This window comes from Stegodyphus dumicola, chromosome 6 (assembly GCF_044657685.1).
Source record: "Stegodyphus dumicola isolate Sdum_Otavi_A_Nest chromosome 6, ASM4465768v1".
Lineage (NCBI taxonomy): Eukaryota > Metazoa > Arthropoda > Arachnida > Araneae > Eresidae > Stegodyphus > Stegodyphus dumicola.
Window position 1 is genome coordinate 192249278 of NC_140773.1, and position 72089 is coordinate 192321366.

General features: G+C 33.6%; 1 protein-coding gene across 1 annotated transcript; it reads left to right on the forward strand.

The window, feature by feature from the left end:
* The first annotated feature begins 5346 nt into the window (after positions 1-5346).
* Positions 5347-42040, forward strand: LOC118198706 (uncharacterized). Its single transcript, XM_035370451.2, has 11 exons — positions 5347-5660; positions 13449-13511; positions 16225-16363; positions 16635-16728; positions 20857-20971; positions 21135-21283; positions 22814-22849; positions 27118-27273; positions 28805-28890; positions 31151-31344; positions 32472-42040. Exons 1-11 carry the CDS (start codon positions 5582-5584, stop codon positions 32633-32635), a joined length of 1275 nt encoding a protein of 424 aa, XP_035226342.1. The 5' UTR covers positions 5347-5581; the 3' UTR covers positions 32636-42040.
* The last annotated feature ends 30049 nt before the right edge of the window (positions 42041-72089 follow it).

Below are 72089 nucleotides of genomic sequence, written 5' to 3' on the forward strand. Positions count from 1 at the left end.
TGAAGTCAACATTCCCTGGGCCAAGCAAGTCAAATACCTTGGTGTCATTTTAGACCAAAAACTCACATGGGCCCCACACATATCCTGAATAAGTTTCGGGGAACTAAAGCATTACTCAACCCCCTAATTGCCCGAAACTCGGTTTTATCTATTCGTAACAAACTTCATGTATTCAGATCCATGCTGCGACCAATTGTTACTTACGCCTGTCCCGTCTGGGGGTATGTTTGTAAAACATACATGCAAAAAATCCAGCAATGCCAGAACATTACACTAAGAAGAATCTCTAACAGCCCCTGGTACTTCAGAAACGAAGCCATCCACAACGAACTAAATATTGATAGCATCAGTATTTGTATTGCGAAAATAGCAAAAAATTTTTCAACAATATTGAAAAAGTTAATAATAGTTCCATTCCCAGGCTGACCTACGACTATACAATCGAAGAAAATAAAAAGAGACCAGGAGCTGTACTCCGGCATTTATTGTAGTTTTTAACCCAAATTTTAAATTAACTTCTCACACCAGATTTTCATAAAATTCAATTGTATTGTAATACTTCTTCTATGAATTTTTAGGACACGCATAAGTGTCGCCATCTACTCACACGGACTCACACGGACTTCAATTTTTATTATTCCACTCCATATCCTCAACGCTATTACGACCATACACAATAGTTATTTAGGCCACATATTATCTCAGCACATGATCCTTTCACTATATTGCGTTCTCCCCATTTTAGTCTTAAATTATTATTCTAATTATTATTTTATCCTAATATTTTTTCCTAGTTCTGACTTTAAAGTCAAATCCTCAATAAGTTACAACTTTAGCTTAGCCCCTCCCATCCAGTGCCTGACAAGCAAGATTGTGTACTTTCTTTACAGATCAATCATTTGCGTACGTGACTAGTAGCTCCTCCCTACCCTTCCACGACCATCTCTATGCCATTCCATCCTCATTTGAGCACCGGCCAACGTAGAAGTAGCATCACTTAGGTCTTACTCGCAGCTCCTGCCATGAACGCGACTAACTCTCCATGCTGTTTATGCGAAAGGCTCATCCATTGATTACCACGTCCACTGCTTATCACGAGGAACTCTCCTCTCCTAAGTAATATGCCATGATATGCCACCTTACACGTGATAAATACAGGATGCGGTTTTCCAGCCGAGGCGCCTGAAGAAGTGCCCAGCACCTGAGCCTTCAAGATCAATATCGCAAAATAATTTTAAATTGAGCATATCTTTAGTATTTCCGATGCACAGTCTCACGCGCTGGAGATAAAAATGTTTTTTCTGCACAACTTTGCCATTGCTCGCTTTGAAATCGTAGAATTTGTTAATCAACAATTCGTTAAAGTTTTACAAAATATGAAATCGATAATGAAAAAAATTTCAAATTTGGGCTTTCAGATGCCCAAATTCGCGGTAGGATTACGTCATTCAAAATTGGATGGCTCTAGGTACCGTTGTTTTATTACAATGCGAAAAATGTACATACATTTATGCAGATTCTTCACTATTTGATTTTTTCAAATATAATACAGGGCGATAATATTTGGTGGCAACAGTTTGAAAAGTGAAACGTACATTCAGAGTGATTCGACGCAAAATCGCAAAACGAAGGCAATAGTCCCTCAGGCACAAAGCCCCTTTGGACTAATAATCTAATATATAATATATTTAATCTAATAATTTTATTAGTTTAAATTATATTTAAAATCACTAAAGAAATAAATTTTAATATATTTCTTTAATTATTAATAACTTTAATCATTAATTATTTTAATAATTAATGATTTTATTTATTTATTTCTTCTTGTTCCTCTTTCCTGAGGATCTACGGTAGGGCTCCGGCTCTTCTAATTTTAGAAATCCATAATTTAACTTTTCTGCTCAATGTATACTAACATCTCTTGGAAGTACACATAGGATTTTAATTGTTTTCTTCAATTTTGATCATTTAAATCGTTTTCCTTTCAATTATTGTAGGGAAATATTGTTGAACGAAAATAGAAGATGCTCTTTTTTTTTGCCCAATCATTTTTTAGGGTTTGAAAATAAGATCAGCTACTTTCATTGCCAATGCCTCCGCCCTCGTATTCAGCCAGATAAGTTTAAAATCTTAGATAATTTTCGACAGCTGAAAATTTTACTGACATGCTACATACGAGTATTTGTTGCTCCAGTTGCTAAATGTAAATAACTTGTCAATGCTTTGGACATGTTCTTTATACACCAAAATTTACATAGCTACGATATTAACTAAAATAACACGCCGAAGAGCAAATATTGAAGATATTAAAGCTATAAGAGTTAAACTACAATAACACGCCGAACAAGTATTAATTTAGAAGTCAAACAACAAAAATCAGCGTAATGTTTTCACCTAACATTATTAACCAAGCAGTTAAAAAATCTCATCTCAACACATCAAAAGGCACACTCTTGTTTTAGGAGATTATAAGAATTATGTTGCCATTCCCTTCTTTCCATCAATAAGCTATAAAATTGCACGCATTTTACAGAAATTTAACTTTCGTGTCGTTTATTCTCCCATTTCCGAGTTCCATACTCAAGGACCCCATTCCGGATATGAATTCGGAGGGGAATTTACAGGATTCCTTGACAGTGTGGTTTAATTTACATTGGCCAAACTAAGAGAGACTTAAAATTTCGCAATAAGGACCATGAGGCATAACTTAGAAAAAAGGAAACGCATAAGTCTTCTGTTGCCCAGCATTGTTGGTCCGAAAATCACACTTTCAATTTTTCTGCAGCCAAAATTATTCAAAAAAAAACATCTTCCATTTGTGAATTAGATTTTTTAGAGGCATTTCAAGTTAACGACCCTAATTCCAATCCATCTTTGCCTTCAGCCTTTAAGGGAATTATGTTTTAGTTCTCGTTTCCCCAACAGATGGCGCCAGTCGTTTAACTTTCATATCTTATCTTATCTAATCACTCTATCTTATTTCGTTTATTTGCGCTTTTGCAGATGAGGATGACGGTTCGGTAAAATCAACGAAACTAGTCCTGTGAAAATTTGAAAACAAGGCTGATTCTTGTTGTTTGACATCTAAATTAACATAAGAGTTAGCTTATCATCAGAAAAAGTTTCAATAGTTTAAACAGAACCTTCTTTTTCTGCCACAGAAGTGAAAATGGCCAAGGAGAAACATGTGTTATGCGATAACAACAGATAAAAAAATTCGAAAAAGTTCCAGTTAAAGAAAGAAACAAAGTTAGTGGCGTCATCTATTCAAAAAAAGTGAAAACAAATGGCACTTGTCGATAGATATTCTACCTAGTTGTAATAAGGCTCCTGTTGTTGTAAAGATTGAAAATATCATATATACTGATACTGTAAAAAGTGGTATTAATATTGGCAATGTAAATGTGATTGGCAATAATATTGACAATGTAAATACTATCACAAATGTCAAAAAGTAAAAACGTGCAAATATAGCTGATATTAAGGACGTATTTACCTCACCTCGGAGACCAAAAAAAAAAAAAAAATCAGTAAACAATTTTTTGTATCTTGATGTCAGCCATAAATACAATGTATTTGTAAAATTAATGCCAACTTCGATAATGATATTAGCATGTATAGTAATGCGCCGCCTCACGCGGAAGCTTCACTTACTAGGATTAAGCCTATTATGGTGATAGCTACTTTAAAATTTAACGATTTAAATACTACTTTAAAATTTAACGACGTCTAAAAAATTATCTGAGGAAACTAAGTATGGATTTACGGCTAGAATAGCCGGAGACTTTCTGAAAAATTTTCCCGCTTGTGAAAATTATCACAGCATTCTAGATACTTATCTGACAACAGTATTCAACATTGTCAGACCCATTAAAGTTTTTATTAGGAGTATTGCAGCTTATTGTACTTCGGACGAAATAAAAGATGAATTAATTAGTGATGGATATAACGTGTTCAGGATAAAACAGATGATAAAATTCAAAACACGTGTTCCCATACCCATATCCCAGGCCTAGCTCGTAAATGAACCGGATATGGAAAAGATCTACGACATTAAAAACCTAACTTTCTTTAAAGTCTCTGTCAAGCCATACAAATTTAAAGGCAGGGTGTCCCACTGCTATACTAGATATCTAGTTGGTCTTGACCAGGCCTGTATATCTAGTTGGCTTTGCCCAGTGCCATAATTGCCAATATTTCTACCCTCGTATGAGCTCCGAGGTGTGTAAAATGTTCTCTCCCAGACTTATTCGCTGCTAAAACATCTTAGAGGCCAAAAGCCTCAGTGAAGAAAAATGCTAAAAGTTCAGATAGTATATCTGCTATAGTGAATATGCTTAAAGTTTACCATGAAATTAAGGCTATCTTTTCCGAATTTTTAATTCTTGAGGTAATCAAAATTATCACTAATAGAAGAAAGAAGCCCATTCTTCTAGTGACAAGATGTTTGTATTACTTAATATAACTGAAAAAATCTTCAGTGAGGGAAACTTCACGGAGTTTCACTTAAAATATTTCTTCCCTTACTATGGTTACTTCACGTGTGCGCGTGCTGAAGTTGTCAGTATTTTTTTTTTTTTTTTTTTTTGTATGCATTAGGTAATTATCTTTAGTATATATGATTTGTTCGCACGTATCTGGTAATTTAGTAAGTGGTTTGTATTTGGTACCTGGATTTTCTGTTTTGCATTTTGAACCCCTTTATGATTTTGTATTATTTTAAAATTAGTTATGATGTCCCTAAGACTCGTACTACCCTCACATACCCTTATATAGGAGCCTTACCATCACATACCCTTATATAGGAGCTTTACCCTCACATATTTAACTTTATTTTTGTTTACATGCTCACCAGTTCGACAGCTCGTCCATAACAGATAAGACAATATCTATAACAGAGCTAATCTCGACAGATAAGTATTAGCTCGTCTTACATGTTTCGTTCGTAAAAGAAATGTTGTGTGACCGCGGCATTTTCCTGCTTAGAACATTTATCATTTTGGTGGCTATTCCTCAGCATTTAGAAGCACCTCTGTGACTTCACAATAAATTCAAAAGTGACTATTTACTCGATTAAGGTAGGTCGCCACAGACCAGGAATCCCGTGTTTGCACTACTCGAAGAAGTTTAGCCTTATAATTAGAAATTTATTCTCCTAATTTCAAATATATATGTAAAACAAGAAAACAATAGCTTTAAATAAATCAAGTTTAGTGAAAGAAGAATCTGGGTATAAACCTGTAACAAAAATATTTTTCGCAATTTTCAACTTTATCAACTAACCGTTAAGATGCGAAAATAATTTTTTCATACTGCTGGTTTGGCAACTGAAAATCAGTAGTTGTTCACTTGTGTTGAACAGATGTGTAATGTTATTGTTTAGTCCCACTCAAGGATGTAATAGTGGTGAGAGTGGTTGTCTCTGTTCAATTTTGAGTAACAGATCATGAAGTATTTTGTTGCGATGATTGTTATGGAAAGGACTTCAGAATTTCAAAATGTGTGAAAATTCTTAAAATAAGATGAGACTAATATTTTTTATCAATAGTTTTAACTGCCAAGTGAAATACACCTGAAAAGAATGGAGTGTCAGATTAGGAGTATGGCATCTTCAAGTATAGCAGATGAAGTAAATATACCTGAAGGAAAAGTCGAAGCAGGTATATTTTTCTTCTGATGTAAATGCGATTTTATATCGGTTCTTTATTCAGGTTACTTTTTTGTGTGTGTGAAACATTTTATTTTCCAGAAAGTTGTGTAACTTTCGTAGATTTGATATTTTGATTTTTAAATTTTTTTAAAAATCTAATCTTTGAGCATATGTATATGTTTATATACATACATACAAATTCTTGCGATTAAACCCAAGCTTACTTTTCTGATGAGTGTTGTGAAGTTTACGTTAAGTCGTTTATTGCTTACATATTTTGTTTTAGGATAATGTTCGAATTATTCGTTCAAAAACACCATGATTTTATCTGATAGAGTAATTTTTTTTTCGTTGTTGTTTTGTTTTAGTATTCTCATAAATTAAAATTTACAAGTTTTATGTTAATCTTCAGAGAGCTTATGATCAAACAAACATTTCTTTTAATTTCATTTTCTTGCAAGATTTGGTGAAACAGTGGTACTTTTTTATTCCACTCTTCTTTTCTGTCTACTTTTTTTTTAAACATTGTATTATACTCGTTTGGGGAGTAAGATGCCATTTCTTGTCATTTATTTATAATTGCAATTATTATTAGTAGTAGTATTGATTGTCATTATTAATTACTTCATGTCACTAACTTCTTTTTTCAGGGAAAGTGCAGAGTCGCTCACTGCTTCGCGCATTTGGCAAAATCGCCAACTTGAAAATGACGACAAGTAAAAGAATTGCATAAACTCGGTATCCACATGCACATCTACCTATTTTCACTCAAAAAAACATCAAACAATTGCACCAACTTGGCATTGCACACTCCCTTGACTTTGTCCATGTACATATCGATACGTGCCATATAAGTGGGCAATTCTGCATCAGCTTTGAAATAACAGTTCAAAGAATTGCACAAATGCGGTATCCATGTACACATCAACCTATTTTCACTTAAAAAAACATCAGAGAATTGCTGAAACTTGGCAATGCGCACTCCTTTGACTTTGTTCATGTACACATCGATATGCACGATATAAGTGGGCAGTTCTGCACTTTACCTCTTTTTTCCTTCCTTTGCATGAGAAGTGTTACTACATCATACAGTTTGAGCTTACCATAATTAAGTGGCAGCATGTTATTGATTCCAAGTAAAAAACTCAAAAGTTTCTTTTTTATATATTATATTTAATTATTATAATTTATCTCTCACTTAAAGTAAGTGAAATATGAGCCAAACAGTTATCTACAATTGGGGCAATTTTTGCGGTATCAAGTAAACCGACGGAATTCAAATTTTGCTGAGCCTCGACTGTGAAATGGTTTTCAAACCAGTCATTCATTAACACTTGTGTCATCCATGTTTTTTATTTGCACGATATATAATGGGGAAAATCTTTATCTTTTTAAATGTTTTAGGTCATGTATTTTTCCAATTACAAAAAGTTTATACTTGTGCGTTCCTGCAACATTTGCACATGCTAAAATTGTTGGTCTTACTTTGGAATCATTGACACCAGTTGGAGGCCTTTCCTGTAGAGGTTGCCAAGGTATTTCGCCAGAAAAGACCAGTTTTATCAGCATTGTAAATTTGTCCTGGAGATAGCTTTTCAGTATCATTGAGTTCAATGAATTCATCTGCAAATAGTTCAGGAGATTCAGTATCAGTTGAAACATTTTCATCTGAAATTTCTGATTGCCTTATACCATGGTGATTTTAAAATTTGGTTAACCAACCAGTTTTTAAGTTCATTTCTTCATGAAAATTTTTGGCTTGATCCATTAGCACTGGATGTCAATGGCATTCCCTTGCTCTGATGCTGTCTGACTCATTCAGTCATCACTTTGTCATGACCGTCACTTTTAGCATAGTGAATAAATTTTCTGTTAATTATTATGATTGAGGTGTCAGAATCCACAAAAAATTCATAAAGTTCCTTTTTCTGTTATGTCATGTACAGTTGACTTTCCAATGCCATACTCCTAGCATAATTTTGAGATAGATATACCTATATCCACTTTTTGTGTAATGGACATCGAAACATGCTTTGTAGATCCTGTTGCAGCTCCAGAATTAAAACCTCTTTTCGACATAATCGAAAGTTTAAATTTTAGTTTTCATAAAATTACTGTAATTATAACAGCCTGCAAAAAATAACAAGCTGGATCAAATCAGAAAGTTAAGGAACTGCACAATCTGCTATATTAACCCCTTAACTGCCGCGGGCGTATATATACGCCTTGCTCAGTCGATGCGTTAACTGCCCCAGGCGTATATATGCGCCCTTCCAAACTATTATCATTTGCTTTGAGCAGCTACTCGTAAAATTATTCCCAAAGCTTTGGAAGGCAACACCACAATGACCTTGACAAAGTATGCGAAGGAGGATACTATTTCAGAGAAGTGTGGGGAGAAATTGGAGAGAGGGGTGTGTCTAAAGCGGTGAAAGTAATGACTGCGTGGTATTGGCTGTTGTTGTTTTGCGTAACACTTTTTTTTTTTTTTATTCTGTGTCCTCCGTTTTCGTTTACTTTTTGTAGTAGGTTCCAGGAATAAAGAAAGATATAAAGGATGTTTCAAAACCATTTAACTTTTTTGAATTATTTTTTGATGAACTGCTCGTGCTTCATATTGTTACTGAAACTAAACCGTTTTGTAGACGAGTATATGAAGTAACACCTTGCAAACAAAAAATCAAGAACAAAATCGTGGCATTCAACCAGTTCAGAAGAAATATGTTTTTTTGGCATACTTGATTTCCCAAGGTATAACACTGAAACCTGATATTACACTTTACTGGTCTAAAAATGAATTGATCGAAACTCCATTTTAGGGACCTTTTTTATTATAAAACCCTCATTTGTATTATATTTACATCTTTTTATTATACCTTTACTCAAAACATTAAATTTTGTGCATTCATTTTTTTCTTTTATTCTTTATTTTGTGAAAGTAAACAGTTTTTATAAAGTAAAACTTGCACTTATTTCCCCCCTAATACATCGCATAACTGCGCGCGCCTGTGTGAAAAACCGTGGCACTGGGAAATGAATCTTGTACGTTTTCCGCGGCAGTTAAGGGGTTAACTAAAATTCCTTGGAATCAGTAAAGTATAATTTTAGCCTAGCTTAACAGCATCCACTATACATTATTGGTTATGTAACATAGATTTGCGATGAAAGACAAGTTGTGCCTTTAAATTTTGTCTTCCTATCGCGCACTGAAAATATTAAACCTGAATTGTATTAACTTAATTATTTATTATACTTATGTCTGTTTTTTGCACATGCTTGAGGCTTATTCGAGTCACAAATCAATAAATTCCTACATACACTTAAGCTTACTGAGGGCCGGTGCTAGATATTTAACCGCCTGATGCAGTTTCTGCGGGTTCTAAATTCTGCTAATGAACACCTCCCTAAGTTCTACATTTTTGTTGCCCCTAAATTTTAAGCTTTACCTAAACTCTAAAAATTTTGTCATCACTTAATTTTGTTTCTTGGTGCTTCTCTAGAATTCCAAAAGTTTCGTCTTCCCTAAATTTTAGTTCCAGTGGGGCCATATGAGCTCTGGCAGTGGTTCTGGGTTTATGTGAATAAAAAATCAGTTATTCTTAATTTAAATCACACTAAATGTTATCTTTTTTGCCTATAAGTATGATTAACAACATCTATTTTCAGCATATGGAAAGAAATTTTGAAATTTTATTAAATTTTCCTCGTCAACATTTAGCGCATTTAACTTAAATCTGCAATCATCGCCACCATAGTGTCAACCTAAAAGGTTAACGTACTCTCTGTTATTAAATTAATAATGTAAAAAAATTGTTTAGGCATCGCTGCATGAGTCATTACTCAAGTTGTCATGTGTTGATAAACATGCGGTGATGAAAGCAAAATATAATAAATAATGATTCACCAGTTTGGGCATCAGGGATTATAAGTTGGCCTTGGTAAAATTAGTGGTATTTCTATATAAAAATGTTTCGATTTGAGGTGTATGCAAAGCAGGTACGGAGTCAAATTATTGATCATACAAATGTATGCTAAAATGATTGTTTCTTCAATAACGAGGTATTTTATTTAGTGCCAAAATGAAATTAAGAATCGTTTGTTTTATTATGGGGGGAATCAAATGTGCATATGTAAAGCATAAATGAATTCCAAAAACATTTTGTTGGGGGCTTTGAGGTCTGGATTTTAGATCATTCCAAATATTGGACACCCAGATCTCAGACTTTGTACTGTATTATGTATATATATGTAAGATATAACAAAATATGATAGATGGGTACTTTTCCGTTTCGCCGGCGCAAATCTCGCCAAACAGACTTTATTGGCGACAACATACAGTATACACATAAAAAATTTTAGTTCTAAGAATTTCTTTCTTTTTTTTTTTTTTTTTTAAAGGCATAATTATTTTAATATCGCTTAAAACTTTATTAAAAGCCAATAAATAAAGACAATAAATTTTAAAAAGACATTAATTTAAGAATTTACTATGTTTTCATGGTTCAACATCCTAATTCGCCGGTTCATATCACGTGACTCCAAGCGATCTCATCTCACGTAAACTACTCTACAAAAATCTAATGCTCTCAGTAATTATCTACATTAATTTCAAGTTAAATCTTAATTTGAAACACAAGTTTAAATGCAAGAAATATTTCAATGCGTACGAATAGCTTACTCAGAAATTATGTAAAACTGCAGTGCTTTACTTCGCTAAGGCATTCTCATTAGAATTGATGAATTTAACCCTTGACTTTCCTTTTCTATATTTTTGGCTTCGGGTAAGAGCTGTGATAGCATCTTAATTGACCTAATTACCGAAAATGGCCTTAGACATAAAACTGAACTATCTGATAAAAATTCTATGTAATTATATACCAGTATTGAAAGAAACAATCAATCTGATAAGAAAAAGCTGCGACTTGTTTTGAAAATGAGGCGTAAAAGGTTACCAGCGAGAATATTCCGTTTGGCATCGGTTGTACCATTATTGGTGACTTTATCGCTTGCACCGGCAAAACGGAAAAGTACCGATAGCTGTTTTAAAAAAATAATTAAATTAACATTCTAAATTTGGTGATCTGCCCCTAAATTCATCACTTGTCACAGGTTCCAGATTTTTCTATCTTACGTAACATTTTAATGCAGATGCCTCTTCTTCAATCAAATTAATCGTAAACCAAAACTCTGAACTGAAACTTTCCCACTCCCAACCTTCTTCCTTTGAAAGTACTATAACTTTCCGCTTAAGCTCCCCTGCCGGCAAAACGCTTTTTATGTATGCTGCTGCCGCTTACTTGCTTAAAACAACGTTGTACTTCAAAATGCAACTTACTGTATTCAAATATAATTAGGAAACATCTTGTCTGAAAAAGGATGATTTGATATGCGTAAAAAAATAAAGATTCTGATTTTTCAAGATACATTGTGCGACATTGCGTCATCATGCTTTCCACTCTGCCACACTACAGTGTTCTCGGTCATCTACGTGGTATCTAGCTGTTAAAAGTTTCACTGTTTTCATCTACGCATTTTAAAATCATTACATATATATATATACATAATTTTTCTTTTCTTGACTAACAAATAATACAAAAATTTTTAATTTAAGCTGATTGAGCAGAAGTAGTAGTGCCTTCTATAGAATCTGATTTACTACTTCTCCAGTATTAATCTGTGTAGTTACAGATATGTTAAAACTTTTACATGCTGTTATATAGATATGGTATTCTGTTAAGAAATTTTTGGAAGAACTTTTAGGCAGTTTGTTGATGGATATAAACTTTTGAAATGCAGCTGAAGTAGTAAAGTAAATCACATTCTAGAAGGTCTCAGCCTTGCCATGCATAAGATAAGCAGTGAATCTAAGTGAATATGAAATATCTTGCAATAAATGAACATATCTCTGCGTAATGAACTTTTTTTCTATTTTAAAGCTTGTAGAGACATTAGGTACTTTTTGAAAGCAGAGGATATAGAAATATGCAATGCCCTTGCCGGGACTTGAACTATGGACCTCTCGAATATGCGCCAAGTGTGCTGACCACTACACCACAAAGGCATACCAAGAAGCTGGGAGAAATACCTTATATACTCCCCCTTTTAAGTGGTCAGTAGATATTATTTAGCTATGACCTTCAAAATTTATTCAAAACTGCCCTTATGTTTTGCCAAATAAATTTAGCAAGATAGGTCAGGAGATAGAGCTAATGCCAAGCAATTCCTCTCTTTTTGTTTCTTCACTCGAACAAGCCCCATAGTAATTCAGCATGTTGTGTATAGATGTCACTCTCCTTGACCTCAAAATTGTACTTTCTAATGCTAGTAGCTAGCTTTTCACAGTTCATGAATGCTGTATCCTTTCCAGCTGTTGGGAAAGATGGTTGTTCTTTCTTTGGTGTGCATTTGGATATCCGTCATCATCACAATGCTTCTATCTGGAATGATCACCGAAAAGCTTCCTTTATTATGCAACAAATTTCTCCTAAAATTTATTGGTGTAGGAAGACTTGATCAACATTATTTTTATATCTGGTGAATAGGCTCTCTATTGCATATGTATGCGAAATATGCCAAAAACATAGCAATTCTATCAAATATTGAAGCCAGGGGTATGATATAATATTGAAGCCAGGGGTATAAATCAGAAATTACTGTTATTTCCTTCATAGATTTTTAGGGATTTATGGGATTTTCCATTAGGAATTTTGATAAATAATGAAACAAAAACATTACAAAATATTGCTAAGCAATTATTATTTCCATACAGTGAAATTATACATTACTAAAGAATGTTTGGGAAATGAAGCAATGAGAAGTGCAGACAAATGCTAAGAATAATAGTGTGAAATTAATTTCAAAATTTAAATGAAACTGCGTTACTTTAACAACAGGCATGCAGTTAATTTTCTGTTGGTGTACGGATTTGATACTCATTAAACTTTGTCAAGAATTATATACATAAAACAGTCATTGAGAGGTGCTTTTTTATCTCTTAAGAAGTTGACATTACTAATGTAAGCAAAATGCTTAGTGCCAGCCAAATTTACTGGCAGCAGTTAGTGCTTACTTATGTATTCATTTTATAATAAAATGTGATATAATATATGATATGTTAATAATATATTGTAATAATATCATGTGCATATGTATTTAGTCATACCTTTTGACTAGTAAAAATATTTAGAATCGAATTTTGTATCTGGAACTCCTACTTAATTATATAACGTAAAAATTATATATGTCATGTTTATATTGAATTATATGAATGATTTGTATAAAACTATTGGTCTTTATTGTTAATGGATGTGATAGGAAGAAATACAAGTCTTTTATAAACTAAATTTGCTGTAATCAGTTAGATATGAGTAATTTATATTGTCTGAATGACAATTTAGTGCATACAGTTTTGTTTATGATACAGAACTGCTTTAGCAGAACAGATTTTTCCCTTCATTTTTAAATGTAGATATGTTAATAGGTTTAAAGGTAGGGAGAAAAATACATGAAACCTTCCTCCCTGGATAATGATTATGATTTCTGGCATGTTTGTTATTTATGTAAGTGGCTGCCTGAGAGAGATGATGTTGGGTGTTTAATGTTTATGTTTTGAGAAACACATACTAGTCATTTTCAAAGGTAGTTGCTATCAGAGATTATACAGTAATTCTCATCATACTTATTTCACATGTGTGTGATATATCATAAATTATATTTATTGAATTAATGTTTATAAATTTTAGCCTAACAAATATTTTATGTTCATAATTTTTTATTTATTTATTTTTTATTTTTGCAGTGTGCAGGGAATGGTTAGTTAGAGAAGATGGTGTTTTGGCATATAAGCTTCAAACAGAAGAAAGTATGTTTAAAAAAATCATGCATTTGTTTAGGATTTCAAAATATGTGTGTCTTGAAATTTACATTCATTTGTCAGGTGTATCTAATAATTGTACTTAATATTCTTGTTCATAACATTATGCGGTTACATGCATTCATGGGCACATACATACATACATACATTTCTGAATTTGGAGCAGAAGAGTACCATGAAATGCACTCTGAAGAAACATGTAGTAATTGCAATAAGCCAAAATATAACATAAGATCATAACAATTAATGTGGCCTAATATATGCAAAATAAAAAAAATAATTTTTTCAGCCCTGTAAAACTAAAAGTTATTAATGCTAAATAGAAGCTCTGAAAAATGTAAAATATTTTTTATTCGTAAAGTAAATAAAAGGATGTTATCTGTTTTTGTAAGTTTTGATAGTACTTTGTAAAAAAAAAATAAACTGAGCATTATTTGCTAATGATAATAAATTTTTCTTGAATCATTTAATTGCAGAAAATTTCATTAAATGGCTTCATTATAAATTTTATATGTTTGTGAACGAATTCAAATAATATGGATTTTGTGAACCTCCTAAATAATGTTTGTAACAATCTTAAATATTGACATGATTTTAACCCTTTAACCGTCAAGTTATTTTGAAGATTTGGGTACATAAATTGTCAATTTTTTTTTAATTCCAAAAATCAAATGTTTGACGTGCAATCAAAAAAAAATTTAAGAAATGCTTTTTAACATAAATGTCTATCCTTTGAAACCTTCAATAAAGGGCTGCCATATATTGAACTAAAGCCGAAATAAACTTCTCACAATATATATTCGGGTATAACAATACAATGCACTCAAAAAAAAAAAAAAAAAAAAAAAAAAAAAAAATTACCCCGAGTAATACTCGGGCGGGACATTTTGGAACAGCAGTGAATCTCGGGCATGACAGTTAAAAGGTTAAACTGTGTAGCATTGATGGTCCAAAAATGTAGATGATTAATTTTAGAAATCTGTTTGAAGTACTATGGTGTTTAAGGCATACATTCATTTTTAGCAATAAACTCAATTAAGTATCTTTTTATTTATTTATTTTTAATCTTTTAAAAGATATAGCAAAATTTCAACTCTGGTTGTCATTTAAGTTTGTTATATTGTTTATTGCATATATATTTGAAAGCAATATAATTTTATGTAAAAAAGTGTTTATGTTATTTTCAATAGAGAAAACTAAAAAATTATTTGCTTTGTGACTTCTTTGATAAGCTAAAATTTATTTCTAATTAATATTTTCTGTAAATAAAAATTAAATCTAAATATTGAAAAGTTATTATAATTGGTCCCCTTGGTCCTAATTATAGTAGGTTTTATTATAGCAGTCCTCAAGACTGAATTGCTAATCAACCAAGATACCTTGCCACATGTTCTTATATTAGTATCATGTTACATTTTTGCTCTTGCCACATGTTCTTATATTAGTACCATGTTAAAATTTTTGCTCTTGCCACATTTTATTATATAAGCATTGTGTTGCATTTTTTCTAAGGTTTTCAAATTTACTTTTTTGTGATCATGTGGCTAACAATCTTTAATTTACCAAATAAATACTATGTACTATTTACTATGTGTTCTTGAGCAAAGGAGTTAACATTCAACAAATGGTGTGACAAACAGCGTAATATGTGTAAAAATGCTGCAATTGATTAGAACAATTACATGCAGGAAGTGTGTGCCTTACATATGATACAAAGATTTAGTGGACAAATATGCGGTCCCAATAAAATAGTTAAAATCGATGAAAGTTTGTTCATCAGAGGTAAGAATAACAGCAACAGAGTACTCCCATAACGATGGATTTTTGAAGGACTATGCCAGTGATGTGTCATTTAAATTTTGAATAGAGATGCTGGTACATTTACGGAGAAATTATTCTGCATATGCAAGATGCATCAATGATCTGTTCAGACTGCTGGAAGACATCTAAAATGGAGCAACTCCAAGAAGCTGGTTGCAGTGAATCATGAGTACAATCATGATGTTAGCTATGAATCATGAGCACAATTTTGTAGATCCAACAACGGGTTGTTCACGCCTAAAATGTGAAAAGAATGTGAGCTTTAGTTAAGTGGCATAGTAAAAAAACAACAGGGCAAGGCTCAGCATCACCTAGAATCATATCTTTCAGAACTTATGTGAGGAAAGTATTTAAGAAAAATCATGTTTTTGATGAATTGTCGAAAGCAATTTCAGAAATATGGCCCTGTGATAACGATTATTAAAAATATTCTTGGAAACAATGTGTGAGTAATCTTAAGTGGTTTCCACTATTATAAGGAAATATCTTATTTTTTATTATCTTTTATTTATTTTTTAATTCCCCTCTTTTAAGTAAACTCATCACTTTTGATAAACCCTTTCTTCACTAAGTACATGAGAAGGATAAGAAAAAAATTCAGTTCAAGTCATGTAAACAGTGAGACATCAGTAACAAAACCTGTAAAGAGGTAACCATTTTGAGGCTAGATTAATTTTCTAGTGAGTATTTAATTGTAAAAAGAATAAATTTTCACTGCCAGCAGAATTAGAAACATTCATTTTACCACCTGTTAAAATTTTAATTTTTTATTAATGTATATGAATTACTTTTATATTATAAAATAAAGCTTCATATTGAAATAATTACTTGCAGTGTGATTTCAACATTATTTTTAATGCATATGAAATATTTATTGCAGTTCAGCATCATTATGGGCATAATAAGGAAAGGAATCAGCTAGTTAGGTCAGATTTACAAGAAGCTCGGACAGCACAGAAAACTGAAGAAGAAGAAGCTGCAATGGTTAAAATGGCATATGAAAAAATGTTAAAAGAACAGTAAGCAAAGAATTGTAAACCTTATGCAAAAATCATCATTACTTTTTTAATGCTTTTTATTTATTCTAATTCATTAATATATATCAGAAATTCTTTAACTTTTCTGTGAATAGTAGACTTTTCTAATACTATATCTTTCACTGAACTAAAGTTTTTATTCAGCTTGCAAAAATCCTTTAATTTGTTCATTGGTAGTAATTATTAGTAAATTTGTATGTGCTTTTGCATAGCATATGTATTATGTACTCATATCATTCTTCTAATACTTTAGAGAAGACCATGATGCTTTTATTGCTCATCAACTACAAGAAAAAATTTTAAAAGAAGAAATGGATCGTCAAAAGCAAATAGAATTAGAAGATCAGGTAAGTCTTGTATATTTCTTTAGCTGATAAATTCTACCGAGACCAAATATTTAAAATCACTACAGGTAGTCTTGTCCAGAGCTCACTTTCCTTTCCTAATAGTATAGTTGGCTTTATGGAAGTTCCAGTAGTGGATAATATAAATACAAACTTCTCATAGGAAACTCTGCCCAAAGGCTGATTAACAATCATATTATTTTAACAATAAGAAAATAAACTTCATTCTTTCAGTAATATATGAAATGCTAAAAGAACATGTTTCGCCATGAAAGGTTTTTAAGCTTTTCATTTTATTAAAGTAATTTTTGAATGGAGTGTGAGCATATAGATTTTTTAGAATATATTTATGTTATCTTATTCTTATATTAAAAAGAATTCATTTTTCAACTTGGAAATTACCAAATAAAATGAGCAGCAGGGTAGTACTCATTAGATGGGTGTCTTTTTTACAGTTTTGTATATATTGGCTATGTGGGCAAAACAACTGGATTCTTGCATTTTCAAATTTTATTTTACTGTGGGACTTGGGCATGCAGTTTAATCGTGAAAAAGCATTAAAAAAAAAAAAAAAAAAACTCTGAGGTCCATATTTCGTAAATGGATTAAAACAGAGTATGAGACTAATAGCCTAATTTAAAAAAAATGCCTTTTGAGAAGATTCGTCTAAGGATACTGTAACTGTTCATGTTTACTGAGGAATGCCATGAAAACCTCCATGTTGTTATAATATTAATAATTAGAAAGCAAACTTTTTTCTCCCAGCTACATGTGAAATGCTGCTAGAACCAAGCTCCATTGTAATACGTTTTTATGTTTTGCATTTCATTCAAAGATACCTTTTTAGGGGGCATGGAGTTTTTAAAAACAATGTAAAAATTACATGTCTCTATTACTGTTTCACATACAGTGGAAAATGCAATACTCCATGAATGATTATTGAAATTCTGTTGCATATTAAATAGTCATCCATGCTCATTTTTGAGTGTAAACAAACAAAATTTTGATTTTAGAAAAATTTTGCGTTGCAAATATTTAATGGTGTTGTTTCTCATGTAAGATTTAAGTAAGATTTTTTTAACAAAAATACATTAAAGCATACTTTGTAGAAGAAGCACATTCTTTTTACTATTGAAGTTATTTAAGACTTTCAAAGCATGCCTTATTGCTCTCTTATTCCTTTGAACATTATGGAATGTGATCATTTCTTTAATGCAAGTTCAGTAGTATGTGGGGGAAATAATGATCGATGGGCAAATACCCCTACATATTTAAAACAGCAGATCTGTATTCACCCAGAGATATTGGGATGAGGTCTGAGAACCTTATGTAAGACTTTTCAAAGGTGCATATGGATCTGACTTTTTATTTATGGATGATAATGCTCATCCACATCAATCAAACCTTATGGATAGATATTGGTTGAAGACCATGGCCAGTAAAATCTCTTGTCATAGTATGACAGAGAACTGACCTTAGAAAAGCAGTTGCTTATCCTCCTTCTAGAGATGTATATATCCTCAACATTGCATTGCTGGAGGAATGGAACAAACATAAATTGGGAGTTACCAGTGTTAATTGCTGGCGTGAAAACACATTGGGGTATTTGCAAGTTAGGAGAGTTTGCATTTCATATTAAATTCATAAGCCTCAATTTTTTTAACTCTCTTTGTAGTGTATTATTACCATTTTTATTGTATCATGCTGCATGTGTAAAGAATTTGTCATCAACTTTTAAGATGCTGAGTTCCAACTTAAATGCATTTCATAGCTGGTTTCTTTTCATTTCTGATTTTGAGGAAACATTTATATCAGCTACAAAAATGGTACTTGTAAAAATTTTTTAGCAACAAAATTTTTTTAAAAAATGGTAAAGAAAAATGGGCTAAAGAACATTAATAATTTTCAGTTCTAGCCCTTCTGTTATTAACTGCCAGTGATATTAATCTGATTGCTCATGTATGGAATGGAATGGTGAAATTTGTATAGAGATTAAATTTAAGGGAAGCCTTATTGTAGAATGTTTTGTAAACACTGTGTTTATTTATTTTATTTAAGAGTATAAAAATTGGATACTATTCGGTTTCGAGGGCAGTGAAAAAATTGCAGCGAAAATGTATGCAGAAAAGCGCCAAATCTAGTAAACGCACCCATTTAACAGCGCGTCAAATTTAGCTTACGCGTTGATTTTAGATTGCGTAAGTTTATATAGTTCTATATTTCTTAAGATGCCATTGAAATACTAGTTTAATTTTTAAATCCTTTTTTGATATCCTATGGATTTAACAATTTGTGAATTGCCCATGAGGAAAAGTCTGCATTAGAATTTTGGGTAAAGTGCAGAATCACCCACTGCTTGACGCGTTTTTAAGAATTGCACATACTCGGCATCCATGTGCACATCGATCTATTTTCACTTTAAAAAAAAAAAAAAAAATCCCAGAATTGCACAAAAATGGCACTGCGCACACCCTTGACTTTATCTATGTATACATCGACTTATTTTCACTTAAAACGTAAAAGAAAATTGACAAAAATCCAATTGTTTTTACACTTGTAAAAAGCGGCAAACAAATAAGTGAGCGATTCTGCACTTTACCGAGAATATTTTCAAAGAAAAGGCATCATTCATTATAGAAAATTACGTTTGAACAACCAACGAGATGAAATTATGCTTTAGCGATAAGTCGGTAGCGAAATAGCGATGCAGGCATCCATTCAGTTATGTTTAGCAATTTTTATATAAATTACAATAATGATCTGAAATAGTTATTTATTCTTATGCTTCCATTCAGTCATGTTTAGCCTTTTTCATATAAATTATAATAATAAAAAAGTATTATATGAAATTAACCTTTCATCTAAATTAAAACATCAATCTTAAACAGTTATTTACTATTATACTTCCTTTCTTGCCGCAATTATGTTTGGCAGCATTGGCATCGACAATAGTTTAGCAATTTTTTTTACGGCCCTCGAAACCGAATAGTACCAAAAATTGTTTTGACGGTAATTTGGTTGCTGGATAGACCAATTTGATATATATATAATATATTTTTATACATTTTTTCAAAAGAACTCAGTATTTACTGTTACTGGAGTTCCATATAATACCAAACATAAAAGTTGGTGCAAAATTTAACTATATAGTGGCAACCCTAACAAAACATGAAGTTTTATGAAAAGAATAACTATTTTATATATAATGCCAAATTTGTGCAAATCTCCAATTTTTTTTAACAAATTGCTGTGCTATGAGGAGAATGAAATTGTTGTTTACCTATATATAGTGATCATTGTTCTCTTAAAAACATCAGAGAATTGCACAAATTTACCTCACACCTAAAACATTATATATGTGTGTATTTTATATGAATACACTGAAGAGCGAAAACATTATGACCACCTACTCAATATTGCATTGCACAACCTTTGGCCTGCAAAACAGCTGCAACTCACTTTGGCATGGATGCCACAAATTGGTAGATGACTGGACACAAGTTGTTCTAAATGTCTAAGCAGTGGTCGCGCAAAATCAAGATATTCTGACAAGGTGGTGTTTGAGCTCTGAGCTGGTGCTTGATGGCATCCCAAAAGCCCTCTATCAGATTAAGATCTGGTGAGTTAATGGCCAGGACATTAATTGGAATTCATCCTTATGCTTCTCGAACCACTCCCAACACAATCCAAGCCTTCTGTGATGACATATGACATGGGGTGTTTCTCTGCTGGAAGATTCCATTTCCATTTGGGAAAACAGACACCATGTAACTGATCTGCAGTTATGTTCTGATAGTCTGCAGCTTTCGTGGTCTGTCTACCACAACTTAATCATGTTCCCATTTAATACGTGCTCTCCACGTCATCTAGACAAGTTCATTGAAATATGTGCTGATGATCATAATTGTTTGGTTCGTCAGTATATATATATATATATGTGTGTGTGTATAACCATTAAACAGCTGTAAGGTAATATGAATAGGCTGCCACGTTTGATGACTATTGCCATATTAATAGAAAAGTATTTAACTCTCTATTTCCTCAAAATATATCCCTTTTATCAAATAAAATGACCTGTAAACATTACCTTTTTTTTTTTTTTTTTTTTTTTTTTTTTTCCCCTTCACAAAGCGAATAGCTTTAGAGCTTCAGAGAAAAGAAAAATTACGCCTGCAGCGAAAACGAGAAGAAAAAGAAATGAGACAAGCTGAAAAAGCTAGAGCAGAACTGTCTGGAGCATCTAATTGTAAGTATTAAAATGTAATATTCTTTATCAAAACAGGACTAAAATATTTTACCAGCAGATAATTATGCATTGTTTAGATCGATAATAAAATTATTTTGATAGTCACTTCCATATAATATATCTCATTGTGCATATCATACATTTTTTCTTTTTTCTTCTTTAGCATCTAGTGTAAAATCTATTGATGATTTAGTGGCCACAAAGGAAGCTTGTACTAGTCCCCTCGAAAGAAGTATTTCAAATCTTACCTTGGAACCTCCAGAAAATTTGAGTCCAGAAGAGCTTCAAAAATTCATAGAACATCGTGATGCTGTAAATATTTACTTGTTTGTTTTAAAAAGTGACATGAATTTCTTATATGAAAAAACATGTTTAGTATATTTTTTATCATTGTTTTGTTTTCTTGAAATGTTTTGCAATGATAGACCCCAATTTCTATTGCTGCCTATAACATGAAATAGCTACAGATGTAATTTTTTTAATAAATTACTTTATTGTTGAGTGATTTTGTAACAAAACTAATGATAATATTATAGCAAAAACTGTTCCTTTTGACCAAGCACATCGTGGCTCAGTTAAGACATAAGATAATAAGATACAAGAATCGGTTACCGAAGGTCCTGAGTTCGAAACCAATCAAAAGCAGGTTGCCTAAAAATTGGGTTTTGTTTAAATTTCCTTTATGTTCCGGATATTGGACAATTTTCTGCATTTTCTAGAATGTTTCAGCTCATTCATCAAAGGTATTTAAGTGGTTACTCATTCAGTTCGAACATTAAAGTCTTAAGTTCAGACTTGAGTACTTGCCTTTTCATTTTACGATCACTTCATGTATGTGGCAGCATAATATATAATCTTTTGTTTAAAATTATCATTTTCCTCCTGGGAAATTTCTCTGTAGGATTTATCCATTATGCAATTTCAAAATCATATGGCAGTTCTACAAATCTGTATTTATTTGCATCATTAGTATGTGTATTTAGTAATGAAAGTATGGCATTTTATTTTCTATAATTTAGATGATGCATATTTTCAAAGTAATTTTAGCATTTTAAAATGGGTACTTGCTCTAAAACATTGCAAATTTAATTACAAGAAAAATTATATATTTAGATTATTGAGTAAGATGAAGTGAAAATTTTCTTATAACAAATTAACATTTATGGGTAAAATCTGTATGTACCAGTTCATTTTAAATTCCATAATTTATCAAATGATTTTGATAGGAATTAAAAAATTACTGTGGGTCATATATTTAAGCATTGATATTTATTTGTGATATTTATTTGTGTTTTTTGAAAGAATGCATTGAGTGTACAATAAAATGTCCCTGAATGACATTTTCCAAAATACTGTGTGCAAAATCAGATTTTTCACCCCTTTTTGCCTAGTGTAAAGACCAAATATGATTCAGATTGCACTAAAATGTATTTGTACAAGGTTCATAATTTTGAAATTATGTTGCAGTACTGCAATTGCCTGCAGTGTTAAAATTTTTTCCATATACTTTTAATAGTATGTAAGTAAGGATTTATGTGTATTTTTATAGTATAGTAATTAATAATGTAAACTTTTAAATAAGTAATCCAGATGTTATAAAATTAAATTTCAGACTTATGTTTTTAATATGATGACATAAAACATGTTTTTATAATAGTAATAAAATTAATTTTGTGGAAGAATAAAACCTGCTCCATTTTTAAGCATATTATGTTTTATATGAATTTTTAAATAAATTCCTTATACATATTATGCTTGTACAATAAAAGGTTATTAGTTTTTCATTCTTTTATAATATCTTATCTTATGTAATCTTAATTGGCTGTAATTTTTTTCTTGTAGGAATTGGCAAGACTACTCCAAGAGCAAGAGCTTAAGGTAAAAAATTTTTCTTCATTTCAAATAATTTTTAAAAAGTTAATAAGCATAGTGCACTTTGAAAGTAATTGAACAAAATAATAAGTAAGGGTGCACTACTTAGAGCCATCTCTAGTTCAATCTATCAGCTGAAATGCCACCAAATTTGGTAAGGGGAGTAATGGCAGTACAGTCAAAAGTCGTTAATTCGGACACCCATAATTCGGAATGATCTATAATCCGGACATCAAAACTAAAAACTTTCTGCGCATGCGCCGCGTTGACACATGCGCATAGGCGTTTACGCATGCGCGTAAGACCTTTTACGACTGCGCATATGAGTGTGCGCAAGTGCAGAATACGTTTTCGCGTGCGCGTTTTATGGATAATGGACGTATAAGCTAAAATTATCTAATTATCTATTTCAGTTAATGTTGATGATTGCGTTGTTCCTTAATTTTCGAATTGGATCCGGCTTATTATTTTTAGCAGACTGTAAGAGCAATTTTATAAAAGTAAGCTTGAACTTTCGATTATGTCAAATAGAATTTTTGATTCTGGAGCTCCCAAAGGATCGTACAAAACGAAAGTATGTTTCGATGTCCATCAAACAAAAAGTGGAATTGCTGCAAAAAATGGATAAAGAAATGAAGAATGTGACAGAGAGGTTAGTGAAAACGAAAAAATTTCGATTGACAAGTTAGTCGGTATTCTCGGCACAGCAATTAACGGGACTTGAACAGCGGAACTTTGTAAGTGAACAAAAAATTATGTCTGTTTATAGAATTAAAGAGAATAACGACATAAAACACATAGATTATATCAAATAGAATTTCCGATATATATTTGTTAATATGTAAAGGATCTAAAGCGAAAGTATGTTTTGAAATCCGAAATCTGTTTATCAATTTCACGCTGCTCGGCGGGGGGATCGCCGCGGCGGGCGCGTAATGAATTGGAAGTTGATCTGTCAGCACTATCCTTATCTTCAGTGCAGATGTTTTTATTTTATTTGGCTTATAATTCCTTACCAAATGTAGTATTTCATCTCGATATGCTCCGTCTTTGATATGATTTAAAACAAGTTCCTCGTCATTATAATTCGCTTTCGATAGTGAAGAAAGTGACAGAGGTTATTGAAAACGAAAAAATTTCGATTGACAAATTAGTCGGTGTTCTAGACTTGAATTCAATTATAGGACTTGAACAGCGGAACTTTGTAACTGAACAAGAAATTATGTCTGTTTAATAGAATTAAAGAGAAAGTATTATCACATGAAACGAAGCAAAACTTAAACAACTTACATTGAAAGAAATGTTTAATAAAGTAAACAAATAAATATTAAGCTTTTTCTTTTTGCAAATTTTGATACCCTTTAGATCATAATTGTTCTTTATTTCATAAATTACGGTTTCATATTTTTAATTTTAGAATTTCTGCATGCCATCTTACGAGATTTAAACTGATGATCTATAATCCAGAAAAATCGATAATCCGGAATCGCCGAAGTCCCGACGAGTCCGGATTAACGGCTTTTGACTGTATAAGAAAAAAGAGTCTATTAAAAAACTTAGTTTCAAATGTTGTTGATAGTCTACACAGCTGAGAATTAGACAAATGAATAACAAAAAAGAAATTTGAAATTTGAGTGCAATATGCTTTAATGCAGCAAACGAACTGTGCCAAAGGGTTATAGATATAATAAAGTACAAGGTCTTTAATCTGGAGTCGTCAGGACTTTGGCGATTCCGAATTAGGGGTTTTTCTGGATTATAGATCATCAATTTAAATCTGGTAAGATGGCATGCAGAAATTATAAAATTAAAAATATGAAACTGTAATTTATGACATAAAGAGCAATTATGATCTAAAGGGTATCAAAATTTACAAAAAAAAAGGCTTAATATTTATTTGTTTACTTTATTAAACATTTCTTTCAATGTAAGTTGTTTAAGTTGCTTCGTTTTTTGTGCTAATACTTTCTCTTTAATTCTATAAACAGACATAATTTCTTGTTCAGTTCCACTGTTCAAGTCCTGTAATTGCTGTGTCGAGAATACCGACTAACTTGTCAATCAAAATTTTTTCGTTTTCAATAACCTCTCTGTCACTTTCTTAACTATCAGAAGCGGTACATCAAAACATGCTTTCGCTTTGTAGATCCTTTGGCAGCTCCAGAATCAGAAAATCTTTTTGACATAATCGAAAGTTCAAGCTTACTTTTTATAAAATTGCTCTAACAGTCTGCAAAAAATAATAAGCTGGATCCAATTAGAAGATTAAGGAACAACGCAATTCGCAACATTAACTGAAATAGATAATTTTAGCCTACCTTATACCGACCGTTATACATTAAACGCGCATGTGTAAAAGTATTATGCGCAATGCGTTTACGCATGCGCAAAAAGTTTGTAGCTTTGAGGTCCAGATTATAGATCATTCCGGATTATGGACGTCCAGATTAGACTTTGTACTGTATATCAGTACACTATAACACTTTATACAATAAAAGCACTTCCGAGGTGAGAGCATAGACCTCTTTCTGTGTGACCCCACACACACATTTCATCCTGTACTCAACATTCTTGATGGCCGAATATAACATGCCACCAGTAAAGCTCAGCATAGCCCATGATATGTTGTCCTTTAAGGTCATCAAGGTCAGGATCAACCTTGAACTCAAAGTAACTCTACAAGAAAAAGTCACATGGGGCTAGATCCAGGAAGCAAGGGGGCCATGAAAGTGACAAAAAGCAACTTATGACCCTTTCTTCTTTAAAATGATGGTGCAAAAATTGTACCAATAGGCTAGCATGCAGTGGTGTTCCACCCTGCATAAACATTTTGCCTTTGCTGAAGCTGTATGGAATTACAAAACCAGTCACCATATCATGATACCTTTGCATTGTACCAGTACATGTCTGTGTTCCTGTTAGAGTTATATTCTCAAAAAAGAATGGTCCCGTGATGAAATCTTCTGTGAAGCCACACCAAACAGTGATTTTTGGTGAATGCAATAGACTGAATTACTGGTTCTTGTGGTCATTTACAAAACTGTGCATTTTCAAATTTTGTTTGTGTCTCATGCAAGTTTTTAGCTATGTAGAATGCAACAGCACCAAACTTTCCCCTATTGGTGACTTTCTGAAGTTTTTTATTTGTGGAATTTTTTCTTCCTTGTCATCATTAGCCTCTACCAAATCTAGTGGCATTCCAACTGATAGATCAAGCTATAAATGGATCTGAGTAGTGCTAGTTTAAAACAAAACACCATATATGCTTATTTCATAAAATATTGTGCTGTTCATACAATTCTAAATTATATTAGTTTGAAATAACAGTTAATTGGTCTTCTATTTAGAATGCTTCATTGAGAAAGGTGAACTTAAAAGTGATAAGTAACTTTTGAATAAATATTGTAAACATTGTAATTGAATTTATTTTGTTTCAGAGTTTTAATGTACATTTCTTTTTACAACTGTCAGTAAATGTATATTGAACAGTACTTTGACCAATTTTCAATTATACTGTGAGCTTAGGCCCATTTTCTGTCACTTTTATGGCGAAAACTTGTTTTTTGCAAGCCAATTTAATCTCATTATAACTGTGGTTTTAACCATTTTGTGAGAAACTTCCCAACATGATTACAACAGAATTTTATCAAGATTATAAGGTTTTGTTTTTCCTTTAATTAATTGTGTACAAATAGAGAAAATTTCTTTTGCCAAAGTAGATTAAGTAGAATTCTAAAACAGACATCTCCACAAACAATTTCTTTATTTATTGAATTTTTGTGAGCTAAACAAAGACCTTTCGCAGACTAATCTCTAGATTCTTAGTTTGTATTGAAAAACTCTTTATCAAAAACTTGAATAAATTTTGAAACTAATATTGCTGATTTTTCTACATGAGTAAAAGATTAATTAAATAATCCATTATTTTCTGTTTTCATTTTGCATAATTATTTTCTGTATCTTTTTCCCCATTATCAAAACAGGTCTCTTTTAAATATTAAAAATTTTAATGTCGAAATTCTCAAGTCTTTAGAAATATTAATTATTAGAAAAAGATTCAGAAAAAGTAGAGAAGCTATTCAGAAATTTCTGAATCTCAAGAAAGCAAAAAGTTAAAAAAAAAGGTAATTACTAATGACATAAAGCATGTTTTTTTTATACAAAGTCCTAAATGTCTTACACTTTTTGTGCTATGTGGTATAAAGTTAACAGTTTCTCATTCTTTTCAGAAGCAATTTTATGATCATTATTAAAATGAATTTTTTATAATTTAGCATCAAGGTGAAACTAAACAAGATCGACAGATTGCTATTGAAGCTCAGGATAGAGAGCTTGCTAAAGTTCTGCAAGAACAAGAAAGGGCTAAAGCCAGAAAAGCCCGAGAAAGGGCAAAGCAAAAAGCTGCATTAGCTCAACAGCAGGAACATGGGGTCAGGATTTTTTATGTCTTGTTATTATTTGCTTCTGTGCGTTTTAAATAAATGTAATTCAATATAAAATATAATGTGCATTAAATTTTTTCAGTGCTGCTTTTCCATGTGTTTTAAGGTAGGGGTATTGAATATTAATTTAGAAACTTTTTAAGTGCTTAAATTTAACAAGGTGTTTTTAGAATGAAACTTACATAAAAATGTTTTGGTTACTTAGTAGTGCATGCAGTATTCTGTATGTATTCTGGCAGATGTTCAATGCATGTTAGTCTTGATAAATATTTCTGTCACATTTTGTTACTAAGTATGTATCTTTCAATGTTGTGAAAATTTATATTGTTTGGTGCAGTCATCACAATTCCTTGATAATAAGATTTCTTTTAATTTTTTACAATTTTTGTTATTTCCATTGAGTTTTTGGTAATTTTCATATTTGAACCTCATTTTTTCTGGGCTTTCAATAAATATATAACCTATATTTCTCACTTTTTTTGCTATGTCTCTTGCATGTAATTCCACTTTTGTTATCTTGAGAATTGCGTATTCATATCATATGTCTGTGTTTTATGAATATTAATATTGTAGTTTTTATTATTGTTGTTATAATTTTATTGAAAAGCAATTATTTTTGTTTGCACATGAGTTCAGATTAGTAACTAGATGATTTTGAAGAGAGAGAGAATCAGTAATTTTATAGCTTAGTGTACTGGATTTTGAATTGTGTTTTTATTTTGCATGCTATATTATGCTCTTATACATAGACTACAAGGAAAAATAATCTCTGAAAAATACTAAAAACAGTATGAATTTAAAACTCTATTAATCAGAAATGTTAATGATCAAATATTACTACTAAGAATATTTGGACATACTATTAACAGAAGAATCAAAAATACTGCTAGGCAATTAACAACTGAAAATTGTTATCCAGTAAATATGGATATTTAAAAAATTCCGTACTCAAAATTTTTCTCACTTTGCTTTCATTAATAAAGCAAGAGAGTTTTATGTACTGTGCATAAAGGGAAAAGTAGGTTTCCCCCCTTACCTTTCATATTTTGTACTGGATTATAAGAGCATGTGATATTTTATATTGTTTATATATTAAGTTTACTTATATGAATGTGTCAGCTTCTTTCATATTATAAGCTGTATTAACAATGAGCTGCATTAATATAAAAATATGAAACATAAGTAAAGGTATAAAATTTCGGAATTTTATTCTGTTTATTCATTGTTTTCCAATATTTCATGCTGTTTGCGCATGAACTATTACAATAACAGAAACTGTTAATGCTTATAATTTAGTTACCCAAAGTGGATTTAACCAGGTCTTTTAGAAAATAAATTAGTTATGCATTTAAAAATTTTTTATGAATGAGAAATTTACACTTCATAAATGAGAAATTCATTTTATTTAACTTATGATATTTTATGCATGTGTGTATAAAATGTTAATATTGCTACTAATTTTTAAATAAAATTTATTTCTTATTGGCATATTTGTCTGAATAATTTGGTTCTTATCTAGGGCACAACGTCTGAAGCACAGCCACACATTCTTCAGAGTACTGAGCATGATACCATTGTTAAAGAAAGATTAAGAAGTCCTGATTGGTAATCCTCATTTTGTTATATTAATTCAATTATTCAAGAAATTTTCCTCCTGATATATGTTATATATTAGTTGTGTTCAATAATTGCAATATGAAATTCATATCAAATTTTAAAAAATAATGAAATCTTTAAAAAATGTTACAATGACCAGTTGTTTTTTTTTTTTAACTGTTGAACATATAATGTCCTTATAATGCTAAATAGTTACTTTGCATTTTTTTTCCCCTTTTTTCTTACACATTATGTACTATATTGTTTTTTTTTTTTTTTTTTTTTTTTGCCTTATTTTTATTTGTTTAAAAAAGAGTTTTTTTATTTTTATTATTTATTAGTTTTAATTAATTCATCTAAGAACTAAGAGAATGGGAATTTGAATTAAAGTTTACTGCAGTGTATAATTGCTTAGTTGTTCATTATCAAGTCTCATCTTTAAATAGATGTAGTAATGAAACTGAAATTTACTTACTTTTTAATAACTCTTAAGTTAAATTTGCATCATAGGAATTTAATTTACAAAGAAAGTATGATTGTTGCCTCACTGGTCTCACCAAAATTCTGGGTAATTACAGAGAATTTTTTCAATAGGTGATGTGTGAAGAAAGTGCATATTTCGAAAAATAAGCAAGAAAACTGAAATAGCAGCTCTAAACATTTATTTAAGTTCTACTCTCACCAGCAAGTGTTGCTAACTGATTTGACTTTGTAGTATTCCATAAAGCTATTAACTAAAAATCCTCAGATATTATTGCCACCAGCATTTCTTTTCATCTGAATTTTTAATGTTATAATTAATGTTATTTTATGTTAAAATGTATTCCGAAAAAATATTTAAAAATAATACATACGGAATTTAAAGGGAAAAAATATACATAAAGTAATTTTTAATATTTTTCAACAAATTTATGTACAGTTGATTCATTATAAAGGCATTTGGAGGTCTAATATTGCTAACAAATACATATTATATAAATGATGATTTTTATGGGGAAAATTGGAATCCACTTAAATTTACAGATTATATTTGAAAGAACTGTTCATAAAAAATTAATGGAAATGTGCTTTTATCTTTTTTTAAGAAAAGTTATTCTAAAGAAAATTTCCCTTGTGATAAATGATCAACTTTTTACTATGCCTGATTCCAATATTTTTGTCTGAAATATAGAAAAATTCATTAATTTAGAACAAAATAAATGAAAAATTGCTTTTTTGTGTGAAATGTTATATATATTGCACAATATTCAATACATATGTAATTGTGTAATGCATATGTATTCCATATATAAAGAGCTAGATAGATGTTGCAATATCCATTAAAACTATTTCATAAATAAATTTTCTTTTAAAATAAAATATCATTGCATGTTATGAATGAAAACTCTGATAAACTATCATTTTCTCAAGTGCTCAGTATATGTGCTCATTACTTGAACTTTTAATAATAAAATTAAATTATGGAGAAGCAAAATAAGTTGGAACTAAGATATAAATAAAAAAAAATTTTTTAAAGTTTTTGTAGCAATTTTTTTTTTTTTTTTTTTTTTTTTACATGTCTTTAAAATTATTTTTTCATGAATATAAATTTCATTTCAAAATAAACTTCTGTTAAAACTATTTAAAGTGCCTGAAAAAAGATGTTGATGAGAGTATGCTTCAATCTGAAGATTCTGAGTTAATAATTCCATGTAACACCACAAGACTAATAGTAAAAAAGGAATTTAAATGAAAGCTGCTTGAATTTCATCATAATTTTTTTTTCACTTGTCTTTTGTAGATGTATTTTTTTATGAAATTTTGTAGGAGTGCTTTCTTTTCAAGCATACACTTCCTTTTAATATTCTATATAGTTATGGATAAAATACATCAGATAATTCAATAATAATCATACATTCCCTTATTAGACTTAATATCATGAAATCGATAGATGCTTATTTATTAAATTTGGGTAAAATAACATTTACAGTTTCACAGGTTTCTATATGTAAAAGAACAGATTTTGAAATGTTATGCTAAAATAAATGTACAATTCATTAGAATTAAATTTCTCAAAAATCTTGTTTGAACATTTTACTTCAAATTTAGAGCTTATCTGTTTTTATGCAATAAGATATTAAAGTACTTTTAAATAAGATATCTTGTGTTATCACAAAAGAGCTGTTTAATTTGCAGTATTGTTGTTATTCTGTGTTTAATTACATCAGAATTTTTTTTTATATACTGACTATAAGCTTTTCTGTTTATAATAGTCTTTTATTTGTTGTAGGAGTACAGCTGATCGCCGAAGTTTTGCATCAGATTTTTCAGGAGATCCGGTTGACAATATAGCTGCAGCTATTGACCCTACTTTCAATGCCAATTCTTCTAATATGGGATCACCTGTATCAAGAAATTCATCAATTGGATCATCTACATCTCGTATTTCATCACTTAAATCCCCTTTTGCATCTCCTAGCACAGGTAATTTTTCTTAAAATATGGAATCATGTTTTAGTGATGAATTTGCACATTCATTTTTATTGATACTTTTTCCTAATTAATTTATTATATCATGTCTTTATGCATGTATATACATATCTATATCAGTTTCACATGTATATGTAATAGTATATCGAAGTGTGTTTTAAATTCATTTGAATTATCCATTTATTTAAAACACTTTAAAAAAAAAATTTATCGTACTCTTTCCTTGATTTAAAGGCAGTGAAGGAAAAGTAAGCAACTAATCTATTACCTTGATATTGTTATGTGGCATCTTCTTATTGTAGCTCATTAAGAAAGGCAAGGAAGAAATTCTTTCAACATTTAGTTTACTTTCTCTGCTGTTCCAGAAGTTTGTGGATTGGCAGTTGTGCTTCAGTCTTACGGAAGTACATCTGTGATTGTAGCTTGTGAATGTGAATTGAGTTATACTATTTTGTAATAAAGTCAACATGCAGCAGTTTATTTTCTTACTGTAAAGATTAAACTATCGTGAACATTTCTTTTGGCAGATGAGAGAGAAGTACATTCCATTTTGTGCAGTACCATGGATCACTATCGAATTTTGGCCAAGTTACTCAAAAGTTGTCAGGAAACATTTTCATTCTTAAAAAAAGCAAAATCTGTTACTGATGCTAACAATTGTATGAAAATGGAATAAACTTCTATTTTTCTACAGAAAGTTTCATTCAATAAAATTTTTTAACACATGAGTATTTTTGTGTTAATTGTATATGAAATTTAAAGGTTGGCGCTTTTAGATGTCAGGTAGTATTTATCATTGGTTGGTGAGGTATTTTTTACTGCTGCCTTCATGGTGTAATTGGAAAGCACACGCAGCTGGCAGTCAGAATATCAAGATTTTGGATCGCAGTGAGAGTATTGTAGCTGATTTATCATGTTCCCTGACTTCAAAAAATTCTAGATAACCCTGCTTTTTATTTAAAAAGTGCAATTTTTTTTTATTTTTTTTTAATTTTTACTGTTTAAAAATTAATTTTGTCAGTGAATACATTACTTTTGAAAACTATGTTTTCAAACTCTCATACCTTTGAGAAGGAATTATTAACTTTATTTTATATGTCATCTCTTTTTTTAATATACAGAAGTGCCACCATATTGTGCTGCAATTGATGATGGCTTTTTCATGAATGGTGAGGATGGTAGTGCTGTTCCACCATATATGCCCGTACAAGGAACACGTCGTCCCACTTCTCTAGAAAAAGGGAAGAAATCTAAAAAAGGAAAAGACGGATGTAAAACACAATGACCAAAAGCTAACAGATTGCTACAACTGTGGTTTCAAAGATAATGCATCACAATGTAGGAAACCACTTGTTTATTTTTATACTCTTGTGTTTGCCTTGCTTAAGCAATGTAATGAGTTATTCAGAGTTGCCACTCAAACAGGAAAATAAAATTTCTTGACTTTTCCATGTGTGTTTTAAGAAAATTCCAGTCTATCCTTGTAATGCACATTGGCTGTGCTACGGGGTAAATTAATTATGGTACCACCACTTGAAAACACAAAAATTTGCCAATTACATATGACTTATAATATATAATCCCCAAAGCATTATTATTATATAACTGTAATAGGAGTTGTTTTCTCCACTGAAGATTGAGATTAGAAACTGCCCAATCTGGATTTTAAAATGACTTTTTTTACAGATATTTTACAGCGAAACGAAAGAAAAATCTATTTAATGATATTTAAAAATAAATTCGGGTATTTTTTATTTATTTAGTAGCATGCATAAGCAAAAAATATGTGCATTAAATTTCGTAATGGTATGTCATCATGCTGCTAGAATTAATTTCAGGATTATACAGAGAAAATTTCCTGAAATTTGAAAGTATTATTTACTAATAAATAATAAATAAATGTAGAGAGAAGAAGCAAAATTAAATGACATTAATAACATTAAAATAATTATTTTAAAATTGAAGTAGAATAATCAACGATATTTTGGCAAATATAGTTGCATTAAATGGTTGCATGCCTAGGTGACTGATTACTATTTTTTTTATTTTACTGCAAAATGAAAAATAAGGCATTTATTAAAAAAAGGGGGATTAAAAGGATTTTGCGGTAAAATCCTAGTATACGCTACGGCCTTGGCACTATTTTGAAAATTTTCGCCAACACCAAAATGACCCGTTTAGAGCTCATCATAATATCCCCAAATCCCGTGTATACGGTACATGGAGGCCATTATAACCTCCATGGTACCCTATACTAAAATTAAACCGATTTTATTTATTTACATATTTTCCTTAGTTCAACATGCACTGCATATGCACATGGGAGTCTCTCGATACTTGAGATTACTGGAAACCAAAAGTTGCTGGAAACTTGCTTTGCCTTTCTCTCAAGTCAATCTAATTGAAGCTGTGAAAATTAGCTCTATGCCAGCTGGCTGAATGATGCTCACGCGATACATGATTCGCCAAGAAAGAGATCGCTTCCAGCGCCGGCCCCAAAACTCGCTTTTTGGGGGGAGAATAGCTATATGAAATTCCCTGACTTTTCCAGATTTTGACTAAAATATTTAAATTCCCTGACTTTTTCCGGTTTTCCAGGTAGCGTGGCAACTCTGGTTATTTATTTAGTTTTTTAATTTATACATTTAATTAGATTTCAGTTTTATAATTTATATTATAAGCATTTAATTGTTGCAAAATGTTTTGTAAAAATTGCATTTGAACGCATGCGCATTTAAAGTTAAAAATACAAAATCATATGCTGTTAAACAATCGAAATTGTATTTTTGTCAGTGTCCATTTGCTTTCTATTACAAATTATCTTTTATTATAAATCATGAATCAATTGTTGAACACTTTTAATATAATGTGGGAGAAAGAACTGACAGTTTTGTCAAATTTTAGTCATTATGTTACATAAGAGCTTCAAAATATTTTCAGAATATATGTCAGTTGTGCTTCAAAATAAGCTCATGTTTATTCTAGCATTTATCATTAAATATGCTTTCAGTATCTTTATATATGTGTGTGTGTGTGCATGTAATATAATCTCATTTGTAAAAAATTGTTGAAAATTTATAATTATCTTATGCCCTTTTTTGGCATACTTTTACATTATGTATAACCCCCCCATTTCATACAGTGCTAAAAATTTTAATGGTATTTCATAATTTATGGGAAAGGAAAATCATAGCTGCTAATCACAGCCCAGTTTTACCTGGAGATTCCCAGTATTTCATCACATCTTGCAAGAGGTAATCGAATCTTCCAGTTTTTAATTTTTAGCTTTTGCTAAGGAATATGTTTCCTAGCAATAAATGAAATTTATTGAATTAATGAAACTTAAATTAGGCAAATTCCATTTGCTCACCTTTAATGATTTTCAGAATAATTTTTATTATTTCATTTCATCTGAGTTGTATTTTTGTCTAATTACATTTAATTGGTGTTTATCTTCTTAAATTTCATTTGATCTGAGTTGTATTAATTTACTGTAGACATTTGTAAATCTTTATATGAAGATTCAAGCAGTGTTTAATCAGTTAATATTTGTGTTTAATTTTATGTACTTTGGTGTATTCAATAATTTTGTTTACTTCAATACAGTAATTATTAATTTTATTTTTACTGTATTTATTATAAATACTGTGATAAATAAAAGCCCTTCTATGCTGCTTGGGATTTTCGCAGTATAAAAGCATGAGAAAATTTTTAAATGAATTTGTTAATTGAATTAAATTAAAGTACGTAAAATTTATAGTATCCAATTAAATGTTATATATTTTATATAAGAATTGAATTTTGAATAATTCATTAACCTGAACTGTGCATTATAAAGTGAATAAAAATCAGTTTGGAGTTCCTTTGAAATGGTGTTGCCATGCAGCGTGAAAACCTCCCTTCTGTCAGTTCCTCTGCAAAAATCTCCCTCTTATTAAGATTTCAAAATTGGTAGGTATGAGATAGATATAGATAGAAGTTTTAAATTCATTGGAATTTTGATTTAAATGCATATGAAAATTATGTATGCTTAGCTTTAGTTATAAATCGTGTTAAATGTGGCAGTGCTCAAAATAAAAGCAAGAAGATTAAAATAATGTAATTTAAACTGTATAAGATACTTAAATAAATATGCATCATAAAATCAATCATTTCATCACTTGTGATCACTTCAAATGCCTGACGATACAGTTGTGGCACTTTATGCATATTCAAAGTAATGAAGAAAACTGCAGTAATCATCATCATATTCAAAATTAAATCTTTTTTCTGTTTTAATCACACTTTTCATCCTTGTGCAATTTATTATTACCTTAAAGTTTGCACTATTTAAATGCTGCAGTGTGGCTTATGGCTTCTGTATCCTACACATGTTAGGTCATTTTGAGAGTTTTTATTACTGATAAAATATAATATTTGCATGTTTCTCAAATTCTGATGTGACAAATTCAGTTACAACCACTGTAGACACTTGATTATGTGTAATGTTGTTGACGCAACCATAGACATATCATTGGTCAGGAATATAATGTGATGCACATGTGCATAAAATGCATTCTAATATATGATACATGGTAGCTGGTCCACAAAATTATTGTGGTGTGTATATCTAAATGTACACAAAATGTTGTCCAAATTTGATTTCCAAAATAAATAAAAAAAACAAAGCAATTCAGTTTCCTTTCTGATAGACCATGTTTTTCAGTCTGGTGATTCTAAAGAATCATAACTGTCATATTCATCCTGAAGTTTCTACATTGTCATCATTAGAGATGTTAATTGTATCATCACATCAAAGTTTCTACAATGTGTAAGAGAAAGACAAGATCCCAAGTATTTCTTAGATATTCAGTTATGTTAAATTAAATTCATTATGTCAGTCATTCTAGGTGCCCAATATCATTTTTCAAATAAACATAATCTGATTTAATTCTGCTTTCTCAAACCTTCATGAATAAAACTTTCTGAATCTTAAAAATATGAATATAGGATGTATTGATGTCTGGCACTTGTTTGATTTCATAGTCTTGTTAAATAAAGATACTCTGACAGTTTGTGGACAGAATTTAGTTTCTTCAAGATCTGAAGCATCTACCTGATCATGTAGGTCCACAGGTTGTTCAAAGTACTTGGTATGGGGATCAGGACCCCTCCCCCCATTTTCTAAAAGCATGAAAAAAAAATTTTTTTAAGGCCTTTTTTTTTTTTTTTTTTGTCTTAAATAAATGTTATTTGTTGTCTTAGAAACACCATGTTTTGTAGAGTGTGACTTACATATCTGGTGAAGTAAATGCTATGATTAAATAACTTGACTAGTCTAAAATTTTTTGAAAGAGATAACAGCTATACTATTTGAAACAGAAATTCTGTTCATCCTTTCTGTGCTTCTGTAAATCATTTAAGCTAGTTATTTAAATCATAATGTCTGCTATAATGAATCATTTAATGACATCTTTAAATTATAAGTGTTACTTAGTGCTGAAAAATCTGTTTTTCCTCTCTAGTCAATTCACATTTTTTTAGGATATTATTTTATGTTGGTTGCTCTTATTTGCTAGTTTACATAAATAAGATCATGTTATTTTTGTGGGATTCATGCAAATTCATGCATGTAGATGCACTTCTCATGCTTGTATTTTGAGCATCACTGTAATACAAAACATTTTTCAAAATTAAAGAGTTTGTTAAGTTAAATGCAAAACTTTTCCCATTGCTTTGTACAAATAAATTTTATTACAAAAATAGGGCAGATAAAAAAATTGTGTGTATGGAAGAGGCAATAAATGAGTAAAATTTGTATTGCATTATAGAATATCTATACTGATCCTTCAAGAACAGAGTAATGTCAAATTACCAAAACAATTACAATATTTGAATATGTAAATAGCTCAAAATGTGTTGAGGTCCTGCATATTAATAGGAAATTGCAGATCTCAGTTTACTATAAAATCTTATGGGTTTTTTTATTAAATTATTAATCATTATTTAATTATGACAAAGCAAAGGAGGAATGCTTAATTCTAAGAGGGTGCCTTTTGTAGAAATCATGCCAGGCTGATTTAAAATTTTATTGCACAAACAAAAATCATAAAAGTCATCACTTAGCCTACCTGCTTGATTGGGAATAGCTGTTGTGAATAGATTTGTGCCTTACATTGACTGAAAATTGATTCCAGATTAGCTCAAACAATATACTAATCAAAAATATTTTTGTGCCAAAAATCTGATTCTGTCCATTTTTTTAACCATTTGTGTAAAATAATTTATAAGGATATGTAAGAAAATAAAATGTAATTAATTCTTGAAATTTAACTCATTTAATATTAATGCAGAAAAATATTAAATCATGTAACATTTTCTGCAGTTTTTGAGTAAAAAGTTATGTTTGGATATATTGCCAATGAATTACAACATCAGCCTTTTTATAAGAATTTGTATTCAACTCAAATCAGACCACTCTGGCAGCACTTTTATGCAAGGGGTGCTATTTTTGTGTAATGATTGCAATGAACTGTTGACTCAATACAATGAGAAAGCAGATTTTTTTATGCATAACTTCTGTAATTTATTAACAAAATTTATTTATTGGGAAGCTAATTCACTATTACTCAAAACTTTGAGCTCAAATTTGTTTTACATAGAGTATGCATTGTTGAATATCAAAATTCTAAGATTAAAAACAAATATTTTCATCTAAATAATGTTACTGCTTTCAATAGCTGCCACCTCTCGTAATTTCTCAACACATCTCCCTGTCTGCTGATTTTTGGTGTTTACTAAGGAAAATGTTTTCCAATGATAAATGAAATTTACTGAATTAATGAAATTTAGGCAGTGCAAATTCTATTCCCTCCCTCTAGTGGTTTTCAGCATAATGTTTCTTATCGAACTTTATTTGATATGATTAATTTACTATAGACATCTGTAGAACATTATGAAGACTCAAGCAAATTGTAATCATTTAATATTTGGTTTAATTTTGTTTTACATCAGTTTATGATACATTATTAAGTTACCTCCAATAGTAATATGTACATTCATTATTAATTTTATTTTCATCATATTTAAAAGTAATTTGATAAATGGAAATTTATAAATTATTATCCTCCCTCCAAAATTTTCTCAGTATAAAAGTATAAAAATTTGCATAAGGAAATTAGAAATAAAATTTTAAATATCTTATTAAATAGTTATATATTTTACATTAGAATGATATTGTAAATAATGTGGTAACTTGATTAATACATTATAAAATGAATTTAAATTGATTTGGAATTAATTTGAAATACCATCATTGTGCAGTATAAAATCCTCCCAGTTTTCCCCATTTTGAGATTGTTTACTTAACATTCTTTTAAAATCACATTGCTGTGCATCATGAAAATCTCCCAGTTTTCCACATTTCAAGTTTGGGAGCTCTGTTTTAAATTGTTGCATATTAATGAATAAAATGTTTTTAATTAAGATATTCCATTATATAATCTGAAAACATAAAACTGTTCAGATATTGATGAATTGGATTGTGACTAGGTCGATAATTGAATGATTTATCATATCTATAACATAACATAAAATTTATATTCATATCAGTTTTTATATAAAAATATTTGACGTCCTGTATATAGTTACCAGCATTATTGTGGAAAATTGAGAAATGATTGCCCATAGTAGAAAAGTACAGTGGTTTAATTTTCTTTAATGCCTTCATAAAAATTAATCAAGGAACTGGAAATTGATAATATATATATGGGGGGGGGAATTTTAACTTATGGTGCCGATAAATAGCAGAGGATGCATTTTTAACACAAGTTTAATTAGAGAAAATTAGGGAGTATTTTTATATAAGCTGCCATTTTAAAATTGTGCTTTAGAATTTATTTCATTTTTGTTAAATTGAGTTATTAAGTAAAATTAAGACACTCCAAAAATCTGTCAGAACAACAAGAGTAATTTGTAATTTCTTTATGTCAATATCAAAATTCAACAGTGAACTATATAATATTTGTATTCAAAGAGATTTAAAATTTCAAGTAGTAAATTAAAACCATATTTGCTTACTAATTTAATAAAAGCTAAGGAGACAGATTTGTCCATACTTTTTATTTGACATATATGTATAACATATACAAAAAATATACACTTTGGTATGATTGAATTTTGTCTAAGTTCGCTGAATTAAAGTTATTAATAATACATCAACAAAGGGTCGATAACAAAAAATTATCAGGCGTGGAGACACTCTAAATTAAGTAATGGTTTCAAGTATGTCTTTTATTATATTTATCTTCTCCGAGAAGGAACTGAAAGAACGAGGAATTAAGAAAGAAATATTTGCATATATCAAAGAATAGTAAAAGATTTGTGATTAACATTTTCAGTTGGGTAAATAAGGCCTAATCTGCTACCTAAGTATCTGTGTCTCATTTATACATGCATATTATTTCAAGCAGATTATGAATCTCATTTGGGGCGAGAGGTCTAACTTTGAATTCAAGTTATATTTTAAATTTCTTTGATTGTGGTCTTTTGAAGTTTACTTTAATTGCAGCTCTAAAATAAAAAAATTTCAAAACTTATTTGCAAACTTATTATTTACTTGTTAGAAAAGTATTTCAAAAGCTCAAATTTTAATGTATGCGTTATTTACATGAACTATTTTAAATTATTAATTCCATGTACTGTTATACAGTATTCCTTGTACTATAAATTTCTGTATATATGTATTAAAAATCTGCTGTATAGCATTTAAAAAAATTGTAATCATAAATAACTTTTGTATAAATCATGTATATCTTAGGGGGAAGCTTTAAAAATTCAAAATGAAATATTTTCTTGATAACTGTAAAACGATACTAATGTATATCCTCAGGATTAATTTGTAATTGTGTTAACTCTGTAAAAGAATTTCTGTCTTCAGATTGGCTTAAACTTATATGCAGAAAATATTACTTAATATGAAAATAATTAATCATACTATCTAAGTAAACTAAAAGAATTCTAGCTCCATTAATATATTGAATTGTGTAGTTTTTGCTTATTAATTATATGCAAGCTGACATCAAACATTATTTGTTCCTTTATTTTTTTAAATATAAAATATGAAACAGTTAATTTAAATATAAAAAAAAATCATATAAATATATTTGTGTTATATTTTAAGGCCATTTAAAGTGACCATTACTACCTCAACGATCATTTTTGCTTCATGTATTTAAATTATTAATTTTATATAAATGTTTTTTAGTGTTGTTTCTTTTACCGGAGCTTTTAGAAGAATAAAGTGTGTGTGAAAATAGACTAAGTGTATGATGCATAAATTACAGACAAATTAGATTACCTGTTTATATTTTTAATAAAAATCCATTTTCCCCAATTATAAATTGTTTTTATATATTTAAAGCTTGAGTAAAATATTGTTAATAATGGTTAACACTCCATGTATCCATGTTAGTACATTTTCATGCTTTGAAAAATATGTAAACTTTTAAAAAAATGTTTAGGATTTTTTGCAACTTATTTTCAAATCCTGCAAAAGCATTGGAATATTAATATTACATCTTCTGTCATATACTGTAACAAATGTTGTTTTACAGGAAAATTTCTGAATTATGGAGCTTATTTATTTAAATATGCAATACTGAAAAATATTAATTTTTTAAAGGAAAGAAAGGTAAAACTTATCTAAAGTCTTTTCAGTCAAGAGCTTTTAACTGACCTTTCAGAATCTAAGATATAAAAATTTACCTTAATTTAAAAGAAAGAAATAAAAAGAATAGGCATTTAGAATTATATTCTTGATCATTTTAAATTTTATATTGTTGTTAGTATATGAATTATAAGTTCACCATGTATTCATTACTCTTTAACACTGGGATCTGCTGTAACTGTTTTAACAGATTTAAATTTCATAAGTTACAACACATTCCACTTCTATGTTGTAACAATTAAAGGATAAATAGGTATTTATGTAAATAAGTTTCTGATTTATGTTTACATTAGCATAAACATGTGCATAAATATATCTTATAATCTTAGCAATTATTTTTATGGTGCATTCTTTCTTTATTGTTCAGTCACAACTCTAATTAAGAAAACCTCATAGTTCCACTCTGTCATAGGTATATAAAATATAAACTGTTGTAGGGTTTTTATTGGATTGTAAATTGAGAGTATTGGTTCTATCTTAATCTCAGTTTCTAATGTCAACATTTTTTCAGAAAGTCTGTATGCTTTTTTACATTATAATGATTATTAGTGAAGCATTGTGTTTAATATCATAAACCTTGTTTATTAGGTTTGTAATTTTTTTAATTGAAATTTATACCATTGTTTTGTTATTTGTTTTTCAAGTTTGTAATGTACACTATTAATTTTGTCACACTTTATTGCAGAGCTTTCATTATTATATTATTTGAAAAATAAAACTGAATATATGTTTTTGTAGATAAGATATTTTTATTGACATATGTGTAAGAATTGCTTTTAACATTTTCCCTTGTTTTTGTATATTATTTATTTTAGAGCTATAGATTTATTTCTAATGGGCATATATCATAACAGCTATTCTGAGTGCTATTAAGTATATTTTTATATTGGCTGAAAAAGCATCATTTGCAAATTTAATTATACTTTGAAACATATTTGTAAAAACTTTTTAACTTTTATATGGAAATAAATTTTCTTAAATTTTCTCATTGTTTTTGGTTTTTATTTCTTAATAATTATTATTATTATAAACATTTAATAAATGATTCAGATTGATAAGAAAATGAATCATTTAAAATTAATCTTTATGATATAGTTTTTATACACTGCAGATGACATGTGTACTTACATAATGGCGAAAGCAATAATCAAACTAAATCAACTATACATTTATTATTACTAAATTAAATCAGTTATAAAGTTACTAAACTAAATCAATTATTAAGTTATTATTAGATTAGTTAATACTAATCGAATTATCTTGTAATAATCAAACCTAAACTTTTATTAAACCAAATCAATAGAATTAAAATGGTACTATGTACCTCCATTTAAAAAATTGAAGATACATTACTTTCCTTAATTGAACGTAATCTTTACGCTTTTTGTGCTTGCCTTCATTCATTTTAAATTATTAATATTCTTGCCTTTTCCTCTTTTCTATTCCAACTGTAAGTATGGAAAATGTGAACTATTTATTTAAATTGTTGAACGGCAGATGCACCTACCATAGTTCTTGCACTTTAATGTGTTTCCTAATACTAGAAATTCTGCCTAAGTAAAAATGATTTATCATCATCATCATGCTCTTCATCTCACTTCAAAATGTTTAATACATATACATTTATATTATTCTTGGAAAGAATGAGTAAAAGGTAAACATTGTAATAAAAAGAATAGGCGAAACTTATGAATAATAAAAAGAATTCAATTGAATTTTATCAGTGTGTTTCTGAACTACAAATAATGATGTAATATCATCTAAAAGCTGACAACTGCTTTACAAAGAACATGATCCTCTTCAGTTCAGAATTTGATTTCAACTCTTATTAAGGTATTTAATAGATCAAAGTTTTACTTTGAAAAATCTTCGAAGTCAATCATGGCAATATCTGCTTGTTTCAGGTTTCAAGATAGGCATTCTTTGCCCTCTAGAAGTCGGTTTGGTTTATTTGGCAAAGCACATGAGGGCTATCTGGCTAAGGGAAGAGAGGACCTTTCTAAGGAAAACTGGTTCATATCCATTTTATGCATGGGAAAAACGCCCATGCAGTCATTGCAGTCGAACTACCAGTGTTCAGCTATTTTAACATTTGGCCACTGATAGGTCGCACCTTCTAAAAGTAGTTTAAAAATCTGAAACTGTTGCAAGAAAAGGAAGATAAAACTGTAGAAGAAAAATTATCACTCCTCAAGATATAGCTGCCATCGCTAAGGAAAATGTACTGGCAGACAACTGAATTTAAAGCTGGAACTTGCCCATTGGAATGTTGCAGATGACAGGTGAGAGCAGGTCTGGACACCTGAGTGGCTTGCATAGACCAATCAGGTATTGTCTGGATCCCACAACTATCTAAAGCAACACACCGAAATCAAGACATTACATGGCCATACAAAGGCAAAGTTTTAGATATTAAGCTGTAGGTATTACATTTATTGTACATGCTGTAAATTTCATATACTAAAGACATAAAACTCTACTTGTGATTGCGCAGTATTATGCCAAAAATTGGTTAATGCATACATTGTACTAAATGCTAAAAACGTACCCCAAAATAACTATAAAACTAAACATTCTTCAGGGTACATTGGACATTGGCACATTGCTATATATATAAATCTTGTTCCTACTCTTGATATATTATACTTCCTATAATACATATTATGTTAAACTTAACACTGTGCAAATGACACATACACAATATTCATTGCTACACATTATGTTGAGCATTACTCTTCACTATTCAACATAGACTCTTACTAATATTATTGATTATGTAAGACATAACTTGATTACATCAGACATAATTCTTGACACAAGGGCTTAAATAAGTAGCAAAATTACGCATTGTAAACAAATTACAATATGTAGAAACGCAGGCCGGTTACTTAATGCTGTTCTCATAATATGCAAAATGCAGGTAACACATTCGAGAACATGGTGCATTCCATACTTATTACGATTTAAGAACATTATGTTATTCTTTGAATACATAAAAAAATAGCTTTGCAATTAGACATTGCATGTTAACACATTGCTATACATACTCATTGTTTCACTCAATACACTATACATTTTATAATATGCGTTGCATTGTTCGTTGCACTGTACTTAAGGCACAATTATAATAATCATTATGACACTAGTACACTATATATTTTATGCTACAAATTATGTTTAGCATTACACTTTACAATTCAACATATACTTTAATAATGTAACTGTGTATATAAGACATAATCTGAAGCGATTTAAAATGGGACTTCTCGATATCTGGGAATCTCCGACCCGCGAGAGGGCAACTAATTTGTTTCCTGCCTTGCTGGACAGCAGTCTGCAGTTTCTTCGTGGATGGCCTTCACCACCGCAATTCCAGCACTTTAAGATCGGTTTGTTACCATTCCTATTCCGCCTCAAGTAATTGATTTCCTTGGTTAAATCGTCTAAAGTCAGTTGATCCACTAGCTTCCACACTTGAGCAGCTCTAATTAGATGGCGGTCTCTATAGGTTGTGTGCTGAGCTACCTAGATTTTCATGGCGTACATTAAAGCGCTTTTAGATCCTTACATCCGCCATTCTGTCACTAGTATCCTCGATATCATCGAAGAAGTATTGCATGAAATCACCTTGTTTCTGTGGAATAGTTCGAAAAAGCAAGATGAGGCTGCCTTTCAACGTTCGTGGCGAGATCCTGGACTGTTTCCAGGCTTCTTTGGCGAGGTTTCAGTTGAAGGCTGTTACTGTCTTTTAAACATTTCTCGCCAAACCTCAGCTGAAGGGCGCTGGGAAAAGCTTCCAAATCTAGCCTTTGGTTTTCGGGCAGATTTCGAAGGATATCTACTCCATCTGCTTTTAGAGAAGCGGCGAGATGGCAGGGCTCAGTTTCGGAATTCCATGCATTTGCAATTGCCACTATAGAAACCTCAGTCTTGTACACTTGCTAGGTGGTCTTTCCACCATACGTGGATAGCTTTAGAGAGGGTCGGGAAGACATAGTTACGAATTGAAAGGTATCAGAATTGTGTCCAGCTGTTACTATTAATTTCTTTAAGCTGTCAGCCTCCTTGGTGACAGCAGAAACCCTGCACCGATTCTCCAACAGCAGACACACCTTCTCTGCTTTATTTTTTGGCAGCAGAAACTCTGCTTTAGTTTCTCCAACTTTACTTTCAACCTTCAACCGCGTCTATTCTGCCTTCTGTAGCCTCAAATTTGTTTTCTATCATGGAAGTAATTTCTCTTTTCATTTCCTCTTGACTTGCTTCTGTCTTTTCTTGAAGTGACTTAAGAGCTTCTTCCAACTTTTCTTGAACTGATTTGACGGTCCCTTCCATGTTTCTTGGCCTGCTTTCATCTCTAACCGAGTTGACAGTTTCTTCCCTCCTTTCCTGGAATGTAGCAAAGGCTGTTACTAGCTGCCTGGGTTAGCTGTTCCATCGTTCATGTTACCAGCATTCATTTCCTTTTCTGACACCAAAAATTGTTCCTTGAGTACGAGTTCGTAATGGACTCAATGCACACAGAACGAATGGTAGCTTGATAGCATTTATTTTTTCCAAAAGAAACCCATTACAGTTCTGGAACGTTCCACAAAAGTACTTGTATAGCTCTTCTCAGTATAACAGATTACAATTAGTAGTTGCCACTTCAGACTACTAAGAACGTTAAATGTAATGCAATTCAAAGCGCATCTAAAGAGCGAAGTTTGCACCAAGGTCTCTCAATACTCCGAAGTCTACTCTGAACTGGAACTTTCCTCGATCTTATAGAGTTTTCCCCCGGCCACCGAGAAATCTCTATTATCTTCCATTTCTAGAGTACCTGATGCGGTTGAAGTTTTATACCGGGATCATTTTTAGTTATTCAATTAAAGTATCAGTTATAGTTGCACGGGGATCGGACCAAAATATAGCCCAGTTTTGCAACTTTTGATAATTCGTAGTTACCAAAACAAGCGCTATTTTGGTGATATCTCGCCAATTTAGTAGGATAATCCTACACCTTCATGTTAAATACGCTTGCCTGCGTAATCTCGTAAACTTATTTTTTTCGCAGAGCTTTAGATTTCTTGTAGACGTTCATATTATATTGCATAAAATCGTAACAATATACGTGTATGTCATATTTTGGCAGTCGGGCGCTCACATGAAGCTTGGCATGAAATTATGACGCAGAAGTTAGCCGTTTTGATTCCACAACTTTATTAAATTCAATGGCAAATCATTATTCTTTTAGATTCTCCAAGATACATACGCGATTGTAATTTAGACTAACTAGAATTAACTTTAAATTTACTGCGTCATACTATTCAAACAAAGAAAGACAAACGGTAAGAGCGGCAGCAAAGGTCTTAAGCGGCAGAAGAAGAAAAGCAATCTGATGAAAAATGGCGCGAACTCTTCATTAATAGTAGCGGTTACATAACACCCCAGCATGTTATCGAAAGTACTGGTCTAGGGGAAAGATCCTGAAATTGCGGAAAGTTAATTAGAGGTTGCCTGTTCGCGTAGAGCAAAGCCATCGTATTTTTCATATTTTACATGTATATTATACAAAACCTGTTACCTCTTTTTTTTTTTTTTTTTTTTTTCAATCGTTGGTCGTAGTCATGTACTTTCAGTTGCAGGATAACAGAAGGGTCTGTAATGACGAAAATATTTATGTTTTGGCAATGTTAAATTAAAAAAAAATATTTTGCCATAAATAACGAAACCTTATTTTTAATGCGATCTCTCCGGTATGAGGAATACGTCCATTATAAAGTGCAGATATGATAGTAGCGGTAGAATGATGATCAGTGTTGCGCATGTTCAACAAAAATGCGTATTTGCCTAGAAATATCGAGATGTAGTCTAATAATCTTATTGTTGGAGACGGCTGCTGTAGACAGACGATTACGTAACGGCGACAGAAGGAGTGCCGCATTTGATTGGACTATTTTTTATTATTCTTATTTTTTTCTTTAACTGCGAACTAAGCGGAGAAATTCCCTTTTCACTCAGTTATATGTATGCATTTGATAGAGTAATGCAACGTTTTCAGCCTGTGTGAGATATCCATATTAAAACCTTTATATTAATAATCCCTGCTGTGATTATTTAATTTGTAACCTGCACGTTGTAGCCCTGAGAGTTGCAACATAGTATATCTGACGTCCGTGACTTTATATTTTTGGATGAAATATGGATATAAAAGTCTTGAAAGCAAAACGAAAGTCACTGAGAACAGCATTTACGGTGTGCTGCAACGATATAGCTCAGAAGATCGAAAACAAAAGTTTGTGTTTCGGCAGATTCAAGACAAATTCACACGTTTGGAAACAGTTCAAGAAGAAGTTTCGAACTTATTTGCTAAGTGATGATGCCCTTCAAGATGAATATTCCGAAGATTTTTTGAAAGCAGAAGAATACCGAGACAAGTTCTGCTTAATTTGTTCGCTGTTAGAAAATGCAAAGAAGGGAAATTCGGTTACGGAAAGAACAACAACCGAGCAAAAAAGGAAATTCAAGCTTCCGAAACTTGAATTGAGGAAATTTAGGGGAGAACCGAAAGACTTTCTTGCCTTTTAGTCCCAGTTTGAAAAAATTCACAAAAACGAATCAATTGTCGATGAAGACAAATTTCAATATCTTTTACAATGTGTGGTAGCAGATTCTAAAGCGTCAAGACTGGTAATAAGTTTTCCGCCAACTAAAGAAACCTATTCAAAGGTGATTGCACAACTTAAAGAACGCTTCGGGAGAGATGAACTTTTGTCTCAGATTTATGTACGAGATCTACTTTACATAGTAATGAAAAATGCTGCTGGTAGGATCAAAGGAGATTTAGCTGGACTTTATGATTTAATTGAGAGCAAGCTTATGGCACTCGAAAGCCTCGGTAGAACTATGGAAAAATTTGCAGAAGTTTTAGAGCCACTTGTTGAGTCCTGTTTACCAGAGACTGTTCTTCGTGCGTGAGAAAGAAGCCGCTCGATGGAAGATACTGCATCACAGCAAGATAGTGCGCGTTCCTTGGATAAACTTTTCTGCTTTCTTCGAAATGAAGTGCAAAGTGAGGAAAGGATTAAGCTCGCTCGTACCGGGTTGGAGCTTCACTTTCTGCACATTCGCGTCCACCTTCTGAGGATATGGATTGCTCTACAGCTGCTGCCTTGGTAAATGTTCAAGACAATACAGGTAGGCGAAATTTACGTTGTATTTTCTGTGAGAAATCCCACAATTCTGCCGAATGTTTTTCTGCTCGCAAAATGTCTTTCGAAGATAAACGAAAGCTTTTGGTGCAAAAGCGCGCCTGTTTTCGCTGCCTACGAGTTGGACATAGTTCATCGACATGCAGAAATAAAGTAAAATGTTTAACTTGTGATAAATTACACTATACCATTATGTGCTCAAATGGGGAACCTGTAAAGCCAAATTAAACTGACAGTATTGTTATTTTAAGTAATGCATCGTCTCTAATCAGTCAACTGTTAATGAAAATGTGGATTTGCAAACACTTGTTTTAAAAATAGTATTTGAGGGTAGACAACTTACGGTTCGTACGATTTTGGACAGTGGTTCTCAAAAATCTTATCTTTCAGAAAGGGTCATCGCGTTTTTGCAACTGCTTTCTAAATCGAAACAAACCATTATACATGGTTTGTTTAGGGGGAGAGAGACAAGTCCTCATTCCCATTTAGTGTTTGATGTTAATTTAAGAAATTTTGAGGGCACTTATGACCATAACTTTGAAGTACTTTCTCAGAACAAAATATGTGCATGTGTTCCAAAAGTAGTTGATCCCATTACCCTAAAGGAATTAAAAGAAAGAAATATTACCTTGTCTGATTTGCAAGCTAAAGAATATGACATTGAGTTGCTTTTAGGAGCAGATGCCATCGAGGACATTATTACTGGCAGTTCTCTGAAACTGAACTCGGGTGTAACTGTAGTTGGGACTAAATTCGGATACACTGTGATTGGTAAAGTAAACAGCTTATCTAAAGAACCTACTTCAGCTACTATTCCAGCATTACTACAAAATAATTTGTGCAATAATGTAGTTTCGTTGCATTGTGCCAATCTTAGCGTAACCGAACTCTGGAATTTAGATGCCATTGGCATAACAGACCCAACTGCAGATGTTAAACGTAAACTTGCTCACTCTGACACCGTTAAGCAATTTAAAGAGAATTTAAATGTTCTTCCTGATGGCCGATATGAATTGCCACTACCCTTTAAATCTGAAATTCTGTTACCTAACAATAAGTCTATAACTTTTAGAAGGCATTAAAGAATGTGTCAACGAATTAATGAGAAAAATCAGTTAGATGACTATAAGGTAGTTTTTAAGCAATGGGAAGACCTAAAAATAATAGAAAAGGTTCCTGAAACTGAAATTGATAATTTGAGTTATTGTTTGCCCCATAGACCAGTTATAAAGCATACTAGCCAAACAATGAAGGTAATTCGACGCTTCAGCCCGAGAGAGAAATCAACCATCCCTAAATGATTGTTTAAATAGAGAGCCGAATTTAATTGAACTCATACCTGATATAATTGACAGGTTTAGATTGTATTCCGTTGGTTTATCATCCGACATTGAGAAAGCATTTCTTCAGCTGAGCATTACCTCAGAACACAGAGATTATTTGAGGTTTTTTCTTCCAACTCTTAAAGAACCTATGATTTACAGACACTGCAGAGTGGTGTTCGGCGTTTTTTCTTCCCCGTTCCAACTCTTTACATCGATAAAGCATCTCTTGGATAATTCCCTGCCGAGTTTGACGATGTGACCCAAAAATTAAAGCATTCGTTTTATGTTGACAATTGTGTCACTGAGGTTCCCGATATCAAACAGCAAGAAAATTTTATAGTTAAGGCTACAGAAGTAATGGCTCGGGGATTTTTTAACCTACGGGGTTGGGAAAGTAATGTTCCAGGTCATTCTAATTTCCCGTAGTTCAGGTATAACTTGTCTTCTTGTAATCTTATGGGATTTGGATAACGATACATTAAAATGTAATCTTAATTATTCAATGGATAATGAGGTAAGTGAACGTAATAGTTTTGCTATGGTACATAAAATTTTTGATTTTAGGTTTTTAGAGTTTTTTGAGTCCAACTACCTTGTTACCTAAGTTACTATTACAGGTAGCTTAGACTATGAAATTAAAATGGGATGACCCTTTGCCAGACAGCATTCAGAAAACTTTTCAGAAGTGGCAAGAGGAAATTAAATATCTTGAGAAAATTAGTATTCCACGATATGTAGAGATAAATGAGAATTCAGAGCTACATCTATTCGTTGATGCATGTAAGAGCTCCTATGGTGCATGTGTCTACATTAGAACTGTAACGCCCATGGGAGTCAAAATTCGATTGATCAGAGCGAAATCCAGGGTAGCGCCGTTAAAATCTCTGACAATATCCCAGTTAGAATTGATGGCCTGTTGCACTGGCGCGAGACTGGTACACTCAAGTATAAGCCGCCTTAAATTTGCCTGATTTGAAAATTATTGCATGGAGTGACTCTGTGGTAGCAATATGGTGGATTAAGAACCGGGGTGATTGGTCAGTTTTCGTTGCGAATAGGGTAAACGAAACAAACAGTCTGATTCCTTCTCAGTGTTTGCGTCATATACCAGGTGATTTAAACCCGGCAGATATGCTTTCAAGCGGCGGGTGGGAGAGGTTAGTTCGTGTAGTAAAGGTGCTGTTGAGAAGGACAGTCGGTAACGCGGTTCGTACAACCGAGGAGTTGTACACAGTATTGTGCGACTGCGAATCTGTCCGAAAATTCGGATGATTTAATCCCACTTTCCCCAGCCATGTTTCTCATCGAGAATCGTAGCTTATGTCTTCCCGATGTTGATTTCTGCGATTCGAAAGTGGATGCATTGGCCTTTAGCTAAGGTCATTCGACTAATTCCAATTCCTGGGAAAGATGGCAAGGTGAAAACTGTAGAACTAAAGACTCAAGCTGGTACGCTGTTTTGTCCCATTCAGCGAGTTTTTCCATTCGAAGTGCAGTTAACGGACACACCCACTGATCCCATAAACGATAACTCTTTTACTAATCCTATTTCTTCTATTTCTAGTGATGAGCATTCAGAATCTAATGATTCTTCAAATGACTCTAATAATATCCTGCAAGGTGCTAAAGTGCCAAGATTTGGACGTGGGATCAAGGTGCATCTGAGATTAGATCTCTTCGACCAGGTACTGTATGTATTTGAGCCAACCTGAAGTCGACTCAAAGAGGGGGAGAATGTTGGCGCAGTGGCTAATCGCACCGACGGTGGGAATAGCTAACAGGCTATTCGCACCACCTACGTTTGCGCATGCTCACAATCCGCCCAAGTACCAGCGGTTTTACGCCGATTTCCGTAAGGCAGGCGGTAGTGAGAGCGAAGGTTGTTAACCCTAACTCAGCAATAGAAAGGGTTGTTAATAGTTCACCAGCAAGAGAATAATTTGCAAGTAATAATTATCAGTTACCAAGACGAGGTCAATCTATATACATGAGAATGTTCAGGAAATGATTAGATAAAATAGGGATTTGATGATGGCTCTAATTGCAAGCGAGGACGAGTAATTAGTTAAAAAATCTTTAGTGTATTGACAAAAAGGCTACAGAAATTACCTAAATTCTTTTCTTTAACAGAGGAATTTTTATGCAAACTTAGACTCTATTCTTATAGCATAGGACTATCAGAATTTATTATTCAATAAGAAAACTTACTGAAAATGATAATATTCTTATATATTCATCACTTTTTCAGTATCCACACAGGTTTATAGGTTCAAATGCCATATTTCAAAATCAAAGTTATTTATGAAATAAAACCATACAAAATATGATAAATCATTTGTGTGTGCAAATTTTTAAATCAACATCTCTTACATTAAATTATTTCTTTCTTTTAAATTACATCCCATTATTTATTTCAGTTTAATTGATTAATGTGTTTGCACGAATAATTCAAAGCTCTTTGAAGCACTTTTTGGGATAAGGTTCGGAGAACAGCCTTGGTTGCGCCAACTTGGCTCCTTTAAGGATATGGGCGACATTTCATTATGCCAACGGAAGTAAATATGATGTGGAGAATAGGTGTTAGGGAGAAAAGGAAAATAGATGGGGACTTCTTGTGTTCGGAAAATGCCAAGTATTTCCATAAAAAAAATAAGCAGGCATACAGAATAATTAATTTAATAGTTGATATAATCGCTTTTAACTTATTTCATGTCTAAATTTTCTACACAGAAATCCTCTGGCTAATTTTTAGTATCTTTTATCGGACGAAATTTTTCAAAGAGGAATGAATTAAAGTCTTGATTGCGCAAAACGCATCTTTAAAGCTAAATGTATTCTAAGAAGTACAAAGAATGTAAACAAGATTCTTTCCCCCTCCCAAATCAGTCATTTAAACTATTCAAACCGTTCAGTAAAAGGATAAACATTGCGAACATAAAAATCTGCCCTTTTTACTTCCTTGTACGAGGTAAAAAGGAAGTATTGTAATCGCGAAAAGCTTCAGGCAGCATATTTCAACGAAAATATCCACTTTGACCGCTTTCGAATGCAATTTAACGATGTTTTTGCGCGATATCTGTACGTAAGGACAGAATAAAATACTCTTTTCCTGCAAAAAAACTAAAAAACTGATTTAAAATGAATTCCGAAGAGAATTTTTCGTGGCGTCTGTATGAACGTATGTACGTACGTGCGTGCGTACGAACGTACGTACGTACATGCGTGCGTACGTACGTATCTCGCATAACTCAAAAACGAGTAGCCTCAGAACGTTAAAATTTTGTATATAAGACTACTATAACATGTAGATGTGCACCTCGTATCTTGGTTTCAATCGGCCGCGTCAAACGTATATAAATATATTTATAAATATATCTACTCTGTTACCCGGCTCAGTGATCTCAGTTTCTTTACTCTTATATGTTTGTAAATTATACATTTTTTTGCTTTAAAAATGATTGAATTATGTTGTTTTTATCTTCCGGTTAAAGTTTTTATGCCTTTCGTAATTCTGGAAGCAATATTTGTACAATTATCAACAATTTAAAAGCTGTTTAAGTGTGGTTAAGTTTTAAATAACATGGCGGACATATTTGTTTACATTTGAAACAGCAGAATTGTAGATCTGTTGGCAATCTAGAGAGATTAAGCTTCACAACACAAAAATAACGACTTCATTTATTATTGAAATTAAATCATGCTTTATCCTTTCTGGAATTTTTTTTCGAGGAAATATGTGTTTAAGATTAAATTCGTAATTTTTAATACAGATATTTTGAGTTTTTACGTATTTTTGCTTTGTCGCGAAGTGAAAACTGAATTAATTAAATGAGAAATATTTGGTGGTCGTGTGTGCTTAATGCATGATATAATTAAAGAAAATAAGATTAGACAATCTCCTATAACAAAAGAATATATTAAGTACTAAATTACAATTTAAATTACATTGAAGAGATCAACACAGAGCTCGGAACACAGTTCGTGCTAGCGTCGCGTACACTTGTCCGACGAGAAGTCTGAGTGAGTAATGATGTCGCTTTGCTGCTCCGATTAAGAACTGGATTTTACACGTGGCGCCATCTCATGAATAGAAGTTGAAGTATCTGTTGGAACGCCACAGTACTCCCCCCCAAGTACCATCGGTACGTTATAAGTACTTTGGGTTAAATTTAACCTTTCTTCCAGATCTGGTACTTTTAGGTTGCTCTTTAACGGGATGTAAGCTTTCTTCCGGGAGTGATGTTGATGAGGAAGTTGTTGGATCTTGCATTAGAAATGCTGGTTTGAGACGATCGATTCCAATCACTGATTGTTTGCCATTGCAGATGATGTTGAAATGTTTCGGTGTTCGTTTGACAACTTTGAATGGACCATCATATGAAGGTGTTAAAGTTGGCTTAATTGCATCGTTGCGCACGAATACGTGCGAAGATGTCTCAAGCGCAGGATGTACAAAATAGCTTGGCTGGTTATGCGAAGATGCTGGGGTTGGCGAGATATTGCTCATGGTCTCACGTAAACGTTGAAGGAATGTTGGAGGGTCGATAACTGGAGTAGATTCTGGGTGAAAGAATTCACCTGGCAGACGGAGGGTTGCACCATATAACATTTCAGCACAAGTGCTACCAATGTCTTCTTTGAATGCTGTGCGAAGGCCAAGCAAGACTAGGGGTAAGGCTTCTGTCCAGTGTGTGCTACTGTGGCACTTCAGACCTTGTTTGAGAGATCGGTGAAAGCGTTCCACCATCCCATTTCCAGATGGATGGTATGGTGTTGTGCGAATATGGCGAATGCCAAGAAGAGAGGTGAGGGATGCGAACAAGTGACATTGAAATTGTCGGCCTTGGTCAGTAGTGATGGTGGTAGGCATGCCAAATCTTGAAAGCCACTGGGAGATGAATGCTCGAGCTACAGTTTCAGCGGATATATTTTCAATAGGAATGACTTCAGGCCATCTTGTGTACCGATCAATACAAGTGAGGAGGTAAGTGTAACCATTTGAAGGAGGCAATGGGCCAACCAAGTCTAAGTGCACATGATCAAAGCGTCTTGCTGGAAGGTTAAATTGTTGAATGGGGCTGTGAGTGTGACGGGATACTTTACACCGTTGACATCTAATACATGAACGAGTCCATTCTGTGATGTCTTGATTCATTGCTGGCCAGACAAATCTGTCTGCGATCAGCTTTTTGGTGGCACGGATTCCAGGATGTGCCAAATTGTGCAAGGCATTAAACACTTCACGTCTAAAATTGACAGGAACATAGGGACGTATTCTATTGTTCTCTATGTCACAGTAAATTTTAAGCGTTGGATCAATGTGCAGCGGTTGTAACTGAAGGGAGGTTTGTGGATTTGAGATTAGGTTCTTGAGTTCCTCATCATGCAATTGAGCTTTTGCAATTTCAGAGAAATCTGGGGTAGTGAGGTTGATATTGTTTACCCAAGACAAGGCATCAGCGACACAATTATCAGTACCAGAGACATATCTGATATCTGTACTAAACTGGGCGATGAAATCCAGATGTCGAAGCTGACGAGGAGAACATGAGTCAGAGTTTTTTCTAAAAGCGAAGGTTAATGGTCGATGATCGGTGAAAATGATGAAGTCGTGTCCTTCCAAGTTGTGCCGGAAGTATTTAACAGCACAGTACACAGCAAGTAGCTCTCTGTCATATGTGCTGTATTTCCTTTCTGCAGTAGTGAGTTTTCTGGAAAAGAATGCCATTGGGGAAAGTCCTTTAGTGGTATGGGCTTGAAGCACTGCTCCTATGGCCGTGTCAGATGCATCTACCATTATAGAGAGCTGATCACTAGGTGAGCGATAAGAAAGTGTGGCTGCATTTGCCAGATCGTGTTTGCATTGCACGAATGCTGCAGATGCAGATTCAGTCCAAGGGACAGCTCGTTGATCTTTTTGCTATTCTTCAGAAACTCATGTAGGCAGGCTTGTGTTTTTGCGGCATTTGGCAGAAAGCGTCGGTAGAAATTTAACATTGCTAGAAAACGCTTCAGTTCAGAGATGGTTTTGGGCTGAGGTAGGTCGTTAATTGCTTTGACTCTTTCCGGTAAAGGTTTAACTCCGTTCTGGGTGATAAGACATCCAAGAAAGGAAACTGAGGGTTGACCAAGTACACATTTGGATGGATTTAGTTTTAATCCATGATCTTTAAGGCGAGTGAAAATCTGACGCAGATGTTGAAAATGTTCTTCCGCATCTGTAGATGCAACCAGAATATCATCAAAATATGGGATGCAGAAATCGAGGCCAGACAGTACTTGGTGTATGAAACGCTGAAATGTTTGGCCAGCATTGCGAAGGCCAAATGGCATATATAAGTACTCAAAGAGACCAAATGGTGTAGTCACTGCGGTCTTGGGCACATCTTCAGCATGCACTGGGATCTGATGATATGCTCTGGCAAGATCGAGGGTAGAAAATATGTTTGTTCCATGAAAAAGATGGGTACAGTCTTGGATATGTGGGACTGGATATCTGTCAGGGACTGTGATGGCATTAAGTCGACGATAATCTCCACAAGGCCGCCAGTCACCATTAGAATTTTTAACCATGTGAAGTGGACTGGCCCATGGACTTTTAGATGGGCGAATGGTTCCCTGTGCTAGCATGAATTCAAATTCTTTGCGAGCAGCTTTTAGCATCTCTGGAGAAAGACGACGAGGCTTGGAAAATACAGGTGGGCCATGTGTTTCAATGTGATGATACACTTCTGGCTGATGAGTATGCTGCCCTGATTTGGATGGGTTTAAAATGTCAGGGAATTCTGCTAATAACCGATGAAACCGTGTGCTGCCCGATAAAACACTTATGTTGGTAGGTACATTCGATATGTGAGAAGCTTGGCCCTGTGATGTCAGCTGAGTTGTAGCATCAATTAAGCAATTATTCTTGACATCCACTAGAAGGTGGAAATGTGTCAAGAAGTCGACACCAATAATTGCTTGAGTTACATCCGCAATAATAAAAGGCCAGTTGAAAGTCCGGCGCAAGTTTAAATCAAGTGTCAATAGTTTGGTGCCGTAGGTTGCAATTTGGGTACCATTGGCTGCATACAGTACAAGTTTATTAAGTTGGTGAGCATTTGTTTTAGTTCTCGTGAGCACTGATATGTCAGCTCCAGTATCTACTAGAAAACATAACTGAGTTGAACGATCAGCCAGTACTATTCTGTCGATGTGGCGGACATTCTGTTGGCCAGCAGAAGACCGCCCATTTAGTTTCCCGCTTGTTCAAAAGTGCATGGAGGGGCACACTTGCGAGCTTGCGCGCCAAAATTCATATGATAAAAACATATGCCACTTGTGGGATCTTTGTACTGCGTTCGAGTATTGTGACGAGATCGATTCCTGCTTCGAGCACGAAATTTATTACGTGGGCCCTGATTTGATCGATTGTATCTCCGTGAAGCATGAAGACTTGTAGAGAGTTCAGATACTTTTTTGGTCAAATCAGACACTTGTTGTTCGAGGGATGAACTGGAAGGTGCAGCATTAGCAGCACTGACATAAGCTGGAGTAACAAGTTCATTAATTTTGTCAACCATTCCTGCTAAACGGGTTAGATCTTCATTGGAAGCAGCAAGAATTATTTGTATGTTATTAGGGAGACGCGAAAGCCATAGTGACTTCAACAAGTCGTCACTAAAATGGCTTCCTGCCAGATCACGCGTTCGTGACAGCAAGTATGAAGGTCGCTGATCTCCAAGTTCAAGTCCTTGTAGTAAAGTACAGTCGGTCACAAAAGTATTCGAACACCGGTACCCTATCAGAAAATGACAAGATGGCGTTTTTTTTCTCTTTCTCTCTGTGTGTCGTGTTATTCCATCCTAGGTTTTCTTCTCCCCCCCACCTTGGAAAAAACTGGAAAAAATTGGTCACGATCTCTTTTTGAATGGGGAGATGCCATTTTGAGAAAAAGCTGACGACCCTATCTTGGAGAATGAACATGACCGCTCTACACACCCTTTTACTCTCTCTCTCTCTTTGAATTGGGAAGCCATTTTGGGAAAAAGCAGACGACCCTATCTTGGAGAATGGAAATGAACGCCTCTCCCTCTCTCTTTGAAATGGGAAGCCATTTTGGGACCCTCTATTCTTGGGGAGGGAGAAAAACTGAAGTCTGCATTTCGCTGTCTCTGAATACGGAAAGCCCTTTTGGGAAAAGCGGACCCTCTTCTTTTGATCTTGGAGAACTGGAAATGAACGCTCTCACGATCTCTCTTTGAATTCAGAAGGTATTTTGGACCTTCTAATGTTGGAAAACTGAAATGAACGCTCTACACCTCTCTCTCTCTCTTTCTCTGAAATGGGTAGCCATTTGAAAACTCCCTAACTTTGGAAAAAAACAGAAATGAACACTCTACACCATCTCTCTTTGAAAATGGGGGGGTGTCATTTTGAGACCTCCCTCCCCTAAACTTGGAAAAAAATGAAATGAACGCTCTACACTTTCTCTCTTTGGACATGGGTAGCCCTTTGGGGACCCTCTCCTCTTGGTAGAAAAAAAAAAGAACTGAAGTGAAGGCTCTACACAATCTCTCTTGGAATGGGATCCATATTTCGGGAAACGTGGATCACATCATGCTGTAAAACTGAAGTGAACCACCAAGATTGGACTCTATATAATATTTTTTTTTAAATTGACATCATGACCCTCCTCCAATTTGTTATTAAAAAATTGTTTTTTTTGTTTTGGTTTTTATCCCATTTCCGATGTGATTTCAGAAATGCAATTCCATAACAGTTCAATTTCATTCGAGGTTAAATGATCTAAACAGTCTTTGACCCACCCATCCGTATGATTATTTTCTTCTCCTTCCTGTTGCACCAAATTTTGTAAGTCCATATAATCATTCCATACGGGAAGTGCTGGATCCTCACAAGGCTGTCTTGAAACACTTGGAGTCTCTTTGGGATGAGTGGAGGGATCTAGGATGTCTGGACCCGGCTGCAATTCTACCTCCATGATTTCTGGACCCGTTGGAACTTGTTTACCCGGCTGAAATTCTACCTCCATGATTTCTGGACCCGTTGGAACTTGTGAACCCGGCTGTGATTCTGCCTCCATGATTTCTGGACCTGTTGGAACTTGTGGACCCGGCTGACATTCTACCTCTACGATGTCGGGACCTTTTGAAGCTTGTGGACCCGTCTGACATTCTACCTCTACGATGTCGGGACAGGTTGGAGGAGAAGAAGAAGAGGATACTGGAAGAGGTTCTGTCTGTGAGGAGTCCGAAAGAGGTTGCCTGTTTGAACAAGTCGGGGAAGAAGAAGAAGAAGAAGAAGCTTCTGGATTCTGAAGCGGATCTTGCACGCCAGGTAGGTTCCGGTAAGTCGACCGTTTTTTAAGAGGTAATTTTTTTTCTTCCTCCTCATCTTCAATTGTGATGACTTCAATTTCATTCCGTTGCCGGGTCGATTTTGTTTCGGGAAATAACGGTTTGGTCCAGCTCCTCTTATCATCTAAGGAAGGGATGGGTAAAGGTGGCGGAGGGTTTTCTTCTTCTTTTTCTTGAAACATCATCGGCGATTGGAAAGAAATCTCCTCTTTCAATTGTTTCCAAAGCGAGTACGAGCACCGATCGACGAGAAAGAGACTCTTCTGGGTTGTGACGATGAGATATTGCGTTTTCGGGGGAACGACATAGTTTTGAAAAGGTCTTAGAATATATTTCTTATATTTCATCCTGTCGCTGACTTTAAAACTTCTTTCCTTCAGATTGGGGGACGATGATTCGTAATATGCGAGAGGAGCGGCTGTGGTTTGAACAATATGAACTTCGTCCTCAGCCGTCGTTCTCACTCCAAACGTAAAATATCGTTTCGTGAGAAAAATATTCTTCCACCGAAAACTCGTGCGCGGATCTGTATATCGCCGGTCTGTTTGAATGGGCCGTCTCAAAGCTCGATCCATCCGATTCCAAGAGAAGGGAGATTCCTCTTTCGTTTGTTGCGATTCGAATAAATTTCTGTATATATTCTGAACGAGCAGGTTGGAGGATTCGACATCTTGGTTGAAAGAAACGATCGCTTGATGAGGTGGTAAATGCGGAATAAATGTCGCACAATGACACGCCAAAAAAATTTTCAAGTTGGAGATTTGCTTTAGCGTCTTCAAATCCTCCCCGTTTGAAATCCGTTGAGTTGGAAAAACGTCTAATAGCGACATGGCTCCCAATGGAAAAGAAATGATCTCGCCCAGTACTCTCGTCTTTTTATATATCTATATAGACACACACAGACACACATAGAGGCTCTATGACGTCCGTTTTATTTGTTTTTTTTTGTTTCTCTCTCTCTTCTTTCCAAGAAATCTTATCTCCATGACCTCTTTTTCTTTTCTTAAAAAGATGAATGTGTGTGGGAATGAGGAAGTGAAAGAAAGTAATAATTTAATAAACAAAAAATTATCCAACCATGACCTTCTTTTTTTTTTTTTTCAAAGTCACCCTTTCCAATCCAAGGACGTCCAGAGATAGAGGAAGCAGGGAGAGAGGAGGAGGAGGGAAGGGAAGGTCACACTCTCTTTCTCTCTATAAATAAAAGGGGAGAGCCCCAAAGTCGTATTTTTGTCCAAGTGGATCATGAGGAGGCATCCCCAGCTCACTACGTGTATTCCTTTCAAATATAAAAATGTTGATCTTTCCTTTTATATCATCCAAGGAGTCGTTTACCTGAAAGCCTCCGATTTTTCAAAATGTGCGAGTTATTATACCGTGGGGAGTTATCAAAAGATGCGGGACGAATTTTTATCCGACGAAAACGTGTTGATGGCTCGTGACATTCCACCTTTGGATGCACAAATTTTGTTAATGAAACGAGCCAAATATTTTTACACGTCCCACTTTCTAACCGTCTCGCAAATGAATAGGATTATGGATCGTCTTGAGAAGACAAAAGGGATTCTCGTTCATTTTAGTGAATGGTTGCATAAATGTTTGCACGAACCTCTCTCGATCGAGAAGACTGGGAAGAATACCTATTATATTCTTCTCGAGGACTCTCCTCCTTCGTCTCATCATAGACAGGCCACGACTTTTGAAAAAATCCTCGAGCAAGAAAAAATAGAATGGTGGAACAACTACCCCATCCCTCTCCCCGAGCATCAAGAGTAGCCTGTTCAGAAGAAAAAGAAAAAACCTTTCCAAAAGCCTTATCCTCATCCTCCTCGATAATGATGGGGATGAGGAGAAGCCTGTTCAGATTCCTCTCCGTTTGTCAAAACCCGTCGAGGATGAAAATCCTCTCCCTTCCTCAAAACCCCTTGAGGAAGAGAGACCCCTCGAGAAGGAGAAATCTCTCCCATTGTCAAACCTCCTCGAAGATGAAAAACCTCTCCATTTATCAAGACCCCTCGAAAATGAGGGACCTCTCGATTTGTCAAAACCCCTCGAGGATAAGGGAACCAAAACTTCTCTCTCTTTCGAAGAGGAGGGACCTCTCAATTTGTCAAGACCCCTCAAGAATAAGGGAACAAAAAATCCTCTCCCTTTCTCAAGACTTCTCGAGGAGGAGGAGGAGGAGGAGGAGAGATCGCTCCCTGTCTCAAGACACGACCCCCCTCTATCTCTTGAGGATCCGAGGGAAACGATTCCTATTGAAAAACCATCTATCGACGATCCCCAGAAAAGGTCTTCGGAGGAGATTAGACTTCCATGTAGAAAACGAATCTGCCACAATCATCATCATCATAATAATAATAATATACCCCCTTCTCAACAACAGAATCCTACAACATTTGCAGATAAATGCATTCAAACCAATCCCTTTATAGTAACCCTTTTGATTGGAGAACCCGTGCATTAGCCTCGAAAAATAAAATGAGATTCTAGACTGTTTCTATGACCAGAATGTTAAGCCAATAGATAGGTCTAGCTCAGAATTTTTCTTTTTAAAAGAAAATAAATAAATAATCCAAAGACTATTCGTAAATATAAATGGTAAAGTCTTGAGTCCGCTGGAAAAAAATTTTCAGAGCTGAGAAAAATTCTACAACTCAAAAAAAAAAAAAAAAACTTTTGGTTAATTTTTATCATGTCTTAGACATGATAAAAATTAACGACCCTCTTCCCTGTTCGTCTGGGAATGTTGTCTCACTCTTTCGAAAAACAAATCGTGATTCATTCATGGAATGATTGCCATTAGAGAAAGGATGAGTCATGGTCTGTTTTTAGAAAGGGTGAGACATCCTTCCCAGACAAAAAGGGAGGGTCATTAATTTTTTATCATGTCTAAGACATGATAAAAATTAACCAAAAGTTTTTTTTTTTTTTTTTTTTTTCATTAGAGAATTTTTATCTCAGCTCTGAGAAATTTTTTTTTCTCCCAGCCGATTCGATACTTTACCATTTTATTAAGAATGATTTCTCCCTGATCTAATATTTCAAAATTCCAAGTTTCGCTTCAGAACCATCTGTGCTGTTGAAGAAGTAACATGATATATGTATTTTTTTTAATGAGTTCTGTCAAGATTGAATTGTGCAGGATCGACCTTGCGAATTTTTTCTCTGTGTCTTTAAATAATAATGATACCGAACCGCTTTTTGTAGAGCGCAATGGAAAAAACCTTTTGTATGGTTAGGACATTTCATGTGTTCGATCCCATTGTATTTGAGAATCTCTTGCGTCCATCCCGAAATGCAATAAATGGATCTTTGCAACCATTTCTCTAAAAACTGCCGTTTCATTTCTCCTCGCACCCAAATCATGGAAAAATGTTCCGTCAACATCGTTAACACCCATGGAAAATAACTGTACGGAATTTCTCCTTCGTACCACGACAAGCCGTGATAATAATCACTCGCCCACACAGCGGTTCGTTTTTCTTTCTCGGTGAGCATTTGCCATGGAAACGGGGGTTTAAAAACAAATACCCCTCGAGAAGTAGCGTCCAATGTGACGTAAGCCAATTCTTTCACAAAAAAGGCTCCTTGAGAATCGTAGAAACCTTCAAAGTCGAGCACGAGTTCCATGTTTTTTATTTCTTTTTCTTTCCAAGGTGACCTTTATTATTATTATTATGATGGATGTGTATTGAGATACGCACGATATTATTCAAAAAACAAATATATATACGAATGTGACCTTTCCCAGAATTCATACGACCTGTCACGTGCAACCTTCTCTCTCTCTCTCTATAAAAGAGGAGACGGCGAGAGAACGCTATCCATTTTTTCCTTCAGGACACACAGCGAGAGAGAGAGAATTTTGTTTTCTTTTTTTTCTCAATTGAAGAAGATGGACATTTTGAGTGCCAAACCTCTCAAAGATTCCTACATTGTTCTGGACATGGAATACTTTCACTGTTATGATCCAAAGACGGGAGATATATGTTTCATCTTGAAAGAACTGGGCTACATCACTTGCGATTTAACCTTATGCGGATCCATGATTTTTCTCCCTCCTGTCCATTACGATGACTTATCGTCCCGCAATCAAGCTGTGGTCAACCAGACTACAAATAACCGACACGGCCTTCAATGGACCGAGGGTCGTCTTTCCTACGAGCATCTTCCTACGATCCTGAAAATACTGACCGAAAATGTGGAGGTGATCTACGTCAATGGATACGATAAAGCCGAATTTTTCAGCAAGCTCTGCCAGCGATCCGTTTATGAGTTTTACATCCCAGGGAAAACCGAGTGGCGGAACAAGTCGAAATGCACGCGACACCAATATTTCCAAAAGATGATTCATTGTGCCGAGAACAAGGTGAGAAATTTTCGATACCATTTGATGGAGGGTAGTTACGTTTTCCGGAAATTACATTGTTACCCCTCCGAGAGCAAAGCTGTCGAAGACGAAGAGGAGGCGGAAGAATCTCCCCAGGAGAACTCGTGCGACGATGAGGAGGAGGAGGAGGAGGATGAACTTTCTAATAATAATAATAAATGTCTAAGTTGGGATGCTTTAGAGACCCAAGAATATTGGTCTCAACCCTTATCTCACCTAGACCTGAAAGAGGATCCTCAAGTGTACTCTTTGTGGTCCTCTTCAAAAATTTGGTCTTGGAGAGAACCCTTGAATGTTCATGAATGAAATGGTATGTAAATCCCTACAGAAAAAAAATAGAAAAAAAAAAGTTCCTTTTTTTTGTAATATGTTGATATCTTTCCAATCCCATTTCTTTTCTATAACTCCACCCCAATCGACGAGAAGAAGACGAATTTTCCAAGTTACACAAGACGTAGAAATATTTCACAAGGATTTATAAATTACACGCTCCCACATGATATATGTATAGAGAGAAAAAAACCCTCTGTTCTCTAGCCAATACGTCAAGACTTCCCTAAACTAAGACAGATAATGAGTACCGAGGAAACCTTAGCAGAGGAAGTAGAAAGACTTTCAAAGAGATTAGAAGAGTTAAGACGGGATAGATTTACAGTTCCGCCGACTAAAGAGGAAACTATCATCGATTTCAACAAACCGCTGTACTTTCATCCCCTACCCCAAAGAATGAGACGAATGGACTCGCCGTTGAACAGTTCCAATGAGAAACAAAATGTCACTTATTTGAATAGCCAATTTCAACACATGAATATTTCATAAGTATTTTTTTTGTTTTTTTTCCTAAAGCGTAGGGAGATCGGATCAGTAGTTTTTCCCTTTTCATCGTCGAAAAAGATTGGGAGGAAAAATCTTTCTCAGCTCTCTCAGAAAAATTTTTAAGCCTTAAAAAAAAAAAAAAACTTTTTGTTAATTTTTATCATGTCTTAGACATGATAAAATTTAACTCTACCCCCCTTTTGTCTGGGAATGTTGTCTCACACTTTCTAAAAATAGACCATCACTCCTCCTTTCCTAAAGAATAGAATTCCAAGAATGGGATTTGGTCTATTTTTAGAAACGGTGAGACCCTATTCCCAGACAAAAGGCGGGTAGAGTTAATTTTTATCATGTCTAAAGTTCAGGGTCCAGCCATCTTCTTATGTGAAACGGTGACCCTGACAAGATCGAGATAAACAAGTCCTGTGAGTTGTTTTGTAATCTTGACGCGATCCAAGAAAGACTTTTTATTATTTTTTTTGAAATAGGCGGGGGGTGGGGAGAGAAAATATTCTCACGACCCTCAGATATCTTTTCATAAATATATTTTTTATCAAAGTGTTTCTTTCATTCCGATCCTTTTAAGAGGTTGGAATGACCCTGACATTTAGATGGGGTCGCGATCCCGACAGATGTCGCGTGAGTATAAAAGTGTGCATCCTCCGCGAGATTTCTTCAGAGAACAGAAGAAGACGTAAACTGAGCTGGTAAGTCCCTTTGGTCCTATGAATATGGTTTAATCATAACTTCATTTAAAAAGACCTTTGAAACTTTGAAACTTCTTAACCCTTTGAAAAGAAAAATGTCTCTTTCAAGACGACGACTCTAAAACGTTTTATTGTTTTTTTTTCCCTTTCTAGATCTTCCCTGTTATACATATATACCTTTTCGATTCTCTTTTTTGCTCCTGTTTGTGGAAGACATCACCGTATTCATCGCCATGGCGTGTTCAGAAAACTTTATCGAGCTCGATCTAGAGGGTTTCCAGTCCTACAACCACAAGAAGGGTGAATTTACCTACGTTTTAAAAGAATTGGGCTATGCGACAAAAGATTTTTTGACCGTGGGATCGTTGACGTTTGCTCCTCCTCACCCCTTCCACCAACTGAATGAAAAAACCAAAAGACGAATGCCTGGCTGACGAGAAACCGGCACGGACTTCGTTGGAACGAGGGTCATATTCCCTACAACCATTTAGGACGCATTCTCCAATCGCTCACTCACAGCTTCTCCACGATTTATGTGGTGGGATGTCAGAAAGCTAAATTCTTTGCTAAAGCCTTGGATTATCAAAAACCCGTGACGGAAATTTATGTGCCAGATGGAATCATTTGGAAGTATCGGGAAAAAGGTGCCCGACATCATCAAAGGATGAAATATTTCCATTGTGCCGAAAACAAAGTGCGCAACTATCGATGGCATATTACGGAAGGAGATTTTCATATCAATCACGTCTATCCAGACGGAACGGAGAAAGAGGAGAGGATTCAGGAGGAAGCAGACAATCCTCTGCAAGCTTTTGATAAGGCCTACGATCAGTTAGAGAAGGATCCGTCCCCAAAAGCGTACGATAACCTCATCCAGAAATGGGATAATCTGTCCTGTTTCCAAGTGATGGAACATCCGGATGAGCATACGCCTTTAAACTTCATGGGCTCTTCTTCTTTGTCGTCAACTTCCTCCAATAACTCGAGGAAGACGGAGGGTTGGGGAGACATACCTGAAAATATTCCCCATTACGATCCAGCAGCCTGTTGGGACGAACCTTCCAAAAAATCTCATGAGACCCCCAAAATATCTTCAGAGGATCCAAAGACAAAATCCACTGAGTGTTGGGACAATGAACGGACGACTCATGCTCCAAAATCCTCTAAGACTATGTCCACTGAGTGTTGGGACAATGAACAGACGACTCATGCTCCAAAATCTATTGAGACTATGTCCACCTGAAAATATTCCCCATTACGATCCAGCAGCCTGTTGGGACGAACCTTCCAAAAAATCTCATGAGACCCCCAAAATATCTTCAGAGGATCCAAAGACAAAATCCACTGAGTGTTGGGACAATGAACGGACGACTCATGCTCCAAAATCCTCTAAGACTATGTCCACTGAGTGTTGGGACAATGAACAGACGACTCATGCTCCAAAATCTATTGAGACTATGTCCACTGAATGTTGGGACAATGAACGGACGACCCATGCTCCAAAATCGACTGAGACTATGTCCACTGAGTGTTGGGACGATGAAACCGAAAAGACGACAGAGGATTGGGATGACCGTTCTCAAAAGTATTTGAATTGATATATACATAAACTCAGGAGAGAAAAAAATAAAGAAAAGATTTTTAGAAATAAGTAGAGAAAGGTTCTCCGCTTTCCCTATATTTATGGAAATGGACTGAGGAGAGAGAAAGAGAGACGAATCAGGAGACCAAAAAAAAATGGGTCTTGGAAGGAATGAGTGCAAATGCATTCGATTCCTTCCAAGACCCATTTTTTTTGGGTCCCTCTCTCATCCAATCTTGGAAAAGAACTTTGTCCTATTTTTCTAGGTCCATTCAAAAAGAAATGAATCTATCCATAAATTTTCTTAAAAGAAAAAAAAAACAAAAAGATCCTTTACCTCATGACGGTCCAAAGTCGAGAATCTTGGAAAAAGTTATCCACTCTCTCCATCCAGTCAAGCTTCTCTGTAGAAAATCTAGTAGGTGCATCTGCATTCTTGAACACCCGGCAGTTATTATTGGACGCGAAACGTCGAATGCTGAAATAGTTAACAGTGAGCCCATTCTTAAAGAAACGGGGATGTTTTATTCATCCAGTCGAGTGCGGAAAAATTTCTGAAAGCCGGAGAAAAATTTCTCTGACTGAAAAAAAAAAAAAAAAAAAAAAAAAAAAATACCCCCCTTTTAGTCTGAAAATTGATGTCTTCAATTTTTCGAAAATTGAAGACATCAATTTTCAAATTTTCAGGCTAAAAAGGGGGGTAATTTATTTTTCAGAAACTTTTCCCAGCCAACTCGATGTGAATAAAACTTTACTGTTTGTTAAGAATGTTATTTAATGGATCGATTTCAACCTATCGAGTTTCGCTTGAGTTCCGGCCGTGCTGTGGGCCCACCTGGATACAAGTTTTCCCCTTTTGGAATAGAATAAAACTTTACTGTTTTTTAAGAATGTTATTTAATGGATCGATTTCAACCTATCGAGTTTCGCTTGAGTTCCGGCCGTGCTGTGGGCAAACCTGGATACAAGTTTTCCCCTTTTGGAATAGAATTTCCGTCAAGGGAGGCTACTTTTCCTCTTTTTGCATTTTTCATGTCATTTCATTTGTATTACAATATACTGAAAACGGGCGTTCGAACTGATTTCTAGGCTATTTCTATACAAATGGAGCTCGATCCAAGAAAGAAATGATGTCTTTTTTTTTATTTTGTGGACTGCCAATTTGTATTGGAATATACTGAAAACGGGTGTTTGAGTCGATTTTCAGTATATTTCAATACAAATAGAGGTCGGTCCAAGAAAGATTTGATGTCTTTTTTTTTATTTTGTGAACTGCCAATTTGTATTGGAATATACTGAAAACGGGTGTTTGAGTCGGTTTTCAGTATATTTCAATACAAATAGAGCTCGATCCAAGAAAGAAATGATGTCTTTTTGTTTATTTTGTGGACTGCCAATTTGTATTGGAATATACTGAAAACGGGTGTTTGAGTCGGTTTTCAGTATATTTCAATACAAATAGAGCTCGGTCCAAGAAAAAAATGATGTCTTTTTTTTTATTTTGTGAACTGCCAATTTGTATTGGAATATACTGAAAACGGGTGTTTGCGTCGGTTTTCAGTATATTTCAATACAAATAGAGCTCGATCCAACAAAGAAATGATGTCTTTTTTTTATGTTGTGGACAGCCAATTTTGTATTGGAATATACTGAAAACGGGCATTCACGTCGGTTTTCAGTATATTTCAATACGAATGGAGCTGGATCCAAGAAAAAAATGATGTCTTTTTTTTTTATTTTGTGGACTGCCAATTTTGTATTGGAATATACTGAAAACGGGCATTGACGTCGGTTTTCAGTATATTTCAATACAAATGGAGCTGGATCCAAGAAAAAAATGATGTCTTTTTTTTATGTTGTGGACAGCCAATTTTGTATTGGAATATACTGAAAACGGGCGTTCACGTTGGTTTTCAGTATATTACAATACAAGTGGAGCTGGATCCAAGAAAAAATGATGTCTTTTTTTTATGTTGTGGACAGCCAATTTTGTATTGGAATATAGTGAAAACGGGCATTCACGTTGTTTTCAGTATATTTCAATACAAGTGGAGCTCGATCCAAGAAAAAAATGATGTCTTTTTTTTATTTTTGTGGACAGCCAATTTTGTATTGGAATATACTGAAAACGGGCGTTCACGTTGGCTTTCCGTATATTTCAATACAAATGGAGCTCCATCCAAGAACAAAATGATGTCTTTTTTTTTATTTTGTGGACAGCCAATTTTGTATTGGAACATACTGAAAACGGGCGTTCACTTTGGTTTTCAGTATATTCCAATACAAATGGAGCTCCATCCAAGAAAAAAAATGATGTCTTTTTTTTATGTTGTGGACAGCCAATTTTGTATTGGAATATACTGAAAACGGGCGTTCGAGTCGGTTTTCAGTATATTCTAATACAAATGGAGCTCTATCCAAGAAAAAAATGATGTCTTTTTTTATGTTGTGGACAATCAATTTTGTATTGGAATATACTGAAAACGGGCGTTCGAGTCCTTTTTCCGACTATTTCTATACACATTCCACTATATTAAAATGACGTCATGGTTGAGTCCAAACAGAGTCGTCCCCGGATAGAGTCGTCTCCGGACAAAGTCGTCCCCGGACAATTTTATACCGAATTTGTATAGAAATATACTTAAAATGGGCTTGGAGGGGGGGGCGGAGTCCAAACAAAGTCGTCCCCGGACCATCTTGATGACCCGACATATTGCCTTTTCAACAGCCCGTATTATTCTGAAGAAAAACGTGGAATACTTTTATAGAAAAGAGAAGAATTGAAAGTGAAAGTCAAAAAGCAAAATGGGATCGGCTGGGAAAAATTTCTGCGGGCCGAGAAAAAATTCTGAGTCAGAAAAAAAAAGAAAAAATATATAATATATATATTATATAATATATATATTATATAATATATATATTATATAATATATATTATATAATATATATTATAAATACTTTTTGTTAATTTTAATTAAAATTAACTCATCCCCCTTTTGTCTGGGTATGTTGTCTCACCGTTTCTAAAAATAGACCAGAACCCAGTCTTTTCTTGGAATTTAAAAGGATGAGTCATGGTCTATTTTTAGAAAGTGGGAGACAACATTCCCAGACAAAAGGGGGTGAGTTAATTTTTATCATGTCTAGAAGACATGATAAAAATTAACAAAAAGTGGTTTTTTTTTTTTTTTTTTTTTTTTTTTTTTTTTTTTTTACATCTCAGACTTTTTTCTGAGCTCTGAGAAATTTTTCCTAGCCGATCCCATTTCGTTTTTCGACATTCACTTTCAACTCTTCACTTTTCCTATCCACTGTCGTTGGAATTGTGTTCACTGGAGGCTATTTCTTTTTTTGCAATCTCGCTTTTAGTTTTCTCTGAGATTCTTTAGAAATGGCTATACAAATTTCACCATCTATATAGAGATGATGTCGAAACAAAGTCGTCCCCGGACCATCTTGATGACCGAATATGTATAGAAATGGTCTGAAAATGGGCTTGAGGGCCGGTTTCTGGACGATTCCTCTACAAATTCGGCCGCATCCAGAAAAACAAAAATACATTGTTTCTTTTTGGGTGGACAGGAGATGATAAATTTCTTTTCTCTCTCTCTCTCTCTCTCCCAATATTGGAGGAGAGAGTAGCCCAAAAAATGGGTCTCGGAAGGAATCGAATGCATTTTGAAATGCACTCATTCCTTCCAAGACCCATTTTTTTGGTCTCCTGATTCAACTCTCCAGTCTATGGAATAGGGAAAGCGGAGAACGTTTCCCCTTCTTTAAGCGACTGGAGACCATATCACATCATCATCATCATCATCATCATCATCATCACCATCGTCCTCTTTCTGATACTTTTCAACGAAGGCTTGATGTCTCTGGATGATTTTGGGGAGATGATGGATCCCGAATTGAGTGATGAAAAAGAGAGGACTCTTTTTCCTTTCTTGTTCGTCTTGCACAGTCTCTCGGAGGGTGATATACGTTTCCCCGTCCTCCTCAATTTTCGTCAGAGGTCTCATGAATATTTTACACATCCAAGGGAAGAGCGACTTGTTATGCAGGGTTTCGAAGCGACGAAGGCCGCTTCATTCGAAGTGAGGACAATCTGGTTCGGCTGACCCCATTCTTTGGAGTAGTTGTCCAAATCGCCTAGTCGAAGAAAATGGTGTCGATTAGGAAAAAAGACTTGGAGAACACTCGTCGTATGCGAGACGTTCGTAGGTAAGAGAGACAAGATATCTTTGGCATTCCAGTACAGGAATCCTAGATCCACATACGCGTGCACGTAATAGTCATCGTTATATTCCAGTTTGAGCAGCATGGCTTTTGTATTTTTTTTTCCGTTCTCAAGGCGAAACACTCGTCTGATATGAACAAGAGCTCGCTGGCGATCCGTTTATATAGACTCCTGAGAGAGAGAGAGAGGGAGAGGGGAGGAGGAGAAACAAGGTTGATGAATTCTAAAATAAAAAAAATGATAACGAAATGAGATCGGCTGGAAAATATTTTTAGAGCTCAGAAAAAAATTCTGAGATGTAAAAAAAAAAAAAAAAAAAAAAAAAAAAAAAAAAAAAAAGAACTTTTTGTTAATTTTTATCACGTCTTCTAGACATGATAAAAATTAACTCACCCCCCTTTTGTCTGGGTATGTTGTCTCACCGTTTCTAAAAATAGACCAGAACCCAGTCTTTTCTTGGATTCTATTCTTTAAAAGGATGAGTCATGGTCTATTTTTAGAAAGTGGGAGACAACATTCCCAGACAAAAAGGGAGGGGTGAGTTAATTTTTATCATGTCTAGAAGACATGATAAAAATTAACAAAAAGTTTTTTTTTTCTTTTTTTTTTTTTTTTACATCTCAGAATTTTTTTATGAGCTCTGAAAATATTTTCCAGCCGATCTCATTTCGTTATCATTTTTTTTATTTTAGAATTCATCAACCTTGTTCCTCCTCCTCCCCTCTCCCTCTCTCTCTCTCTGAGGAGTCTATATAAACGGATCGCCAGCGAGCTCTTGTTCATATCAGACGAGTGTTTCGCCTTGAGAACGGAAAAAAAAATACAAAAGCCATGCTGCTCAAACTGGAATATAGCGATGACTATTACGTGCACGCGTATGTGGATCTAGGATTCCTGTACTGGAATGCCAAAGATATCTTGACTCTCTTGCCTACGAACGTCTCGCATACGACGAGTGTTCTCCAAGTCTTTTTTCCTAATCGACACCATTTTCTTCGACTAGGCGATTTGGACAACTACTCCAAAGAATGGGGTCAACCGAACCAGATTGTCCTCACTTCGAATGAAGCGGCCTTCGTCGCTTCGAAATCCCTGCATAACAAGTCGCTCTTCCCTTGGATGTGTAAAATATTCATGAGACCTCTGAGGAAAATTGAGGAGGACGGGGAAACGTATATCACCCTCCGAGAGACTATGCAAGACGAACAAGAAAGGAAAAAGAGCCCTCTCTTTTTCATCACTCAATTCGGGATCCATCATCTCCCCAAAATCATCCAGAGACATCAAGCCTTCGTTGAAAAGTATCAGAAAGAGGACGATGGTGATGATGATGATGATGATGATGATGATGCGATATGGTCTCCAGTCGCTTAAAGAAGGGGAAACTTTCTCCGCTTTCCCTATAACATAGACTGGAG

Excerpts from the sequence above, each read along its gene's own strand:
- LOC118198706 (XM_035370451.2), top strand. The coding sequence starts at position 5,582 with ATGGAGTGTCAGATTAGGAGTATGGCATCTTCAAGTATAGCAGATGAA. Across the intron at positions 20,972-21,134 it reads ACTGTCTGGAGCATCTAATT|CATCTAGTGTAAAATCTATT; the intron begins GTAAGTATTAAA and ends TTTCTTCTTTAG. Across the intron at positions 27,274-28,804 it reads CTCAACAGCAGGAACATGGG|GGCACAACGTCTGAAGCACA; the intron begins GTCAGGATTTTT and ends GTTCTTATCTAG.